The sequence below is a fragment of the Mytilus californianus genome, unplaced genomic scaffold (genome assembly GCF_021869535.1).
Source record: "Mytilus californianus isolate M0D057914Y unplaced genomic scaffold, xbMytCali1.0.p SCAF_11, whole genome shotgun sequence".
NCBI lineage: Eukaryota > Metazoa > Mollusca > Bivalvia > Mytilida > Mytilidae > Mytilus > Mytilus californianus.
Window position 1 is genome coordinate 1694998 of NW_026262593.1, and position 60948 is coordinate 1755945.

The 60948-nt window shown below is 32.7% G+C and overlaps 2 protein-coding genes and 1 non-coding gene across 3 annotated transcripts; all 3 read left to right on the forward strand.

The window, feature by feature from the left end:
* Nucleotides 1-23724: 23724 nt before the first annotated feature.
* LOC127719351 (uncharacterized) lies at nt 23725-38390 on the forward strand. Its single transcript, XM_052225419.1, has 5 exons — nt 23725-24217; nt 24751-24886; nt 29729-29835; nt 31579-31713; nt 38287-38390. Exons 1-5 carry the CDS (start codon nt 23932-23934, stop codon nt 38388-38390), a joined length of 768 nt encoding a protein of 255 aa, XP_052081379.1. The 5' UTR covers nt 23725-23931.
* Nucleotides 31224-31416, forward strand: LOC127721025 (U2 spliceosomal RNA). The gene has a single exon (XR_007991041.1). It is a non-coding gene; the product is annotated as a U2 spliceosomal RNA (small nuclear RNA).
* An 11796-nt stretch (nt 38391-50186) lies between the features above and the next one.
* LOC127719352 (probable serine/threonine-protein kinase nek3) lies at nt 50187-60663 on the forward strand. The gene is made up of 3 exons (XM_052225420.1): nt 50187-50212; nt 51293-54277; nt 59379-60663. The coding sequence occupies exons 1-3, from the start codon at nt 50197-50199 to the stop codon at nt 59618-59620; spliced, it is 3243 nt and encodes a 1080-aa protein (XP_052081380.1). The 5' UTR covers nt 50187-50196; the 3' UTR covers nt 59621-60663.
* The last annotated feature ends 285 nt before the right edge of the window (nt 60664-60948 follow it).

A 60948-nucleotide genomic window follows, 5' to 3' on the forward strand; every position in this document is an offset into this window, starting at 1 on the left:
TGCAAATAAAGGGCCATAGCTCTGAAACGAATTTTCTGATCAACCTGAACCTAAATTTCGGCAGAGGCAGATCATAATGTACTGATCAATTTTACTCTCTGCTAGATTTTGATATCTGAGTTATTTGCAAAAAGGTGCCATAACCCCAACTTAACTATTTAATGATATCGAGATAACGACATAATTATATCGAGAAAACGATATAATTATATCGAGATAACGAAATAAATATATCGATATAACGATATAAATATTGAGATAACGATATAAATATATTGAGATAACGATATAATATTATTTTTTGTAGGTCCTCTATGGGCTTCCGGAGACAGGCACTGACATGGTTCAACGGAACTCTTCGAGTTTTCTAAACTGGAAAATGACCTACTGCAAAAGAGAAGCGAAAGATACCAAAGGGACATTCAAACTCATAAGTCGTAATCAAACTGACAACGCTACGACAAGAAACGAAAAAGGTCAAAAAGAAAAACAAGTGTAAAGACTGAGCAAAGCGGTCCTTCTAAAATAGGGAGTGATTTCTGGTGCTCCAGAAAAGTAAGCAGATCCTGCGCCACATGTGGCACCTATCGTAATGCTTATGCATGCAAGTATAAACCCGATGATAAGTCCAATCCGGCAGCTACCCAAACAGAAAAAAAAATGAACAAATTGCTTTCAAATCGTATCCAAATCTCTTTCAAATTGTGATTCTGCGATTTGTTAGTATCATTTGCTTGCGATTCATTAAACAAATCATAAACAAATCAGAATTTTCCAAATTCCCAAAAACTGATTTCTTTGTGATTTCTTTCTATTGTATGATTTGTAAGCAATTTGTTTCTGTTTTTGTGTGATTTCTTCATGATTTGTTTACTTAGAATATCGTATGAAATGATTTGAAAGAGATTTGTTAACTTTGTTAGCTAGAATGGTGTGATTTCGTTATGATTTGTTAACTTTGAATATCATAAGAAATGATTTGAAAATGATTTGTTAACTTTGTTAGCTATCTTGGTGTGATTCATTGATGATTTGCTACAATGAATAAAATGTTAATGCATTCAAATTTTCTCACTTTGTTTATCTATCTCTCTGACTTCCGGTTGAGGTCAAATTCAAATTTCAAGTCAAATGCTGTTCAATATTAACTGAACAAAGAAGGTTGCAAGATGAGGAGTTTTTATTCAGTCTATGAAAGATGACGGTGGTAAGGAATCTCAGTTATTTATTTATAATTTCACATATTCAACTAATACTATTCAAACGTTAACTTTTAAAATCAGAAACTGTGCATTTCAGTATCTCGTTATAATCATAATAATTTTGTGCTGTAAGGATTAATTTTCAAAATAAAAATGTGTAAAAGATGTGTAAACAGATCAAAACATTCATTTCAAGACTAGCTTCCCGAGCCAGCAGACAAAATTCACTGGCAAGTTTAATGTTTTAATTGTTGTTTACTAACCAGGTCCCGGGCAAAATGGACAAAGCTATATTACAATGTAGCAGATTTGGACCAAGACTAAGACTCATCACCTATTTGACATCAATTGCTAAGTACACGTGGTTGCCTATGTTTTTTTTTTGAAATTTCGTTATAGTCAAATTCGGAAGAAAAGTAAGTGAAACCTACACAGAGGGAACAATTCGTCCCTCATTGCAATCAAATATAGTATTCCTTTTTACAATTAGAGGAGTAGCTATTAAAGGTAAAATAAAGACAACTGCGCTTCAAAGTTTGGAGGTTTCAGGGCCAGAACACATTTTTGATTTGGATGTAAATGATTTAATCTGTGAATTGCATGATGAGTGATGCCAATTTATGTACGAACGATTTGCTTGTGATTTGCTTGGGGTAGGAATATATGATTTACTTCTCATTTGTTAAAGATTTAAAAACAATTTGTTTATAATTTCTTCATAATTTGAAAACAATTTGTTAATGATTTGCTTGAGGTAGAAATATGATTTACTTCTGATTTGTTTAAGATTTGATAACAATTTCTTTACAATTTCTTTACGATTTGAAAACAATTTGTTTGTGATTTGTTTGAAGTAGGAAATCAATTACTTCTGATTTGTTAATGATTTCAAAACAATTTCTTGACAATTTGTTTATGATTTGCTTATGAATTATAAGCAATTTGTTCGTGATTTGTTATTGTGATTTGTTAGCTCATTTGCATGTGAAATTTTATCACTTTCAAATCACAAAGAAATCATACGATTTGTTTATCATTTGTTACCATGATTTGTTCCTCAATTTTTTTTGTTTGGGTAGGTTAAATTCGAGGAAAAGAGGTCGGAATTGTGGTTACGACACTGGTACATATCCATCGTGATCTGTGAAACAGATATTCCCACTCGATATTCCAGATACCGACCCTAGATTTGTTTGTTCCAACGTCAACCAGGAAATGTTATTATCATGATTATGTGGAGTATCGTTTAGGTATCCTAAAAATTGCAAACCATTGGAACAGAAGATCGTCATTGCGTCAGTGACTGATGCAGTGATGGTGATAACATAGAAAAGGGGTATACACGATCATACACAGCATGACCGTGTTTCAATCCATATATTTTCTTCATTAATCCGCCACTTCATGTTGTTAATGTTGTGTTGACCCGTAATAGTTTTGAATTTTCCCTAGGAGTTCTGTATTTTTGACAATTTACTTTTTGTTTAAGGGAGATAACTAGAGATTACGTGCACCGGAAAACGTTTTTGACGTCATCACCTCTGAATTGCACTTCCGGTTTCCAGCGTAACGTCATTTTTTTGTCTTATAATGAAGCTTTGATGTTTATTAGAAAATAGAAAATGAAGCAATGCATTTCCTATATGTTGCTTCAAGATTATTTGTCCTGTTATTGCTAAGTCAAGAGGGAGCGTTGTTTTCTGATATAACGAAAAAGCAAAATACATTATGTAAGCTTTCTGCTGTGCAACTACGCATATTATTTGAATTTGAATGACAAAGCCATCATTACTGTCCCCATGATTACAGACCCCCTTTAACAGTTTAACAATTTTGTCAAAACCACCGCATGCAAACTGTGTTGCGTGTAGCTTGGCACATATGTACATGATGCAGTTAACTGTAGGTGTCGCTCTTGACATGGCCAGGGGCAGGGGATGAGTTGTCAAATCCCTCTTGTTATATATATATATATTTATTCAAGATAAAAGGCACGAATTTGACATACAATATATTACAGAGACACAGAAATAGCACTAGACATAGTTTATAGACACTAAAATGATTTACATGTTAGATGTTTACTAAAAATTTTAATTTAAAAAATAAAATTATGAAAATTGTCAGGATATTTTGATAATATGAATAGACAAGATTAATGTAAATAATGAGTGAAATTTGAATTGACTAGATTTTCAATGTAGCCTAATACCATAGGCCCACAAAAGTTATAAAACTTATTTTCAGTGGGGTCCTTTTATGACGAGACTTCCAGTTTACACCAAAGGTTGACACATTGGAAATACAAACACAAATCTTTTAGAATTTATCACAGATAATGGTCAAAGACCCAGTATAATTAATAAAAAACAAATTCACTATTAAAGATGGATTTAAATTTATCCATCAAAAATTTTTTCACTTGTACTATAAAGTTATATTTTTTATAGCAACTTTTAATTATGTCTGGTAACGAATTCCAGTCTTTTATTCCATGATAAAAGAAAGTGATGGATTCACACCCTTTAATTCCTGGTATATAAAAGTTTTTACTACTATAGATCTTGTATTGAAAGATGGTTCATTTCTAACAAAATTAGTATGTAAATAATTTGGGCATATATTGTTAAAAATATTGACAATAATCGTCTCGCCTGTAAAACAATATTCTTCTCATTCGACATTGGTACATTTTAGTAGTTTCCTAGTATACGATAATTTCCTTTCTGGTCTACACATAGTAAAATTTTTATTCTAAAAATGCATAATTAAAATTCATTTATCTTTTATTTGTTTTCTATAACTATTAGCATTTACTTTTCTTTAATGCTTATTCAGTTAATCCGCATGCACGATTAGAGGGATACATTTTTTCTCATTGGTTCAGTGAATTTTACATTTTACCTGGCTGGTCCATTTCAATTGGTCCTGCTTGTAATTTCTACTCAGTAAAGTTTTCCTTTCAAATCACTATATTTGTATGGTCATTCTTCTAATCAGTTTTCTCTGAACAGGTCATAATTTTTATTAAGTTGACGCATCGATCGACTTAAATTTATTTCTTTGATACTTATAACAAAATTAAATTAAAATTTATATATGTGCATTTATTTTCAAAAACAAATTGTCATGTTTATGATGTTAAAATTATTATGTTCCAATTATCATGATTATATAAAAATATACATAACTTGTATATATATATATACATGTACCCTGTACATATTGATCTCACAAGAAATTAAAACATATAATATATCATTTTAAAAATTGATAAAACTTATTCATGTTATGAAACTTATAGTTATACACAATTCCTATTACCATTAAACACAGATCAAGATTGAATTCAGGTGGCGTCACTTTCCCCGTTCTTGAATTATTTCCTTTTATAAATGGAAAAATGGATGAATTTGCTGTTTCTGCACTCTAGCATTACTTTGCCACAATCCAATTTTCTGATACTTATTCACAATACTTATTACCACCAAACACAGATCAATTTGGAATTTGGGAGGTGTCACTTTTACTGTTCTTAATTTATCATTTATGTCCCTTTATAAATGAAAAAAATGGTGAATTTTTTATTTACACACTCTCAATCTTTAATTGCCTCTACCAAATGTTATGAAACTTATAAACAATGCTTATTACCACCGAACACAGATCAAGTTTTAATTTGGGTAGCAGACCCATATCCAGGGGGATATGAACCCCCTTTGAAAACAATAAGTACTATTAAAGCCTACATTCTGTTTGAATTGTGACTTTAAAGTTGAGATTTAAAATTTGTTTGTCACGAGTCGATGTAACCCCCTTGAAAATTCCTGGCTACGGGCCTGGGTAACTTCACTTTCACCTTTCGTGTTATGCCCCTTTATAAATGGAAGATTGACAAATTTGCTGTTTTGTGCACTCTATCACTTTAACTGTTCTAATGAGTTATATTCATTGCCTGACTGTATAACTGTGATAATTTATTTTGTCCCAACTCTAACTGTTCTATGTACTGACCAAACGTTTCATTTCCACCCTCAAAACTTTGAATTAGTACATTGATTCTTGCATATTTCCAGATGGTGGCATGACACATTTTTCTTTAATCTTATACAGTTATTCAAAAAAAAATACAAAAAAGATTTTAAAAGATAAATCTTTTGTTTATCAAAGAATAATTACCTCAAACTATATTGTGACTTATGTTCTGTGACTTTCTGTCCTACATTCCCAATCATTCCCAAGGTTACTGGACATTAGGCAAAGGTTAGAAAAAATTGGTTTGGTCCAGTTCAGTGATATGCATTACTGGACCAAATGACCAGAAATCTTTTAATTTTGTCTAAATCATATGTGTAAATGTCCTGTAAAAAAGAGTCTGGTCAGGTTAAGAAGAATGATTGACTGGACCAAATGTCAAGTTGATTTCTCAAAGCCTTATGGGAACCACTACATTCCAAAAAGGGTATGTACAGGTAAAATAAAATTGTTTTTGAGAAATATTTTACCTACATTACCTATAGTATTTAGAGGATATAATCTGGACTTCAGAGCACTTAAAAAACATGATATTTGTTTGGTTAGGGATGAAAATTTAGGGTAGGCCACAAGGCATGAATCAGAAGTATATAAATATATATAAAGCCTTTTTAGAGTAGTTCTGGAAAGTTCAAAAAAGTTTGTCTTTTTGTTATCTCATTTTGAGAATTGTTTTTATTTTCAGGTAATCTACATGTAGGCTGTTTCACAGTAAAGGTACAAAGTCCGGAATGTTACTCTGGTAGACTTGCTGAGAGAGGGAACGATTATGTACTTGCCCTGTGGGTAACAGATTGTAGTGGACAAGAGTATAACCCGGGAAGCATTCACTGGCAGTTTGTTCAGCCACAGAATCGTCCACTTCCACACTGCAGGTAAACTTCTAGAACTAACATGAACTCATGTAAATAATCAGTTTTAATTTGGTGCTAAGGGGAATCTGACATATAATAGAAAAACAAAGGATATGGTGAATACATCCATTACACCAAATCAGTACATGCACAGCAAAAAAACACACAAAAAACAAAGGATATGGTGAATCCATCCATTACACCAAATCAGTATATGCACAGCAAAAAAAACACACAAAAAACAAAGGATATGGTGAATCCATCCATTACACCAAATCAATACATGCACAGCAAAAAAACACACAAAAAACAAAGGATATGGTGAATCCATCCATTACACCAAATCAGTACATGCACAGCAAAAAACACACAAAAAACAAAGGATATGGTGAGTCCAATCAGTACATGCACAGCAAAAAAACACACAAAAAACAAAGGATATGGTGAATCCATCCATTACACCAAATCAGTACATGCACAGCAAAAAAACACACAAAAAACAAAGGATATGGTGAATCCATCCATTACACCAAATCAATACATGCACAGCAAAAAAACACACAAAAAACAAAGGATATGGTGAATCCATCCATTACACCAAATCAGTACATGCACAGCAAAAAACACACAAAAAACAAAGGATATGGTGAATCCAATCAGTACATGCACAGCAAAAAAACACACAAAAAACAAAGGATATGGTGAATCCATCCATTACACCAAATCAGTACATGCACAGCAAAAAAACACACAAAAAACAAAGGATATGGTGAATACATCCATTACACCAAATCAGTACATGCACAGCAAAAAACACACAAAAAACAAAAGATATGGTGAATCCATCCATTACACCAAATCAGTACATGCACAGCAAAAAAAAAATTCAAAAAGCAATGGATATGGTGAATCCATCCATTACATCAAATCAGTACATGCATAGCAAAAAAAACACACAAAAAACAAAGGATATGGTGAATCCATCCATTACACCAAATCAGTACATGCACAGCAAAAAACACACAAAAAACAAAGGATATGGTGAATCCATCCATTACACCAAATCAGTACATGCACAGCCAAAAAAACATTCAAAAAGCAATGGATATGGTGAATCCATCCATTACATCAAATCAGTACATGCACAGCAAAAAAACACACAAAAAACAAAGGATATGGTGAATCAATCCATTACACCAAATCAGTACATGCACAGCAAAAAAAACATACAAAAAGCAATGGATATGGTGAATCCATCCATTACACCAAATCAGTACATGCACAGCAAAAAAACACACAAAAAACAAAGGATATGGTGAATCCATCCATTACACCAATTCAGTACATGCACAGCATAAACACATAAAAAACAAAGGATATGGTGAATCCATCCATTACACCAAATCAGTACATGCACAGCAAAAAACACATAAAAAATGAAGGATATGGTGAATCCATCCATTACACCAAATCAGTACATGCACAGCAAAAAAACATACAAAAAGCAAAGGAACAGTGCTTTTATTGCTGTTCTTCATCTCACAGTCACATTGAGGCATTCATTAATACAGAGAAAAATAAAACTCTCAACACACTGTTAGTTTAAGACAGCCCCTACCACCGGTTTAATTGGAATTCTTTGCAAAATGATTCAGATAGACTTTGTAAGATGTATCACCACCAAATCGGGCACGGTCAAAAAAGAACATACTGGAAAGTAGTATATATTTAAAACAAAATAGTTCCTGCACATAGGTGTAAATATCAAACCATGTAGAATATATTTTGTTTTTGTAAATAACTTCTGCACCAAGATGTTTAGAAAGATGCTTCAATATTTTCACGGAAATTTTATAACAGTATTAATTTGCATTCTATAATTCCAAGTTCTACTTTCTTTTCAATTTTTCTATACTTTCAGATTGTTCTAGAATAAGGACAAATAAATAGTCAAAATAAGGTTAACGTGGACATCATGCTCATGATGCTGAGTATATTCAATCTTTTCATGATTTACATACCTGGAACATCTTAACTATTTTAAGGTCCAATACTGATATACTGTACATGTTTGGGAAATATACAAGGTACATGTTTGGGAAATAAATTAACAATATACATGAATGGAAAGTATACAATAACATGTAAGGGAAGAATACAATGTACATGTATGGGAAGTATACAATGTACATGTATGGGAAGTATACAATATACCTGTATGAGAAGTATACAATGTACATGTATGGGAAGTATACAATGTAAATGTATGGGAAGTATACAATATACCTGTATGAGAAGTATACAATGTACATGTATGGGAAGTATACAGTGTAAATGTATGGGAAGTATACAATATACCTGTATGAGAAGTATACAATGTACATGTATGGGAAGTATACAATGTACATGTATGGGAAGTATACAATGTAAATGTATGGGAAGTATTACATGTACATGTATGTTTGATAATGAGATAAGACATGGCTGCAGGTTTCATTTAAAAATTTCATTAATGTAGTCTGTTTTTCTTTTCCAGTAATAAAATGAAATGTAAGGTGAACAGGGACAAGTTGGAATTAGGGAAGACCTACCATGTGCAGGTAGCAATATGGATTGGTAAACTTCAGGAAAAACTGAAACTGACCATTGTATTATCTTCAGGTAAAGCTGCAGTTTTGTTTAAAGTATATCTCTGCCAGCCGAGAGATGTGTATTATAAGTTTTGTTGGTCATTCATGGATCTGTTTTAACATGTTCTATACCAATTCATTTTTTACGCCTCTTGACATTAAGCTTTTCTATAAAGTTCCTTAACAAATTCAATACTTTAAATATATCTATAGTATGAAAATAGTGATGAAAAATAATTTAAAACAACATTAGCAAATCAAAATAAATATCTTGAAGTGTAAGTCGCCACACTGTAAACCAAATTGTTAGGACAAGCTATTACTTAACATGCCTTTAGCGGTTAGAAAATAATGTCAATAAAATTGTTGAAAAAAGGTCAAACTCAAATCTTCTCTTATATGAATGCAACACGAAAAAATGTAAGTTTACTACCTTATCTAACAACATCAAATGATCAATAACTATGAAGAAGATTCTTGAAGATTAAAACAGAAACATTTTGCATTCTTAAACTAGTTGTGTTAAAGTAATCAACCCTACCCTTTTATCTAAATTATTTTTAAAAAAACACAGTCACAGAACAAATTTTAAAATGCAAAATAATTGCCAAACCTGACCAGATAAAACAATCATGTAAAAAAGACTGTTAAAGTTTGACTGAAAATGTTTTGTCAAAAAAAAAGAATAGTTGTCATGAATGACACTTTCTAAAGGAGTTGAGCCAGTAACCCCAATAAATGGCCCTGTAAAGGTGAATGTTTTTGTCGAGCCTTCGACTTTAGTCGAAAAAGCGAGACATAGCGATCCTCCATTCCGTCGGCGTTGTCGTCGGCGGCGTCCACAAATATTCACTCTGTGGTTAAAGTTTTTGAAATTTTAATAACTTTCTTAAACTATCCTGGATTTCTACCAAACTTGGACAGAAGCTTGTTTGTGATCATAAGATAGTAACCAGAAGTAAATTTTGTAAAATTAAAATTCCATTTTTTCCGTATTTTACTTATAAATGGACTTAGTTTTTCTGCTGGGAAATATAACATTCACTCTGTGGTTAAAGTTTTTAAAATTTTAATAACTTTCTTAAACTATCCTGGATTTGTACCAAACTTGGACAGAAGCTTGTTTATGATCAAAAGGTAGTATCTAGAAGGAAATTTTGTAAAAAAATAAATCAATTTTTTCCGTATTTTACTTTTAAATGGACTTAGATTTTCTGCCAGGAAACAACACATTCACTCTGTGGTTAAAGTTTTTAAAATTTTAATAACTTTCTTATACTATTTTTGATTTGTACCAAACTTGGACAGAAGCTTGTTTATGATCAAATGCTAGTATCTAGAAGGAAATTTTGTTTTCTTCCAGTTAACATTACATTCAGTCTGCAGTTAAAGTTTTTAAACATTTTATTAGATTCATAAACTATCCTGGATTTTTACCAAACTTGGACAGAAGCTTCTTACAATCAAAAGATAGTATCAAGAGGAATATTTTTATTGATTTACTTCCTCATTTTTGTTGAGCCTGTGATTGACAGAAAAAGTAGGCGAGACACTGGGTTCCGCGGAACCCTTACAAATTTTTAAGTTTAATTGCTTGAGTAAATCTTATGTGTATGTATTGATAAATGTATTATTTTTGAAAGGTTAGTTAGAATAATTGTATATCTGCATCATACTTAAAAACAAATTAGCCTGAAATAAATATAGATTCCATATTAGTCCATTTTTTTTTAAATGTGTCACCTTTTTAGACCTATTTTCATGAAATGTGGTCAACCCCTGGCACATTGCTCTTTTGGTAGAAAATAAAGAATATGGGATATATAAAGAATATTTCAACAAAAATATTTGTGGTCGAGGGCCGGCACCACTGTTAATTTTTCAGAAAACTGTCATAGATTTTGTCAATTTATGCAAAATGTCAGATTTTAACGAAATTCACCTACATTTATGACATCACAAATACATCCATGATGATGCAATTGGTCAGTCTTTTTTGACTAATAGAATTGAACATGACAATTTCCCAGTTCAAAATTTTCAGTTTTTAAGGACCAAAATTATGAGTTAGTGAATCAACTACTTCATGTTACATAAAGATTGCACTCTCTGTAATGCCTGTACCAAGTCAGGAATATGACAGTTGTTTTCCATTTGTTTGATGTGTTTGAATTACAAAATTGATTTTGCCATTTTATAAAGGACTTTCCGTTTTGAATTTCCTTTGGAGTTATTTGACTTTTTGCCATACTTTTCAGTTGTTTCAGACAGGATGACTTTTATTTTGATATACATAAACCTCTTTCTTTCTCAGACTGAACCATAATTTGTCAAAATGATTTCTTTGATAGGATTTTTTTTTCGTGATGCCATATATTTTATTTGGTATGTATCAATGAAGTGGGGTGTAACTAAATTCGTTCAAAAATAATAATGTGTATTATCGGCAATTATTTCCCTTTGATCTTACTGCCTGATATTTTTAAGATCATGGACAGGACTTAATACTCGAAAATATAAGGCAATGACGTGATGTATCAGTGCAGCAATGTCACATGCTCAAGTCCATCCACGCGACTTCATTCATACAACCAAACAACTATCCAAATGTTTTACTTGCTATTTCATTTTACTTCATATTCTTGACCAAAAAAAAAACATACAGGTAGGACAAATTGCCGATAAAAAGAATAGTGGCATTTTATTTTTTGATACTGATTCATCAGCTCGAATATCAGCTCGCCTTATTATATTCGTGCTGATAAAGTCAGTATCAAAAATAAAAATGCCATTATTCTATATATATATATATATATATATATATATATAAACTGTTATTAAAACTTGTTAAAAGCCAAGAAATTAATCTTTCAAAAATTAATTTCTAATAATATATGTTACAATGTATGTCAACAAAGGGGTCAATGAACCATGATTATTTTTATGGTCATATTCATCAGATTTATATGGCAAACAACATAGTACAAAATGAAAGAAATCGTTTCCATAATCAGAATAAATAATACTGAGAATATTCCTTATTTGGCATGGGAAAACTGATAAAGGTTTCTGTAAATCTGCGTTTTGAGCTAATTTAGCTTGATCTGGTTGTTAAATCTAAATTGAGCTGTAAAATATTTTTCTCCCTTTGCAGTTTTTTTAATGAAATTTCAGTTTCCCTCTTATCATTGGAAATGAAATACTAAATTTAAAACACGCATGATGAAGAAAAACTGATGAATATTGTATTATTTGTGATGACAAAAACATAGCTGTATGAGAAACAATTGTTAATGATACAATATCTAAGAATATAAGTAGGTAGTTAGTTGAACTCTTTTTAACAGGCTGTGTCATTTTCAAAAAATAATTGTTAAATAATTTTAGGGAGGAGAAGTCATACATATGGAAGCATTGTAGCTCGAAAAGGTGTGGAAGAAAGTTTTGTTGGATATGTCATGGAGGCAGAGAAAACTCTTGATTATCAAAAAAACATCAGAATAAAGAACAACCACACTGTTACGTCAGAAGTTCATCAACGTGAAGTTTTACAAACAAAGTCAGAAACAAGACATAGAAGATACCCTAGATATATAGATAGCACATCTCCAAATCATTATGGTTATGTAAAACGAGATTCTCAACACAACAGAAATACTCAAAACCCTTCTAAATCAATTAAACATAATATTGAATATCACCAACAACCAAAATTAAGACGTGATATATCTAGCACGAGGGATGAAGCTCACAAGGTTCCAATTAATCATAATTCTGAGTACCAACAAAGACCAAAATTAAGACAACATAAAAATAGCACACAGAATGAAGGTCATGGTCATCCAATTGAACATAATTCTGAGTACCAACAGAGGCCAAAATTAAGACAACATACAAGTAGCACACAGAATGAAGGTCATGGTCATCCAATTGAACATAATACTGAGTACCAACAGAGGCCAAAATTAAGGCAACATACAAGTAGCATGCAGAATGAAGGTCGCAGTGATCCAATTGAACATAATAATGAGTACCAACAAAGATCAAAATTAAGACAACATACAAGTAGCATGCACAATGAAGGTCGCAGTGATCCAATTGAACATAATAATGAGTACCAACAAAGATCAAAATTAAGACAACATACAAGTAGCATGCACAATGAAGGTCGCAGTGATCCAATTGAACATAAAAATGAGTATCAACAAAGACCAAAATTAAGACAAATATCTAATGATATGTATGAACATCTGTCTAATGGCACTAATGGCATGCCTGAACATATGTCTGATGGCCATGATGAACATATGTCTGATGGCCATGATGAACATATGTCTGATGGCAAGGATGAACATATGTTTGATGGCTCAGATGAACATATGTCTTATGGCACTGATAAACATATGTCTAATGAACATATGTCTGATGGCCATGATGAACATATGTCTGATGGCAAGGATGAACATATGTTTGATGGCTCAGATGAACATATGTCTTATGGCACTGATGAACATATGTCTAATGAACATATGTCTGATGGCACAGATGAACATATGTCTGATAACGAGAATGAACATATGTTTGATTATGAGAATCAACATATGTATGGTGGCACAGATGAACATATGTTTGATGGCACTGATGAACATATGCCTAATGACATGGGTGAACATATGTATGGTGGCACAGATGAACATATGTTTGATGGCACTGATGAACATATGCCTAATGACATAGATGAACATATGTATGGTGGCACAGATGAACATATGTTTGATGGCACAGATGAACATATGTCCAATAACAAATATAATAACAATTATCCTTTAATGAAGAAGAGTTACCAAGTGCCAAGGGTTAAGAGTCCTCTACATAAATTTATTGAAAACTTCCTGGCATCACCTTCAAACAAATCCAGTCAAGTTCTGCTTCAATTAGGAAATAAGATGGATAATTATACAAGGAATTTGACCAGCTCTAATGAATATATAATGGTTATGTTAAGAAAAGATGTAGTGAAGTTATTGAGTTTGTTTAATCTGTCCAAATCTGACATTCACAATTTAGAGAATATGGTTAAAGCAAAAGCTGAATTGATAAAAAGTAAAAATACCGGTTCAGAAAATGTAAATGTTGAATCTGGACATGCCATGGCTGAAGTCTTTCAGAAATTTTATAATCTGTCTTATAACGCTTCAAGAGCTGCTATACTCCAAGAATTAAGAGTCATCAAGCACCACTTTGATAAATTAGATGCATGGGGACCATGGTCAGAGTGGACAGCATGTCCTAAGTCTTGTAAAGGTCAGAGTTTTAGAATGAAGGAAAGGAAATGCCTGAGTGGAAAATCATGTATTGGTAAAAGTATGGAATTTGCTCCTTGTCCAATTGATTGCTCTGGTAAGTCATCTTTTATTTTTGTTCATATTTTTTTTCTTCAGATAATTAAATTATTGATACTTTAGGAAAAAAATAGAAAAAGGAAAACAGCTTAACCACTTAAAACATGAATTTAAATAAGATATAAATATTGATTGAACAAATTTAGTATGTAAACAATAAGTTGTGGGCACTGTGTCTAAAAAAGTTTGTACTAATTAGAAACCAGTTTTGTTAAATTTACATACCGAAAACAGCATGTCATATAAGTTGTCTACCTTTTCTTATATTTTGTATCACTGTCGACTCAAACCATTTTACATTGTTCTACATTTTCTCTTCTAACATATTTAGTGTTTTTATATGGGAAACAAATGATTTAATTATCCTTTTAGCCTTTATCAATCAATCACTCAGAGAAATGACAAGAATGGTCTGCCAGCACTATAAGTTACTAATGAAATGTAATTAAAACAGAATATATTTGGCAAATAATTAAAAAAAAAATCATAGGAAAAACAATAACAGGAGATAAAAGCCAATAATCAATCAATGTTTAGCACCACTTTCTCTGTCGTAAACAACTCATTCCCTTAGTTCAGAGAATCTGCATTAAATAACTTCTATTGATATTAAAACATCCACATTGAATAATTCATCAATATATTATAAATAGGATGATCATCACAGATCTGAAAAATAAAACTCAAACTGCAATTTATTTGAATAATTGAAAAAAACAAACCCAAAAATTCAACAGCAAGTTATCTAAACAATTCTTAGAAAAAATTTGATAGTAATAAGTGTGGGTAGTAACATCATTGGGTGGTTTCTTTCCCTTACAGACACCAGAATACTTATGTACCAAATATTTCACCTAGAATTAGCACAGAATCTAGTAGGAATTATGTTCAGAATTCATACTAGGAAAGTGTTTATATTCTTTAGCCAGAATGTAGAAGGAATCCACCCGGAAAATTGCTGAAAAATTTAAATTAGCAGGAATTTTTAGTACGAATATGAATGTGATATCTACCAGAAATATTCAAATTAGCGGAATAACTTGACAGGAAAATAAGATTCCTACCAGAAAACCTGGTAGGAATTTTTCATTATTCCTACTAGAAAAATTTATTTTCTAGTAGGAATCTAAAAATATACAGATATTAGTGTATACACAAATACACAACTGGGTCAATCATTTAGTTTGAATCACAACAGCAAAGAACAAAGGAAATACATGAAATAATTAATTTCTTGGTGCAACATTTGACTTGAATTTGATGAAGAAGCTGCAAACAAAATTACTTGTGTTATATATTAAAATGTAAATCTGCAAATATTTGGCATAGATCATATATGAACTTCTACAAACAAAACATGATTGAACTATTGAATTAATTAATTACTAAATACATGTATATCAGGCAAATTAGGAAAAAAGTAATCTTAAAATTTATACAAATTACATATACCTTCAGTCTACATGAGCTATTTCTGCTTACATTTCAATATTTCGATCCTGCTAATTATTTGAGCTATGCAGCATTGTGAACCCAACAATCTTTTGCCCTCCAAATTTTGAATTTGAGACCTGCATGATACTTGGTTGCTTATATTACAGCAAAATAAGTGTTACTAGCAAACTGGAATCCAGTTTAAGATAATTAAATGCAAATCAATACCAGTCCAGATAATAATCCTGGTACAATAAGAAAGATTCCTGGTAGAAAAATGTTCTGGTAGGAACAAAGTAATACAGTTAACCCTAATAGCAGGAATTTGTAGTAGGAAAATGAGAAATCCAACTGTAAAAACTTTAAATTTTCCTAGTACGCCTAAGAAGTAGCAGGAATCTTAGATTCCATGATCATTCTAGGAAGATTCCTACTAATTATAGTAGGAATACTAAGTCCATATTTCGTGCAGGGAATAGACCTCAACATTATCAAATACACATGTATAGAATATACAATAAAATTACAAGATTCATAATAAGTTATAACAAAGGATACTACACATGTAAAATTCTATAATAACATTTAACCTGAGTACTTTGTAAATTTCTGTTTCCCTAATTATTATATTTTTGATGCATAATTTAAATATAATCAACAAATAAACTATTTCTTTACAGAGACTGTGGTGATGTTCTCTTGGTCCTTCATTTGTTGATAAAATGTTATATTGCCTATTGGTCAATTTCTCATTTAACAAACTGTACTTTTTGTTCTGGGACCAATGAAATTTTACAAGTAAAGAACACTAAAACTACTTTGATCAGCAAATATAGTTTTTTATTGCATTTTCTGAACACTAATTACTATGATTTTTTTTATGAAAAAACATTATTGCTGCTTGGTTCGTACAACCCGAAAATTGGTTTCCGTTCTCTAACTTTAGTTTGCCTCACAATGCTTATTACCACAAATCACAGATCAAGTTCGAAATTGGGTGGCGTCACTTTTACCGTTCATGTGTTATGCCCCTTTATAAACATAAAAATTGCTGAATTTTTTGTTTCCGTTCTCTAACTTTAGTTTGCCTCAACCAAATGTTATAAAACTTATACACAATGCTTATTACCACAAAACACAGATCAAGATCGAAATTGGGTGGCATCACTTTTACCTTTCATGAGTTATGCCCCTTTATAAACATAAAAATTGCTGAATTTTTCGTTTCTGTTCTCTTACTTTAGTTTGCCTCGATCAGCCAAATGTTATAAACTTATACACAATGCTTATTACCACAAAACACAGATCAAGATCGAAATTGGGTGGCATCACTTTTACCTTTCATGAGTTATGCCCCTTTATAAACATAAAAATTGCTGAATTTTTCGTTTCTGTTCTCTTACTTTAGTTTGCCTCGATCAGCCAAATGTTATAAACTTATACACAATGCTTATTACCACAAAACACAGATCAAGATCGAAATTGGGTGGCGTCACTTTTACCGTTCTGGGACCAATGAAATTTTACAAGTAAAGAACACTAAAACTACTTTGATCAGCAAATATAGTTTTTTATTGCATTTTCTGAACACTAATTACTATGATTTTTTTTATGAAAAAACATTATTGCTGCTTGGTTCGTACAACCCCAAAATTGGTTTCCATTCTCTAACTTTAGTTTGCCTCACAATGCTTATTACCACAAATCACAGATCAAGTTCGAAATTGGGTGGCGTCACTTTTACTGTTCATGTGTTATGCCCCTTTATAAACATAAAAATTGTGAGTTTTTTGTTTCCGTTCTCTAACTTTAGTTTGCCTCAACCAAATGTTATAAAACTTATACACAATGCTTATTACCACAAATCACAGATCAAGTTCGAAATTGGGTGGCGTCACTTTTACTGTTCATGTGTTATGCCCCTTTATAAACATAAAAATTGCGAGTTTTTTGTTTCCGTTCTCTAACTTTAGTTTGCCTCGATCAGCCAAATGTTATAAAACTTATAGAAATACTTATTATCACAAAACGGTCTTAATTACATGAATCCGGCATCTGTATGTGGAAGTTGACTCATGCATATTTACAAATGAGGGCATCTGTGGCCCATATAGACACATTCTCCATTTATTTAATGATAATGCCATGGCGTTGTCAGTTTATTTTTGACTTACCCTTTGGTATCTTTCGTCTCTTTTGTACTATAAATTCAGTAATTTTTTGTGATGTTTTAATATCTTATTATTGCAAAAATTGTGACAAGTTTCACTAAAATAAAAATTCACATTTAAGATTTCATATATATATATATATATATATATAAGCATTATTTGTAAGCAGCATTTCATGAAATTGCAATAATTAATCTTGCACTAATGCCCAATCGTTCAATTTATATAGGTACACACAAAATTTGTGAATTTCTACTGACTGGCTGTGAACTGCTTTGTTACCAAAAGATCCCTCAGTAATTGTCCTCATCAAGCTTTACCATTTTGAAGAACATTCCTGCACTTATCTCCCAAAGAAAACAAACTTTTATAAGGGAAAAAATAAAGACAAAAAAAAGGATGACTGTTTAAGTAAACTGCTCTGTCACCTTTCCTGAAGAACATTTGTGTCTCAGTATGCAATGCTGAGTTAGGTATACAGTAAGATAGTACGCTATATATATATTATTTCTACAGCATATCAACGATGGACTGCCTGGTCTGGATGGGGTAAATGTAGTGTAACATAGGTATACAGTAAGATAGTACGCTATATATATATTATTTCTACAGCATATCAACGATGGACTGCCTGGTCAGGATGGGGTAAATGTAGTGTAACATAGGTATACAGTAAGATAGTACGCTATATATATATATATTATTTCTACAGCATATCAACGATGGACTGCCTGGTCAGGATAGGGTAAATGTAGTGTAACATAGGTATACAGTAAGATAGTACTCTATATATATATTATTTCTACAGCATATCAACGATGGACTGCCTGGTCTGGATGGGGTAAATGTAGTGTAACATAGGTATACAGTAAGATAGTACGCTATATATATATTATTTCTACAGCATATCAACGATGGACTGCCTGGTCAGGATGGGGTAAATGTAGTGTAACATAGGTATACAGTAAGATAGTACGCTATATATATATATATTATTTCTACAGAATATCAACGATGGACTGCCTGGTCAGGATAGGGTAAATGTAGTGTAACATAGGTATACAGTAAGATAGTACTCTATATATATATTATTTCTACAGCATATCAACGATGGACTGCCTGGTCTGGATGGGGTAAATGTAGTGTAACATAGGTATACAGTAAGATAGTACTCTATATATATATATATTATTTCTACAGCATATCAACGATGGACTGCCTGGTCAGGATGGGGTAAATGTAGTGTAACATAGGTATACAGTAAGATAGTACTCTATATATATATATATTATTTCTACAGCATATCAACGATGGACTGCCTGGTCTGGATGGGGTAAATGTAGTGTAACATAGGTTTACAGTAAGATAGTACTCTATATATATATATATTATTTCTACAGCATATCAACGATGGACTGCCTGGTCTGGATGGGGTAAATGTAGTGTAACATAGGTATACAGTAAGATAGTACTCTATATATATATATATTATTTCTACAGCATATCAACGATGGACTGCCTGGTCTGGATGGGGTAAATGTAGTGTAACATAGGTATACAGTAAGATAGTACTCTATATATATATATATTATTTCTACAGCATATCAACGATGGACTGCCTGGTCTGGATGGGGTAAATGTAGTGTAACATAGGTATACAGTAAGATAGTACTCTATATATATATATTATTTCTACAGCATATCAACGATGGACTGCCTGGTCTGGATGGGGTAAATGTAGTGTAACATAGGTATACAGTAAGATAGTACTCTTTATATATATATATTATTTCTACAGCATATCAACGATGGACTGCCTGGTCTGGATGGGGTAAATGTAGTGTAACATAGGTATACAGTAAGATAGTACTCTATATATATATATATTATATATTATATTGTTTTACTGTCTGAAAGCAAAGAGGGTCTACAAAAATCTCTTGATATTTTACATGAATATTGTTCATCATGGAAACTACAAGTTAATACTGATAAATCAAAAATTATGATATTTAATTCTAATGGCAAGACCTTTGTTAAACCATTTTACCTATGATAATGCATATCTTGAAACGGTTACAAATTATTGTTACTTGGGTATTGTTTTAAAGTATAATGGCAATTTTTGCCTTGCCATGAATACTCTAATGGAAAAAGCCAGGAAGGCATACTATAAGATAAAGAAAACTATAGGTATTAACAACCCATGTAGACTTCTTGAAAAATTGTTTGATTGTTTAGTTACTCCCATTCTTACATATTGTAGTGAAATTTGGGGGGTGGATTCACATTTTAAAGACTCTGATCCCTTTGAAAAACTTCATGTTAAATTTATCAAAGATATATTAGGGGTTCACTGTAAGGCATCTAATGATGGATGTCGAGCCGAACTTAATAGAATTCCCTTGAAAAATAAAATATTATATTCAACATTCAACTACCTGAACCATATAGTTTCTTCGGAAAATTCTTTGGCATATGATATATTCACTAAATCTGTAGATTCAAACCCTTGGGTCATAAAGGTCAAGAGTCTTTTGAATGGACTTGGAATGTCTTATATCATCAATAACTTTAATTATGTTAAAGGTAATTTAAATTCCATTAAACAAAGAATTAATGACCAATGTTTGCAAGTTCAAAATGCAAATATATTTGAATCAAAAAAGTTAGAGTTTTTCAAGAGTGTCTACATAATGGGCAGAAGACCACCCTATGTTGATATATTGAAAAACAGAAGTGACAGAGCTGCAATATGTAAGATCCGTATAAGCGCTCATATACTGATGATTGAAAGAGGGAGACATCTAAATATTCCCAGAAATGAAAGATACTGCTCTGTATGTAATTCTGGTCAAATTGAAAATGAAAAACATTTTCTTTTACATTGTGAAAAATACTCAACTAAAAGGGCCATATTTTACCAAAAAGTTTCAAATATAATCGTTGATCCTACAAAATTTCAAAAAAATGAAAATAATGTAATCTTTTTATTAAATAATAATTCATACACAATCCTAAAATTGACTTCCTCTTTCATTTCAGACAGTCTGAATCTGCGTAAAGCAGAACAAACTCTATAAAATTGTCAATATGTCTAATTCATAATCATTGTTTATAATATTACATATTAATATTATGTATGATCAACTATGTAATTAATATACCATGAGCCTTAACCATTTATTGTTGATGAGTTTGTGCTAATAAAAATTTGTATTTGTATTTAATTTGTATTATTTCTACAGCATATCAACGATGGACTGCCTGGTCTGGATGGGGTAAATGTAGTGTAACATAGGTATACAGTAAGATAGTACGCTATATATATATTATTTCTACAGCATATCAACGATGGACTGCCTGGTCAGGATGGGGTAAATGTAGTGTAACATAGGTATACAGTAAGATAGTACTCTATATACCGGTATATATTATTTCTACAGCATATCAACGATAGACTGCCTGGTCTGGATGGGGTAAATGTAGTGTAACATAGGTATACAGTAAGATAGTACGCTATATATATATTATTTCTACAGCATATCAACGATGGACTGCCTGGTCTGGATGGGGTAAATGTTGTGTAACATAGGTATACAGTAAGATAGTACGCTATATATATATTATTTCTACAGCATATCAACGATGGACTGCCTGGTCAGGATGGGGTAAATGTAGTGTAACATAGGTATACAGTAAGATAGTACTCTATATATATATTATTTCTACAGCATATCAATGATGGACTGCCTGGTCTGGATGGGGTAAATGTAGTGTAACATAGGTATACAGTAAGATAGTACGCTATATATATATTATTTCTACAGCATATCAACGATGGACTGCCTGGTCTGGATGGGGTAAATGTAGTGTAACATAGGTATACAGTAAGATAGTACTCTATATATATATATATATTATTTCTACAGCATATCAACGATGGACTGCCTGGTCAGGATGGGGTAAATGTAGTGTAACATAGGTATACAGTAAGATAGTACTCTATATATATATATATTATTTCTACAGCATATCAACGATGGACTGCCTGGTCTGGATGGGGTAAATGTAGTGTAACATAGGTATACAGTAAGATAGTACTCTATATATATATATATATATTATTTCTACAGCATATCAACAATGGACTGCCTGGTCTGGATGGGGTAAATGTAGTGTAACATAGGTATACAGTAAGATAGTACGCTATATATATATTATTTCTACAGCATATCAACGATGGACTGCCTGGTCTGGATGGGGTAAATGTAGTGTAACATAGGTATACAGTAAGATAGTACTCTATATATATATATATTATTTCTACAGCATATCAACGATGGACTGCCTGGTCAGGATGGGGTAAATGTAGTGTAACATAGGTATACAGTAAGATAGTACTCTATATATATATATATTATTTCTACAGCATATCAACGATGGACTGCCTGGTCTGGATGGGGTAAATGTAGTGTAACATAGGTATACAGTAAGATAGTACTCTATATATATATATATATATTATTTCTACAGCATATCAACGATGGACTGCCTGGTCTGGATGGGGTAAATGTAGTGTAACATAGGTATACAGTAAGATAGTACGCTATATATATGTATATTATTTCTACAGCATATCAACGATGGACTGCCTGGTCAGGATAGGGTAAATGTAGTGTAACATAGGTATACAGTAAGATAGTACTCTATATATATATTATTTCTACAGCATATCAACGATGGACTGCCTGGTCTGGATGGGGTAAATGTAGTGTAACATAGCTATACAGTAAGATAGTACTCTATATATATATTATTTCTACAGCATATCAACGATGGACTGCCTGGTCTGGATGGGGTAAATGTAGTGTAACATAGGTATACAGTAAGATAGTACTCTATATATATATTATTTCTACAGCATATCAACGATGGACTGCCTGGTCAGGATAGGGTAAATGTAATGTAACATAGGTATACAGTAAGATAGTACTCTATATATATATTATTTCTACAGCATATCAACGATGGACTGCCTGGTCTGGATGGGGTAAATGTAGTGTAACATAGGTATACAGTAAGATAGTACGCTATATATGTATATATTATTTCTACAGCATATCAACGATGGACTGCCTGGTCAGGATAGGGTAAATGTAGTGTAACATAGGCATACAGTAAGATAGTACGCTATATATATATATATTATTTCTACAGCATATCAACGATGGACTGCCTGGTCTGGATGGGGTAAATGTAGTGTAACATAGGTATACAGTAAGATAGTACGCTATATATATATATATATTATTTCTACAGCATATCAACGATGGACTGCCTGGTCAGGATAGGGTAAATGTAGTGTAACATAGGTATACAGTAAGATAGTACGCTATATATATATATATTATTTCTACAGCATATCAACGATGGACTGCCTGGTCTGGATGGGGTAAATGTAGTGTAACATAGGTATACAGTAAGATAGTACTCTATATATATATTATTTCTACAGCATATCAACGATGGACTGCCTGGTCTGGATGGGGTAAATGTAGTGTAACATAGGTATACAGTAAGATAGTACGCTATATATATATATATATTATTTCTACAGCATATCAACGATGGACTGCCTGGTCTGGATGGGGTAAATGTAGTGTAACATAGGTATACAGTAAGATAGTACGCTATATATATATATATTATTTCTACAGCATATCAACGATGGACTGCCTGGTCTGGATGGGGTAAATGTAGTGTAACATAGGTATACAGTAAGATAGTACTCTATATATATATTATTTCTACAGCATATCAACGATGGACTGCCTGGTCTGGATGGGGTAAATGTAGTGTAACATAGGTATACAGTAAGATAGTACTCTATATATATATTATTTCTACAGCATATCAACGATGGACTGCCTGGTCTGGATGGGGTAAATGTAGTGTAACATAGGTATACAGTAAGATAGTACGCTATATATATATATATATTATTTCTACAGCATATCAACGATGGACTGCCTGGTCTGGATGGGGTAAATGTAGTGTAACATAGGTATACAGTAAGATAGTACGCTATATATATATATATTATTTCTACAGCATATCAACGATGGACTGCCTGGTCTGGATGGGGTAAATGTAGTGTAACATGTGCAACAGGTATATCTATAAGGAAAAGAGAATGTAAAATGGCTGAAGGAGGCTGTCAAGGTCAGGATTCACAAATGAAATCTTGTACAATGTCATCTTGTCCGATCACCATCATCCCCTCGACCACGACCACTACCACTACCACTACCCATGCTCCAGTGAATGTTCCGTTAGAATGGGGTCAGTGGTCTGAATGCTCTGTAACCTGTGGTATGGGAGTGATATTTAGACAGAAATACTGTCATGATCAAAGTAGGCGGCATTGTAAAGGGCCAGTTCAACATGAGAATAAACGATGTATAACTGATTCTTGTAACCAGCAAGGTAATCACAACTTTATAACTTTCATTCATTTTCCCTTCAAGTTTGTCCCCGACGCTCTATTTTGAAACTAATACTGTATGATAAAACAAATTTTACAGAAAACTCAGCAATCATGGGCATACATTACACCTAGTAGCATGGGCAGATCATCCAAATTTAATGCTTTGTTTCGCATCTATAACTATAGTTTTAACATGAATTGAAAAGTAAACCAATTTATTTTATTATTTTAGTGACATATAGTAATTGTTACATTTCTCCTTCTGTTCAATGTTGGTCGGATAAACAATCTAGGCTTTAAAGAGGTGAATATCATGCTATATTCAGGCCATTGTGCTGGAATATGGCTCTCTTATTAACATTTTTGGAAATTAATTTAGTTTCTTTATTGACTTTAAAGGTTGTTGAAGATGAATTGATAGAATTAAGGACCTAGACTGTTTTAATCAGGTTGAGATTTGCAGTGTTCACATTACATTATTAATATCATTTGTTACTGAACTTCTAAAACACATATAACATAATTTTTTTAGAGGTACGACAACAAATGCAGATTTTAGAAGGTCATGATGCTGTTTTACCATGTGGAATAAAAAAGAAGCCACATAACAGCATATACTGGATAACACCTAAAGGAAAGAAAATAGACTCACATACTGTTATTAAAAGGTTGGAAGATTTTACTGTAAACTTATATGTTCATTATGTCGTTAAAAGGTTTGAGATTATACTAATATCTAAATGCACACATAGTACTGTACGTTACTTCAGAACTTATACGCATTTCAATCTATTTAGCTTGAACATTAGAAATATTTATAGTCTAGATTTTATATTTTCAATGAATTGTTTTAAAATTTGCTCAAATTGTAAAGATGTTGTGTTTGTGAATGATAACGTGATGACAATGAGTCGATGTATATATATTTCTTTAATTCTTAGCCAATTTATGCTTTTCCTGACCTGTTGATTATTTTTATTTAAAGACCAAACAGCCTATTCAGTTCTACCAGTGATTTTTCCTTAAAATTTTATGTGAAGGTATTTCATGATTTGAGGAACAAAATATGATAAAAAAAATTGGGGGTCACCGACTTAGTTTTGTCACTATCGCAACCTCAGTTTCGTGTTTTCCCGAATATTAACATGATATTTGCTTGTTATTTAAACTCTCAAAAAATCCCATTATATCAAACCTACAAGCATAATTCTTGTTTCATGCTAAACAGTAGATTTGTGTCTATCAAATACAGGTTCAAGAGTTTAAGACTCTTATTGTTTTGATCTTAAAAAATATGATTTATTTCATTCCCGCCAAAAATAAAACGCAAGAATGAAAAACGTTTCAAGTATTAAAAAATATCTACCAGTGATTTTTTCATAAAATTTCAAGAAAGAAATTGCCATGTGTACTCTTCAAAATACTGCAAAAAAATGTATATGTCACCGACCTTTCATAAAAGTTATGATTAATTTTCATGTTTTTTTCTCGTTCGTTTTGAAAAAAAAGAGTTGTCTTTCTTCAGAACATTGAATCTGACGTCATAGTACAAGTTTTCCTTGCTGGCGTACTATTTGAAAAAAATTGCAAATTGGACGTTTGAAACCCACATTTAAATTTTCAAGAATCAAAAATAACAACTATATTAACCTACTTTATTATCCGGTAATAAAAGAGATCACGTGCATGTATGTATCAGTATCAGATCTCATGATGTTGTTGCCGCACAAAATTAACCTTCAGAAACACCATCCGTCGGAATGAAAAATTGTTCGAAATAACCTTTTACGACGCTTTAGAAAGGAATGTCTATTTTTGTCCTCTCCCTCTCATTAGCAAAATCATTGAAAATAAAAAGAGAAATGAAAGTTGACACTGGTTAACTTACAGACTATTTGACTATATTAAACTAGATGTGTGGGGTTTTTTGTCATGTCAATTTCAGAATTTGCCCTAGCGCACTCTTTCGCTACTGTTGACAGACGGACACACATTAGCACGGGCGCATCCTTTATAAAACGTTTTACATCCATTTAACCTATCATAAAATACGATCCCCGTTATTACTACCTCACGTGTTTTGAATAAACGAGACAGTAAATACAAACTACAAATAAGTTTTTAATACAAAAATTGATTTAGAATATAAGAAATAATTTTCCGTTGAAAACTATAAAGTATTTCTCAAAACAGGATGAAATATTATGAATCTATAAATAGCTCATTTTGGGAATTAAAACAAAGACAAGGTATGTATAGATTGCCGACAATGAACTTTTATCATTTTTATTTTTACTAAAAGATTTTGTCATTAAGCAGTATAGATAAAATTTAACTTCATTGCAAGATCACCAATATTTTACGAGAATCTTAAAGAAATAAGTTAATCTCACCATGCATACTTTGCCAGTATATCGAAACTTCTAGAAAGTATTGATTATCAGCCTAACCTTCTGAAAACTCAATTTTGAAAATCACATATTAAGTTAGAATTCTAAGCGTTAGTCATATAAATTTACCAGTGTAAAGTTACACGGGCGTACGAGATTTGCGCCGATTTAAAAAAAAATTCGATCTTTAATTTAAGCCGATTTGATTCTTTCATTAGCGCCAATTTTATTTTTTTTATCACTAGCCCCGATACTATATTTGCTATACGAGTAAATACATGTACATGTAGTAAACCTAGAATGTATATTGCATGGCAATATATGGATATAAACAGTGTTCCCTTATGTTTAAGATAATTTTGGTTATATTGTTCGAGAACTTCGTTTTGACACGAGAAAGAAAAGATGGACTTCGTTGTTGGCAAGTACAACATGTATAGAAAAGATGAAATGACAAGAAAGGAATATATCAGATGTGTGGCATATAAATTCTCGACAAGATAATAATTCATTGTACTAGTATTACATTTTTATGGATTTTATTGTGGTGCTTTGAAATGCTGTGAATAGAATTTTACTCCGTGATTTTAGTGGATGTAAACAGAGTGCACAAATATCTTTTAAATTGACTTATCCTGCTCGAAATTCTAATCCCACCTCCTCTTTGTGAGCAGGGGACAACAGTTATATACATGTTGTAATTGACAATTCATAACATATGTACAACTGGCTAACAGAAGAGGTTTATATGATAAATAAAAAAATAACTCTCACCTATAATTTACCTGTACACAATGAATCAGCGCAAGTGAAAGAAAAAAAGTGAAATGCAGATCGGCGCAAATGCAAAAAGCCGAGTTCAACATTTATATTTTTATTATTGTTTTTATTAAAACGGAGGTTACAGATAATGTAGTATCTTTTGTGTCCATTTGTGTTTAATTTCCACTAGGTATTAGCGCGACGCTTAATTCCACTTTTCTTGGAAGACGTAGTTTTAAGCGTACATCATGTTGGAATCCGTGAAAAACACGAAATAGGACGTTATAATTTGACGTTTTTTTTCGTGGCTAGAAACAACGTCATAGAGCTTTTATGTCACTACCAAGTTGCGTTAGTTGATGCGCATCAACAATAGGCTGTTTGGTCTTTAATGAACATGTGGTTCGTTTGATCTCAGCTCTTCATTGGTCAAAATTCAATTATGATGTCTGACAGTCAAATTTTCTTGCTTTCCTCTAAATTTCCTGTTGTGCCGTCACATAAAAAGGCAACCATGCCTGATGACATTAAATAAAAAGAACACATCTTTTTGCAGATCATTGAAAAAGAAGGATTAAGTTTGTCTGCATATCGTCTAAAAATCATTAGAGTTCAAGCAGATTTTACGACCACCAAATTTCGTGCAATACGATGTTTCTTCACCCTTGATAGGTAAATTTTTAATATTCAATACACTCTGCAAGCTTCACGTTATAAATTTGAAAGTATTTTACTGTCCCTAGTGGAGAAATATCGTATCACAATGGTGCAGTGGTAGAATCTAAATATATACATACATCTTAGGAGTTCTTGTAAATAGACTTTCATGATTTCAGGTCTGAAGTTTCTGTAAACAGTCAGTCGATGTCACAGATTTTTATAAAAATTTGCCTTGAAACAATTTTGATTGTTCAAAAAAAAAAAAAAAAATTAAAATGCATTTATCACTTTATTGTTTAGATATGCTGTTGAATAAATCTTCTTAAAATTATGTACATGCATTTATGTGTTTAATTTGTAAAAACATTCCAAAAATGAATCTTAAAATCATCATTTCTCTGGAATTTACTTATTCCTAGATTTCTATGCCCCACTTAGGGGCATTATGTTTTTCGGTTTATGCGTCCATTGGTCCGTCTGTCCAGCTTCAGGTTAAAGTTTTTGGTTAAAGTTTTTGGTCAAGGTAGTTTTTGATGAAGTTGAAGTCTAATCAACTTGAAACTTAGTACACATGTTCCCTATGATATGATCTTTCTAATTTTAATGCCAAATTAGAGTTTTGACCCCAATTTCACGGTCCACTGAACATAGAAAATGATAGTGTGAGAGGGACACATTCTTGTTTTTAAAAGTTTAATAATTTGGTTAATAGATATAAATTATTGTTAAATTGATGTAAAATAGTCTTTATAGTGATACTTAAATTCATCATTGTGATCATACCTGCCAACTTTTCAAAATTGCCATTGGGGATTTTAAGAGCAAGAGGACCTAATACTCCTCTTATATTGTCACAAGTGTTCTTAATCTACTACTGTATGGTTTGAATTAGTATATATGTGCTTAAATATCCTTTTAACTCATTTGAATGCCTGCTTTTAGGTGTTCAGTTTATATAATAAAGCTTTCAAAATTCAGGTCAACACCTCTCATTGGGGATATCCCCCATAAATCAGGATAGTTGGCAGGTCTGATTCATAATAAACATTTTTGATGTATAAATCATTTTAAAATATAAAAATAAGTAGAAATGATATGATTGCTACTTAGACAAGTATCTCCACCAGAGACCAAATGACATAAAAGTTAACAACTATATATATAGGTCATAATATGGCCATCAACAATCAGCATATTTAACCCATACTGGAAAAGGTTCTAGTAGTTTACAATTTTACACTGATTTGAATGTTTTAAAGCATTTTTACACCCATGAATTATTTTAATGACAAAATACACCCAAAAATAAATATTTTGTCTGTTGCATAAGCCATTTACATTATTCTAGATTCTGTCGTCAACTTTTAGTTTCACTGTCTGCAGTTAAAGTTTTTTAAGACATCAATAACTTTGTAAAACCTTTAATTTTATGGAATTTTATGAAATTTGGACAAGCTTTTTTATGACCAAAAGACATAATCCAGAGCAAAATTTTGAAAATATTAATTTTTATTTTTCTGGAATTTACTGTTAAATGGAATTTTTTTGTTACACTGTTTACAAGTACATACAGTCTTGAGTTAAAGTTTCTTACTCATCAATTACTTTATCAAACCTTCATAGAATATTATGATCCATCACATCTGCTCTCTAACATAACCCTTTTCCATTTCACTTTTTATACCAATATTTTTTCAGAGTTTTGGTGGTTGATGATAAGTTACTACTTAGAGAAACACAAAGAAGAGAACATGGAGTATACCACTGTGTGTCATCAGATGGACAAACTTCTGATGTAGAAATAGGTATAAGTGATTACAGATAGTTGGACTTGTCAATCAAATTTAAGTTAGTTTCAATAAAAAAGCATCAGTTATTTCAAAATAAAAATAATTGTTTTTATAAAGCCCAGAGAGGAAATGATAATTTGTGTAGAATTAATTACAATTTTACTGTTATTAAACATAAATGTAATGCTTTTAAGAATTATGATCATTCCAAAAAACAAATTAAAAGCAAAATTCTTTTATCTCAACCTCGGGGTGCCACTTTAATCTTTCTTTGGTAGGGGTGAGCAGCTGAGACATCAAGTACCCCACCCTTTTCATATATTTTGTTCATCAAAAATATATACCCTATCATATATCAATTAACAAAAAACAGACCTATAGATATATTTGGATATTTTTCATCTTCTGGTATATTAGTATAGCAATTTTTTTTTTTGGTCCGGCTGATCATCACGTTCATGTTTAGTAGCAACACAGTCACAATAATCACAACTTGTTTTTCCAATAAACTCGTCACATCTTTTAAATACTTTCCTCTATTTACCCCTTTTATGTCTTTCATTAGGAAAAAAAATAAAATTGCAATAGATGCATTTACGACTGTGGTTTAACTGCATCAAAAAATAAATACTGACATCTGATTAGTTTCAGATACTTATGATATAATCAAGCAAATGATAATATCAACCTAATGATATAATTAATCTGAATTTCTCACCCTTTTCATATATTAATTATTATGGAGCATGAAATAGTGACTCATCCCTACCACTCATTACATAGTAAGTCCCCCCCCCCGAGATCTCAACATCAGAATTGGATATTATCCATTAAAACATGACTTTTGTAAAGTCATGATAAATATCATTACAATATATAATGATTAATAATATATGTTATGAAGAAATAATTATTGTAAAATATTAAACTCCCTATGTAAATATGCAGATAGCTAAATAAAAAAAATGTAATTGATGTGTTTTAAAAGTTAATTTGAGATTTAAAAGAATACTGGTATGTTAAAATTTGTTAGTTTACCTAATGAAGTTTCTCATTATAGATCTATATTACAGTAGTTTACCTGTAAACTATAAATAGAACAAACTAGTGATAGCGACCTACCTATGTTTATAAAAAGCTAAGAACGACAACCATTATCTATTTTTCACTAAAGTGGTTTCTTTTATTTGCAAAATTGATAGAACACTGCCAGTAAATAAAACTTTAGCAATACCAAAAAAAGAAAAAAAAGTAGTGTTATGAATTTAGAAATATAAAGATGACTATTCCTTCATACAACATACAAATTTTGCATGAAAACATGCAGATATATTTTACATTCAATACCTCTTCTTATGAAAAAAATTGTTTTATTGACCTCCCTGAGAATTTGTGAAACAGGTATCGCTTCTCGGCCTTTTGGCTAAGATCAAAGTGTAGTATCTGTTCTTATCAGCTTAATATCTGATACGTACCCCATGTGGGTACTTCGATATTAAACTGATTTTTGGTACTCGATGAGATGTCAGGGGCTTGCTCCGCTCTCGTCACGGGTTGGCCTGGTATTGCAGTACCTCCAGGATCGGCCCACTCCCCACAAGGGGAGAACATACACAAGAAAATATGTTTCCTTATAAAATATGTGGCCTAAATGTTTGCTTTTTGTGTACTCTTACAGCTTAAAATATCACAAAAAGATGTATGATATAGTACTTTTAACATATTAAAATAACCAAAGAAATGCAAATGTTGTTACAGATGTTCTGTGGTGTGGATTAGAATTGTGCCAGCATGGAGGCAATTGTGTCAGGACACTTGCAAGACTTGAACATGGTCACAGGAGATTTGAATGTGTGTGTACATCAGGGTATTCGGGCATGTTCTGTGAGGAAAGTAAGTTACCATTATAATTTTACAAAAGGCATCTTCTTTATATTAGTTCCACTATCCATGAAAACTACATTAAATTGATGTGACCAGAATCTTTATGAATAAGTAAAAGGATGTGTGATGTATATGTTACTCTGAGAGAGCATGTACATGCAAAATAAAATAATTATTAGATATAAAAGGGGAAATAAAACCTTAATTAAAATGATTTCCCTGAATCTGAAGAATATAAAGGCCTGTACGAAATGGGACGCCCGTAAATGACACGGAAACCAGGCGTAGAAATCATACTCTATCAGGGCGTCATTGTAGTGTTTACGGAATGCATGTCCAGGCGTCAACCAGGCGTAAACCAGGCGGAAACCAAGCGTAACTGAGGCGGAAACCAGGCGTAAAATTAGGCGTAATATTTAAATAAGTACGCCTGATCCACAGAAAACCAGGCTTTATATGCAAATGAGTCGCCTGGTCAATAAAAAAACCAGGCGTAATATCCTTACATAATACTACACTTATTTTAAATCAGTGTATTACCCTGGCTGTGTACTTTTGTGTATTTGATACAAACTTCTGTACTATTGCTTAAATTTCTCACTGTTTGACATGAAACTTGAAATATTAACCATCAATTGAAGAAGCTATATAAATAAATACATATTAGACAGACACTGGCTCAAATAAGTTTAAGTTTAAATTAGAATTATGACAATTAATTCTTCCTGAAATAAAACCAGCATTTTAACTACATGTAAGTTTTTTTGAAAATTAATGTCATTTGAACCAAAATATCAATGATAATACTGCAATTAAACTTAATGTGAAAGATTTTAATGTTATCATCCAAGGATGAAGGTTTTCAGAATTCAAAATTACTGTTAAAAAAAAAAAAAACTTAGTTACTCACATAATTATCTTTTACCATGTATATTACTTTCCCTTTATTTCACAATTTTCATTACATGCATTAATCAATTTGATTCCATAATTCCAATTCCAAATTCTTCCAAAAAGCACAAAACAAGCTTAATTATCCCTGAATATATAAAGCTGCCATAAGTCCAACTCTTGCAAAATAATACCAAAGAGCCAAATTTTGAACAAAATCCCATGATCCTTTATTAACAAAGCATTATGGGTATTATGATTTACGCCATACCAACAGTTTTACGCCCGTAGGAAAATTTACGTCTTACTTATTTCAATTTACGCCAGGTTTACCATATTTTCTACGCCCATAAGGACTACAACTTTACGTTTCCTGTTCCCTTATGCCTGGATCAGGACACGTAACTACCACTTACGCCTGGTTTACGCCAGATTTCCAGGCGTAATACGCCTTATAATTTCGTACGGGGGAATAACAATATGCAATGTTTAGATTATGTAAATATAAGCTAATACAGACAAATATAAACAAACATTTTGTTGATAACAAAAATTGACAAGCCAGGTTTGAAATTTTTTTGAAGAGGTATTAAAAAATGAGGGGCATATTGCAAATGTGCCAATTTGAAAGAAATCAAAATGTTTGCCAAAACAAATTACCAATCTAAAAAGAACAGGTAATTTCACATTCATTTTAGATAATTAACTGTTACATACTGTGGATTCAATAGTATTAGTGGAATACCAATTTTTCGTGGATTTCGTGGGTGCATATGAAAATCATATTTAAATGTGCAACGAAGTACAAATTTTCTATAGGCATGTAAACTTTTGTAAAACCAAGAAATCAAGTATCCAAGAAAATACAAGTTTTTCTTAATCCACGAAAATTTGGTACCAGTGAAAAAATAAATACATGTATATCCACAGTAAGTTAATCCAAAGACATTTTGTTTGTTATCTTTAATGTTGCTTTTAAGTTTATGTTAACGCTACATATAAAAGTATTGACATACAGAAAGAGTTCTTTGATTTTAACACTTTGAGGTAAAAGGATTGATCTTTTACACACTGAAACAAACTGAGGAAAGGTACATCTTATTGTCAATAAAAAAAACCATTTGCTGTTAAAAAGTACGAGATGCAAGTTTGAGGTGAAATAACACAGTACATAAGAAACTTGCTTACCATAAATGAGCGACAGCAGATTTGTAAATATATTAATGTACATATGATGTCAAGGTGTTTTCTTTTATATTGTACACAAAAAGTTCAAATTATTGTCACAAATACAAAATGCTTAAAAAGACAACAAAAAAGCTTAATCAGATTTAACTAAACTTTGGTGAAATAATGCATTATGTAAAAATTTAATATATCCAAAATGAAACCAGATATCTAAACACCAACACAATATTCCACACAGACAACCTGATATCTTGACAACACAGTATTCCCCATAGACAACCAGATATCTTGACAACACAATATTCCAATTATATACTATCAGATATCTTGACAACACAAAATTCCCTATAGACAACCAAATATCTTAACAACACCACACTATTCCCTATAGACCAGCTGATCTCTTAACAACACCACACTATTCCCTATAGACAACCAGATCTCTTAACAACACCACACTATTCCCTATAGATAACCTGATATCTTAACAAAACCACACTATTCCCTATAGACAACCAGATATCTTCAAAACACCACACTATTCCCTATAGACAAACAGGTATCTTAAAAACATCAAACTATTCCCTATAGACAACCAGATATCTTCAAAACACCACACTCTTCCCTATAGACAACCAGATCTCTTAACAACACCACACTATTCCCTATAGACAACCAGATCTCTTAACAACACCACACTATTCCCTATACATAACCTGATCTCTTAACAACACCACACTATTCCCTATAGACAACCAGATATCTTCAAAACACCACACTATTCCCTATAAACAATCAGATATCTTAACAACACCACAATATTCCCTATAGACAACATGATATCTTCAAAACACCACACTATTCCCTATAGACAACCAGATATCTTAACAACACCACACTATTCCCTATAGACAAGCTCATCTCTAAACAACACCACACAATTCCCTATAAACAACCAGAAATCTTTCAACACCACAATATTCCCTACAGACAAGCTGATTTCTTAACAACAACACAATATTCCATATAGACAACCCGATGTCTTAAAAACACCACAATATTCCATATAGACAACCAGATATCTTAACAACACCACACTATTCCCTATAGACAACCCAATATCTTAAAAACATCAACCTATTCCCTATAGACAACCAGATATCTTAACAACACCACACTATTCCCTATAGACCAGCTGATCTCTTAACAACACCACACTATTCCCTATAGACAACCAGATCTCTTAACAACACCACACTATTCCCTATAGATAACCTGATATCTTAACAAAAGCACGCTATTCCTTATAGACAACCAGAAATCTTCAAAACACTACACTATTCCCTATAGACAAACAGGTATCTTAAAAACATCAAACTATTCCCTATAGACAACCAGATATCTTATCAACACCACAATATTCCCTATAGACAACCTGATCTCTTAACAACACCACACTATTCCCTATAGACAACCAGATCTCTTAAAAACACCACACTATTCCCTATAGATAACCTGATCTCTTAACAACACCACACTATTCCCTATAGACAACCAGATATCATCAAAACACCACACTATTCCCTATAAACAACCAGATATCTTAACAACACCACAATATTCCCTATAGACAACATGATATCTTCAAAACACCACACTATTCCCTATAGACAACCAGATATCTTAACAACACCACAATATTCCCTATAGACAACCAGATCTCTTAACAACACCACACTATTCCCTATAGACAACCAGATCTATCAACAACACCACACTATTCCCTATAGACAAGCTCATCTCTAAACAACACCACTAGGTTCCCTATAAACAACCAGATATCTTAACAACACCACATTATTCCCTACAGACAAGCTGATTTCTTAACAACACCACAATATTCCCTATAGACAACCAGATATCTTAACAACATCACAATATTCCCTATAGATGACCAGATATCGTAACAACACCACAATATTCCCTATAGACAAGAGGATATCTTAACAACACCACAATATTCCCTATAGACAGCAGGATATCTTAACAACCTCCAATATTCCCTATAGACAAACGGATATCTTAACAACAGCACAATATTTCCTATAGACAACAGGATATCTTAATAACCTACAATATTCCCTATAGCTAACAGGATATCTTAACAACACCACAATATTTCCTATAGACAACAGGATATCTCAATAACCTATAGTATTCCCTATAGACAACCAGATATCTTAACAACAACACAATATTCCCTATAGACAACAGGATATCTTAATAACCTACAATATTCCCTATAGCTAACAGGATATCTTCAAAACACCACACTATTCCCTATAGACAACCAGATATCTTAACAACACCACAATATTCCCTATAGACAACCAGATCTCTTGACAACACCACAATATTCCCTACAGACAACGAGATCTCTTAACAACACCACACTATTCCCTATAGCCAAGCTCATCTCTAAACAACACCACACGATTCCCTATAAACAACCAGATATCTTAACAACACCACATTATTCCCTACAGACAAGCTGATTTCTTAACAACACCACAATATTCCCTATAGACAACCAGAAATCTTAACAACATCACAATATTCCCTATAGACGACCAGATATCTTGAGAACACCACAATATTCCCTTTAGACAAGAGGATATCTTAACAACACCACAATATTCCCTATAGACAGCAGGATATCTTAACAACCTCCAATATTCCCTATAGACAACCAGATATCTTAACAACAGCACAATATTTCCTATAGACAACAGGATATCTTAATAACCTACAATATTCCCTATAGCTAACAGGATATCTTAACAACACCACAATATTTCCTATAGACAACAGGATATCTTAATAACCTACAGTATTCCCTATAGACAACCAGATATCTTAACAACAACACACTATTCCCTATAGACAACAGGATATCTTAATAACCTACAATATTCCCTATAGCTAACAGGATATCTTAAAAACACCACAATATTCCCTATAGCCATCAGGATATCTTAATAACCTACAATATTCCCAATAGACAACCAGATATATCTTAACAACATCACAATATTCCCTATAGACAATCAGATATCTTAACAACACCACAATATTCCCTATATACAACAGGATATCTTAACAACACCACAATATTCCCTATAGACAACAGGATATCTTATCAACCTACAATATTCCCTATAGACAACAGGATATCTTAACAACACCACAATATTCCCTATAGACAACAGGATATCTTAACAACACCACAATATTCCCTATAGACAACAGGATATCTTATCAACCTACAATATTCCCTATAGACAACAGGATATCTTAACAACACCACAATATTCCCTATAGACAACAGGATATCTTAACAACACCACAATATTCCCTATAGACAACAGGATATCTTAACAACACAACAATATTCCTTATAGATAACAGGATATCTAAACAACACCACAATATTCCCTATGGAGAACAGGATATCTTAACAACCTACAATATTCCCTATAGACAACAGGATATCTTAACAACACCACAATATTCCCTATAGACAACAGGATATCTTAACAACACCACAATATTCCCTATAGACAATAGGATATCTTAACAACACCACAATATTCCCTATAGACAACAGGATATCTTAACAACACCACAATATTCCCTATAGACAACCAGATATCTTGACAACTTACAATATTCCCTATAGCTAACAGGATATCTTAACAACACCACAATATTCCCTATAGACAACCAGATCTCTTAACAACACCACAATATTCCCTATAGACAACAGGATATCTTAACAACTCCACAATATTCCCTATAGACAACCAGGTATCTTAACAACAACACAATATTCCCTTTAGACAACCAGATATCTTAGCAACACCACAATATTCCCTATAGATAACAGGATATCAAAACACAGATACAATATCCACAATAGACAAACAGTTTATTTTTTAAACAACAACACTTATCATTGGCAAGCCAGGTCTGCCAAAATGTCCATTTTTACAGATTTCTTACAAAACAGTGACCTTTAGTTTTTGCAGACCAGATCTTTTTTGGCCATATAATACTTCCTTGTGTTCCTAAACTACCTATGCATGCATTTAGAATAGAAGTTAATACCTACGGCCAATACCATTTCCATAGTGGCCATCACATGACTCCCACTCCACTTGATTTTGGCTACTTTTCACAATTGACAGTTTTATGATATTAACTCCAAGAAGGACATTAAGGGTGTCATATTTTCATAACAACACCTCTGGAAGGAGTTTATGGAAAATGCAAGATTGAACTCCCTGCTGGCAACACAATTCAGCTGGGGCAGTTCTAAAAAAGTCTGGAGGGTCATACAAAAGTATGGCTGTTGAAATCACAACTACAGGCATGACTGGGGACCATTGGATTAAGCCATCATTCTAGCCATGTAATCACTTGTGTTTTTATTTTATGTTACAGAGATGCCACTGCCATTTTATCTGATTCTACTGATTATCCTGATGTCTGTCCTGGTTTTAGTCATCATTCTGGCTATAGTTATCACCTACATCTGTCACAGGTAACAAGTCAACAAAACATCCTTCAGCTCAGCTCAGCCTTGGAAACATAAAGCATAGTGTTGAACAAACAAAATATTTAAGTCAAACATGCTATTTGTTATAACAAACATTATGTTACAAGATTTTTCTTGGATACCCATGTGCTATATGTCCTGATGTAAATTGGCCTGTTTCATTGAACTTAATGGCAATTGAAAGTGATGCTCATCATAAAAAGAAATCTGAGATGGAAATTTTCAAAAATGAAAAATATGATTCATTTGGATAATAGGCATTAAATACTCATTTGAAATTTTATGAAGAAAAAGGGTCATTTTTTGGCCTTATTGTACCTACTACCATTGTATAAAGTTATTCAATCGAAATTTGTCAGAGATATCTGACCCAAATAAGCAACTTAAAGGTTTCATAACATGTCAGAATTGGATCTCGCTAAATTTCAACTCCAGTTATTTAATTACAATATAACAATAAATGAGCAAATTTATTATTACTACTGTAAATTCTGAAATTATTGTGATGTTTTTATTGATGCAAATAATGTGAATGGAAATAGGAGTAATACCACCATTGTTTTCCCCTATTAGTCTTTGTTAAATTATCATTTTTCAAAAAATTGTGCAGAATTTATATTTGTTTCAAATAATAAAATACTTGGCATGAATAAAGTTTTATCCTGTCCAGTACTAAAGTGAAAATTTCACATAACATTTCATTGCATATAAGACAATAATCATTACCGGAAGTAAACCAACAAAATTTTCACCCTTTTTGTCTCGCCTGCGACGAAAGTTTCGTCACAGTATGCAAGACTTAATAGTCCAGGGAATCTGAAGTTTTACCTCAAACAAATTGCAACAGAAATCATTTTTCATGAAAAACTAAGGTTACAACTATAGAATTAACATATCAAAAATCGGCAAAAATCGGACCACGGCAAAGTTGCATAATTTTGCGAAATAAAAAGGTCAAATTCTACTGAATTTCATGCAACGTAATGCGCGCCATACGTCAAAAGGGAAATAACTTGTATAATGCAACTTCAATGTCAACAAGCGGCATTTGTTTTTGACTTGGATTTGACCCATTGGAACTGAAAATTGGTGAGTAAAGCTTGACTATTACAATAAATGTATAAATATAAATACATTTATCATGTTTTGAACCTTTAAAAGTATTGTTTTTCCCCGAGTAGCAATATTTTGCTGTATCCGCCCCCCTTGACTTGACATTTTCGATTCCAACACATTTTACATTGATTTATTCAAAGAAATCATGTTTCCTAGTCTTGTAAATGGTTTTATAAGTAATAATAACTGTTTAGCGACGTTTTCCACTTTTAAAAATGACATTTCATAGGGGGGTTACGTCAAAAATAAAAAAAAGTATGGAACGCCATTGGTGACAAAAGGAATGAACGAGTGAATACAAGTATTTGTATTTACATTCCTATAAATGCTTCTGTAGTAATTTTTTGGTTGTTTTTAAGTATCTTATAATGGCCAGCTGTAGAAATCGTGGTGTTAAGTGTTCTATTATCTTTGTTTGTCCGTCAGGATTACGGTTTCCGGATCATAACTTATGTTTGAATTTACCATTTTTTTTTAAATTTTAACACAGTGTGGATATCCATTAAATAAGGGTCAACTAGATTTTTAGCCAGATCTTATGTAGTACATCAGACTCATTAATTCATCAGTTAGTTGAAAATAAATATTGTGTTTTACTGTTTAATTAGCAAATAAAATATGAAATACAATTATTGTTTTCCTTCAACCTATCCATGGGCTAATTATGTAGTTTAACTTTTAATCGAATTAAATTTTTATTTTGTAATGATTGAAAAATCAAACTTTCCGTTTCAGGATAAAATGGTGACCAAAGAGAAGCCCGAAGAAAGAAAGCAATGGTTATTTATCCCAATATACCACTAGAACAACAAAATGAGTGATAGTAAGTTTCATGACAATATATTTTTCATTGAATGATGAAGCTTATTTTTTTTTTATATGACCATCCGTTCGTTTGTGCACACGTTCATGTGATGTGAGTTAATGTTTTCATGATTTCTTCAAATTGTACTTTTTAGTACAGTTAAAAATATCCATTTCGTTTTTGGTTATGTCACTTTAAATTGTCGTTTTATGTAATAAGTACTGTGAAGCAATTAGAACATAATCTTACCGTCAAACAAATTTTGAGTATTTACTAGCGAATTCGCTTTGCTTCCAGTGACGAGCTACAGTGAGTTAGCATGATATTTTATTTTAATGATATTGATTGTGGAGTTTTATTAACAATATAAAAATAAACATTTCAATTATTTTATTATTTGTAGAACGTTAACTAAAAAAATATTCTTTGCCAGACTGCATTGAAACTAAATTATATTCTTCATTCATTTCAGATGTCCGGAAGTAGCTGTGTGATATGCAACGAACCTTTGGAGAATGGACAAGTTCTGATAACGATAAGAGAAAAAGGTGCCAAAACAATCAATGAAGTAAGCAAACATAGACAGCAAAAAGTGTTGCAGCCGGCCAAATACTACACCAAGAATGTCGTAAAAAATATACAAATGTTAAAGAGATTCAGAAAATTGGTAAAGAGAATGCTGATAACGACAGATTTAATCGAGACACGCGATCATCACAGTATTTTAATTTTAGAGAGCATTGTTTATTTTGTGGACAGTCAGCTCAAATGTCAGATAGAAAATATGGAATAGAAGTATATCCAGTTAAAACTTTTGAATTCCAACAGAAAATTGAGGCAATATGCAAAGACCGGAAGGATTCATGGGCTGCTGAGGTTTTTGCAAATCTTGAATATGCACAAGACTTACCTGCAGCAGATGCTATTTACCATCAGAAATGTAGCGTTAACTTCAGGACAGGGAAAAATATACCTATTGGAACACCAGAGCAAAAACGAATAAAGCAAGGTAGACCAGATCACACTGAGGCAAATACAGCTTTTCTGAAGACCATGGATTATTTGCAAGAAAATGAAGAGGACCAATTGACAGTAAAAGATCTCGTTCATCAAATGACACAGTTTTGTGGAGATCTGGCATACACAACAGTACACATGAAATCAAAGATCAAAACACTTTGGTGATGAAGCTTTTATTAGCGACGTCTGTGGAAAACCAAATGTGGTCACTCTTCGTAAAACGGCATCTGCTCTTCTGCAAGAATTTCATCAGAGTAAAAAAAAATCAGATCCTGAAACAAAAAAAAGAGATATTATCAAAACAGCAGCTAAACTTATCAAATCTGATATCAAATCAATGGAATTTTCAAGGTTGGTGTATTCATCACCAGCTACAATAGCATCTTGTGAGGAAAACATTGCATACTTACCTGACAGTCTTAAACAGTTACTTAGTGGAATATTTTCTGAAAAAGATTGCGATCTTAAAGTGGCAGCCATTGGCCAGTCTATCATGCAAGCAACAAGACCAAGATCTCTGATTGCTCCTTTACAGCAAGGTCTAGGAGTTCAAATGCATCATCATTTTGGGTCATAATTCCTCCTCGATACCTTATACCAACTTGGCTTCTTGTCATCTTATAAGGAAGTTCAAAAACACGGCGTGAATTCTGCTCTCCAGGATAATGATTCTCCTCAAGAACTTGAAGGAGGATTTATTCAACACGTGGCAGATAATGTCGACCATAATATCAGAACACTTGACGGTCATGGGACATTCAATGGAATGGGGATAATAGCAGGCATCACACCTGGTTATAACCACAAAACTATTGTGCAGAGATTGAATGTTTCGCTTGACGATATTAAACAAATAGGGAAAATCGATCCCCATCAGTACAACTTTGACCGAACATCAAAACTTAGTTTAAAATTTGAATCACTTGCAGCACAACATTCGGATTCGTTTCACGATAACATTAGTCTTCTCTGTAGTACTCTTTGGCCAAAGAAAAAGATTGGGTGGTCGGCATTGTGTAATTTAGTGCAAGATGGAGCATACCCTGGTAAATCAACAATTGTATTTTTGCCTATGATAGACATTGAGCCAGGAAACCTTTCATGTATCTTTTCGACCATGAAGTTCGTATGTAATGAAGCGTTTAAGTACAGAGCTAATCCAATGCTTACATTTGATCAACCGCTTTATTGGAAAGCACTTACAATTATCGACAATGAACCAAAGGAAAGCGATTTGAAATGAATAGTTCTCAGATTAGGAGGTTTTCTCCTAGAAATGAGCTTCCTTGGATTGATTGGTAACATTATGAGGGGATCTGGACTAGCTGAGCTCATGGAAACTGTCTACGCACCTAACGCTGTTTCGCATATGTTAACCGGAAAGGCAGTTGCAAGAGCAGTACGCGGTCTTTTCCTAATTTATAATGCTTTAACCTCATTATTGATGTGCGAACAGTTTCAGGTATCTTCTGCTGTCTTGAAAGATAATGACATTGAAAATGGAGAACATGTTTCATTTCTTGAAGAAACTTCAGGTGACATGATAAGTGAAACTGATATTGAAGACTCTGAAAATCACGGTGAAAACACTTTTCCCCAGGATTTAAATGAACTGAGTTATGTTTTTGATGAAATCCTCGAACGACGTGTTCCAGTAGACACCCTTGATCAAAATGAGATATTGAGAAAAATACGCGACAGTATATCAACTTTTAGAAAATCACAGATCGAATACCGGACAGCTCGACTATGGTTTTTATATATGGATATGGTGGACTTGCTGCGGAAATTCATTAAAGCTGAAAGAACTGGAAACTGGACCCTTCATCTTCAAATCATTAAAGAGATGTTACCGTACTTTGCTGCTCCTGGACATAACCTATATCTCAAATCAGGGTATGTATACCTGCAGCAAATCCTGTCATTAATGAAGCTCTCATGTCAGGCTTTCATGTGATGAGAAGAAGTGATCGGTTCTGGTCAGGTTTATCATCGGATCTGGTCATCGAGCAGGTTCTGATGAGATGCATTAAAACCACTGGAGGTCTCACAAGAGGTCGAGGGATGACGGATGCTCAGAGAACATTATGGATTTTGTCTATGCCACAGTGTATCCAGATGAACGAGGCAATGCAACAAATAACTGGTGTTAATTTTGAAACTAGCGAACAGCACAAAGAAATGTGCATTCCAAGAAAAGAACGGGATAACAAAGATACAACAACATTTCTTGACTTTCTTGAGGAGAGAAATCCATTTTCAATAGATAAAGAACTCCGAAACATCGAAACAGGAGCAACTGGCGACAGCAATGTAAATTCGGACAACGCACTGGTCATAGGACACAATATTATATCGTCAATTGAAGGTAAATATATCGACGAGTTTGTATTCAAAAGGAAAAACCAAGTTACAACTCTATCTTCAAAATTTAATATCAAAGTAGATAATGAAGAAATATATGTCGATCCGCAATTGTTGTTTCAACGACTAGTTACTACTGCAAATACCGTGTTTCCAGATGTATCCGAAGTCTTTAAGTACGAGCTAAGTGCTGTACCAGCTGCTCTGTTTGCACCGTCTGGGTTGATGCGACAGGCACAGAAATCAACATTAGCAGATGAAATATGGAACACGGGAAGTTGTGTATTTTCAGAGGACCATGGTACCGATGTTCACCACGTAATCGACGGTGGTTCCCTGATACAGCGAATCCCATGGAAAAAAGGTGCGACATTTGCAGAAATATGTCAGTCATACATTGACCATTTTTATAACAGATATCCCATTCCAATAATCGTCTTTGATGGGTATGCGTCGGGACCAACGAAAAAAGATCATGTACATGAACGGAGATCGAAAGGGGTGACTGGTACACATATCTCATTTAAAGATAGCACACCGTTTAAATCAAAGAAGGAAATTTTCTTAGCTAATGGAGAAAACAAGCAAAACTTCATCAATATGCTTTGTAATAAAATGGATAATGAAGGATTTGTTTCTCTTCAAGCTGCTGCTGATGCCGATGTTCTTATTGCATCAACTGCTGTAAGATATACATCTTGTTACCCTACTGTTGTAGTTGGAGAAGACACTGATGTTCTCATACTACTGCTTTTCCATGCAGAGGAAAATTCTAAACCATTGGTTTTTCAATCCGATAAAATTCGAAAGTCCAAGGTATGGGATATCAAAAAGACCAAAGAGTTGCTTGGAAATGAAATAGTTTATTTGTTACCATTTATTCATGCTATCACAGGATGTGACACGACATCTAGGCTTTACGGCATAGGAAAGAAAGAAGGACTGAAGCGGTTGCGTGAGAATGCCATTTTCAGAGAGTTAGCTTCAGTATTTTTAAAACAAGATGCAACTTCAGATGATATAATACAATCAGGACAGTCAGCTCTCGTTTTATTATACGGAGGTGAGACCGGAGAAAGCTTAGACCAGTTACGCTACAGAAAATTTAATCATAAAGTTCTTACCAATTCTTTGTTTTGCGTACATGTCCAGTCCTTGCCACCTACTTCAGAAGCAGCGTCTCAACACTGTAAGCGTGCATATTATCGGATCCAAGAATGGACAAATGACTCAGTCGATATGTTTAGTCCATCAGACTGGGGATGGGTTCTACAAGGTACATCACTTTGTCCAATTAGAACGATTTTGCCTCCTGCTCCAGAGAAGTTATTGCATGTGATAATGTGTAAATGTAAATCCGGTTGCGATACACGCAGATGCACTTGTAGAAAAAACGGCCTTGAATGCAGCTCAGCATGTAGCGAATGTAAGGGATTGAACTGTTCAAACTGTAAAATACTTGAGATTCATGAGGATGAGGACGATAGTGACATTTAGTTCTAACATTTACATGTTTGGTTGGTGATGTGTCTCTAATATAACATTTTAAGCAAGAACTTTGAAACGACAGTTTGTTCTATAAGATTTACTTTTATGACAATGACAATTTAGAAATATTGTTTTGGTCTCCCTCTTCTATGACTGTGTTTTTGATTTAAACTACATTAATAAGTCAAAATAATGAGTACTATTTTTCTGTTGAAGCCAGCTCATTCTTTGAGGGATTAAAATTCTTAATGTTAATATAACACGAGAATGAAATTTTATAAGATTTTTTAGATTTATAAATTTTTCCCAGTTATCAGCGATTTTCTATTCAAAATCAGTGTTTTTTCCCAAAAAAACTTATGGTTATGCATTTTTAATATTTCATCACGATAATACATATGAATGAAACGTTTCCTGAAAAAAATGAGGACTTTGAGTAAAAAACTTTTCAAAAAATCAATTTTTCCAGTTTTTAGCGATTTTCACATAAAAATCCCCATTTTACCCCAAAAACACAAATTTCCCGTTGTCTATGAAACGCCGATTTTTAATATGTCACAACCAGGTATCCAATGAAGTGAAATTGATATAAATTGTTTCTGTTGCAATTAGTTTGAGGTTGAGCCACTTTTCACCTCAGATTCCCTGGACTATAAAGGTATTACTGCCGGTGGCGTAACTATTTGTATAAAGATTTATATTTCAGAAGGTAGAAGACCTGGATGCTTCATATCTTGTATGCAGATACCTTATGTTAAGAAGTTTCCTTCTGTCATATGTCCATTGTCCTTGACCTCATTTTCATGGTTCAGCGACTGCTTGTAAAAAAATTACAGTTTTTTGTCATGTAATTTTTTCACTTATTATGAGTTATAGGATAACTATATTTGGTATATGGCTTCCTTGTAACGTCTACATGTCCGCCAGACAGGGTTCACCTGACCTCGACCTCATTTCGTGGATCAGTGATCAAGTTTTAAAGTTAAGTGATTAGGTCCGTATCTCAAGTACTATAAGCAGTAGGTCAACTATATGTGGTGTATGGAATGATTGTAATGGTTACATGTCAGTCTGGCAGGTTTCATCTTACCTTGACCTAATTTTCATGGTTCATTGGTCAATGATAAGTTTTTGTGTTTTGGTCTGGTTTTCAAGTACTATAAGCTATAGGTCAACTATATTTGGTGTATGGAATGATTGTAAGGTGTACATGTCTGTCTGGCAGGTGTAATCTGATCTTGACCCCATTTCATGGTTCATTGGTCAATGTTAAGTTTGTGTGTTTTTGTCTGTTTTTCAATTACCATAAGCAATAGGTCAACTACATTTGGTGTTTAAAAAAATTGTAAGGTGTATATGTCTGTCTGACAGGATTTATCTGACCTTGACTTCATTCTCATATATGTTTAAAAATGTTAAGTTTATGTGATACTTTTAGTAAAGCCTTTATCTTTAAGACTTTCAACATAAAATCAATGGTCAGTAAAGCAGGCGAGACATTTCAACTTGTCCACTCGTTTTCCTTTTTACAAGCTTTCGTTTAGTAACCAAGTCACCTCAAGTTTCTGAAACATTTTATAGAAACACCAAATAAAAAAAGGACAGGTGCTTTGAAACACCCAAGATATGTGTTAATGACTCATTAATTTTTTTCTGCAATGAAATGCAGGGTTTATAAACTTCCTACAACTGTCAAATTCAAGGGAATATTTTTTTTCAACCCTTTTTCGTATGATACAGGATGTGACGTACTATGATTTGGTGGTATTACACCTGGATGAGTAGTGCAATAATAAGAACTGGCATTCTTAATTTGATGCATATATTTGTATTTCAGATTGTCCTAGAATCACAAAAATAAATTCCTGCAATAATTTCTGAATTTAACAGTATTTAAATTAGATGTAAAGAAAGTTGATATCAAGATATATCCAATTCTCATGAGCTGCTAAACCTATATATATTTCTCGCATGGTCAATATTCCCTTTTTCTTAAACAGAAAAGTCAGTGACTGGTTGATTTAGGCTTTTGCACATACCAGTATGACATCATATATGTCCTGTTCAGGAATTAAACTTTAACATAAGGCTTTTTAAAATTTTCTGTATGCTTCAGAATTGTAATATAAAAAGGAGTAGGGGCTAAAAATTTTTTGGTTAATAATGTGAGATCTGAAATAGTAACTTAAAGATGAGACTAAAACTCACAGTGGGAAATCTAGTGAACGAAAACAAAAGAAAATTCACTCTTCTTATGATAGAGCCAAGAAAGTCAAAAATAAAACAATGCCAGTGATGATACTGATCAAAAGTTATTTTTAAATAATAATTGTACTTTTTAAAGAAATTATTTGCTAAACTGTGTTATGAGAAATATATATGCAAATACACGATGTTTTATGTTCAAAATTTATCGAGATAATTCCATTAGAAGCTTGTGAAATTGAAATTTAAAAAATGCCAATCTTTGCTGCATATTGATAAAAAAAATTGGAAAAAATCATGTACATACAAAATCTAAAGATCTTTTGGGTCACCAATTTTCATAGTGTTCCACAAAGTCCTTAGCATGATACAATTTCCCAAAGTATACTTATTTTTTCACACCTCAGTTATTGAGCACACCGGTCTGCTCTTGTATGTACATTCAATAGAGAAATATTGTCTTTTCGTGAATATAAAAATTTAAAAGTCTGTCTGTGCAGGTTAAGAAATTAAAGATAACTATTCTTTATAAAGTAGGTATCTTTCTACTATTTTTTATACAATTTTTAAGAAAAGGTCGTCTCTATTTTCGTACATGTATTTGCCGTCTTCTCGATCTATTCACATTCAATGTTTACATCAAAATAAGGTCCGTTCGAATTTGCTTAGTAACTTAATTTCAAAATTGCCAATCTTTGCTGCATATCAATCGATTCCTTTGGAATTTTTACTCTGACTTTCTCTGATCTAGCTGTATATATATACGGATAATTAGCATGTTCCAGAGAGGTATACAGCCAGTACAAAAATAAATTGAAGTTGGTACTCCAGGAATTTATTCGTATAGCAACATTTTAAACCAATTTAATATCCAGCTTCTATAGCCTGCTGTGCTAGTTGTTTGCTACTTAAGGAGGGAAATGATAACATTAAATGGAAGTTTGTTTTTATTTCAACTTATTTCTATTTTTGCTATTTACCAGAACGTTTTCCCGTGAATCCATAATTAATAGCGTCCTTGCTAAAAATGGGACAAACATTGAGAAGACCTAGTTTTCAGTGTTTACAGGGGAGGGAATATTTTGTCACTAGATTTCCCACTGCTCAAAAACAGGTTTTATTGAGCTCAATGTGTAAAAGTTTGAAGATATACATATATATATGTTATTTAATGAGATATAGAGAATGGTGCAGTAATTGTTTTTTATGTCAATATAAATATGAAAATAAAGAGAAGTGTACTTAAATATTAGGCAAGTTGTAAGATAGTAGGTCAAACTTAGCTTTTAATATGATGAATGCTTTCATCATCCATTTTGTTTCTAATTAAACAGCTCTTTGAGCCTTAGGCAATATATGTATCATCATTTGACGTGTCAATGGGCAACAGATTCGACAGATATAAAAATTAGAGAGAAAAATTGTCCAACACAAAAAACTGTTTCTTCTACTTAATTTGCATAAAGATTCAGTAAAATAGTGGTTCCCATAAACATGTTGATAAGCAAATAGGTGGAAAGGGAGAAAGTTCTTATATGGCAGTTATTATGCTGTTATAAAATACAGGAGTTTACACCTCAAGTATGAACAAACTTTAAAGGACTCCACCCAGCACTTGAGACAAAATCTGTAAATTTCAGCAATACTGGGTATAATTAAAAGAATATATAAGGTGTACATGTATATATTCATAAAACAAATGTATTAAAGAGCAATTTCACCATATGAGCATTGGTACATTTTTTTTACTCCACAGAGAGACTCTACAAGTGAATTTTGTTACCACATGCAGTCTTTTTGTATGTCTGCAGTTTTGTTTGTTTATGATATTGAGCATTTTTTTTAATTTTTGACATTTTGGAGTTTGATACTTTTGACAATGTGCCTAAATTATCTTTTTGATGCAACACATTAAGTTGAATCTTGTAAAATAGAAAACAAATTACCGTAACCATTGCTATAGGCAAAGTTTTGTTGTTAGGGAGAAATTACAATGATTTTGCCAAAAAAATGTGCTTTACATTGTGTTACATTTTAAACAGTGTATATATACATGTATGATTATCTTCATGTTAACCAGGTTGGGTCCTAAATATAAATCAATTAAGGCATATTTATTGGGTTTATTGCCACCATTTAACTGGTTGCTAGGTAACAGAATATACGATATAAATGCTACCATTTTCAGAAGGTCTGTGGAAAAGAGTTACAACATGACAAATTATATGAGATTTTGGGGTGGGCCAAAAAAAGCCCTTATTACCCCTTGTTCATTGACAAAAAGAAGATTTTCAGGTGAACAGTGTTTTGTATATTTTTCAATTAATCACATATTTCTGTTGCCATGGAGGCAATGTACATTATTTTGACTTTTGAAAGTCATTAATGATTAAACAAATAGCCAATGAAAATGTTGCAGTATAGTTTGATGATGCTGGATAAGCCAATCAAGTAAACACATTTTTCATATCACTTATTCATATCATATTCTTCAAGCGAGAAATAAATAACAAAGCCAAACCATAAGAGAATTTCATTTCGATGGTTAATAAAGTTGTTGTCCTAGAGCTTATGGATTAGTAAATCTTCGTACACTTCATGAAAATAAATGGAAATGGTTTTATCGTACTCTTATTGCGCAGCTGTTTTATAGTTAAACTAAGATATATCATTCTATAGCTGCTTTTCTATTTTATTTAAATGTGTGGTATTATGCATAATAATGCACTTTATATGTGACATAGCATTTACTTAAATTTTCTATTCAATTGATTTAAGGAAGAAGAAAAAGCCGTTAATGACAGGTGAAAAAGGTATTTTTGTTGTCAGATATTATTTATAACTTGGCAAATCATGATGTAAGCTTGATCTGATAGTTTTAAAAATAATGATGGATTGATTGGTGTTTAACAACACTTTCATCACTGTTGTGCTATTTCGTGGCAGTCAGGTTTTTTTTTGGTGGAGTAAGCCGGAGATAACCACCGACCTACGGTAGGAAAATTAAAAATAATGGTTAAAGCTGTCACATTATACATTGAAAAAAAATAATATAGTTGGCCTGTCATGTCAACTCAATTGTTGCCTTAAATTTGCACACAAAAAAAACATTTTGCCCATCTCCTTAATAGATCAATTTGGGGGTTATATCTTTAATTTCTAACTTTATTGATGATTTACATTCTGAAATCATTATGTAGATTATTTAAAGAGGAGAACAAATTGTGTTCCCCTTGTATAAAACATGATTTTTTTGTAAGATGATAATTTGTACCACTATTTAGATGAAATTAAAGTGACTATATAAGTACCTCCCTTCCAGAAATTATTTGTATTTCATAGAATGTCTTATTTAAAGAGATTGTTTTTTGAGATTCTGCATCAATAAATATCGTCCTCCCTTTTAAGGAGAGACTTTTTATTCTGTCAATGTAGGAACATTTATTGACATTTTCACCAATTTTATGTAGATTCAATAATGTTTTTCTGGAAAGTTATTTAACATGAAAGGTTCTGTACACTTACCAACTAATGTAAGAAATACTGTAGCTATAATTTGCATCAAGTGGTAAATATGTATTGTCTTTGATAGCATAAAACCGACTGCAGTCATTTTTTCTAACAAAATTTCATTCTGAATGTCAGAAATATCTTTAGAAACAGAAATGAAGCTGACAAACACAGATGGAGCTTACCAAACAAGTGGAAACTGCTGTTTCAAAATTATGAATAGTTATGAATCTTTTGAATTATGTACACATTTTTAATTTATTTGTAGTTATACAATAAATGTTTGTGTTTCATAAAAAGTTCACTTTCTGTTGTTAGTAAAACATACACTAAGCATATTGTGTTAATTTGGTGCATAATTTATATTACATTTTCTATTTCAGGAGGTGGTGATGATAAAGATGGTTATGAAATGGTTGCCATTGCAGAGAATGATAACACATTAGAATCCTTTAAAGAAGAGACAGATACTCATAACCTTAGTGTGGTCAGTAATGATAACTCACTCATGGAAATTAGAGAGACTGATTTCAAAGATTTTAAAAAACAGAATTCATTCAACATGTTCAGGTCAGCCTCTGGTCAAGAATTGACAAAAAAGAACTTGGAAACTGGAAGAAGACAAGGATCCTGGACAAGTTTAGTTAGTCATGCTCGTAGAATGTCAGAACCCACAATGACAATAGAGCTTCAGGAAGAAAAAGTCCAACCTCCTTCGGCTAAATATGAAGAAAATTACCCTGATAATGATTGGTATTATGTCGAGGATCAATCAGATTTTACTTTCCCAAATCCTCCAGAAGAATCGCAACTTAATAAGATCTTCAATTCAGTTGAGAAGGAGGAACGATTTTATGAAAACTATATGAGAAATAATACAGGCAAAGCGGCCACAGTGGATGGTATGTGGCATGAGGATAGTCCAGCGCCGCGGTATGAAGACAAGGTGATAACTGAACGCAACAATAACAAGATTGACTTTAACATCAGTTTTGAAAATATTCAGCAACAGAGTAATCGTAGGTTACCATCAGTTGACGACTCATCCAAATATGCGGTGAAACTGTCAGAAAGTTATCACAAACCGGGACATGAAATGACAAAAACATATGAACTGAAGAACTTCCTTGACAAGTTTAGCACTCAACCCAGTACAGAGAATTTACAGGATCGTGGACAAAACAGACAACAATACCATTGGAGTAACTCACAGGAAGATCAGTCTAGAAGTAATGACAATGTTTTACAAAACGTTTCTAGAAGGTTATCATTTGAGGAAAATGTCAAGCAGAATGAAAGTGAGGCTAAGGAACAGAATACACCACAACCTCAATTCATTAAAGGCAGCAGAGAGAACAGATCCAGAGATGGTCAGACAGATGAAATAAAATCTCAGGATATAGAAGTATCACCACAGAGAATAGAGGAACAAAATCCACATTACGATGAAGACGATGATGGTCAAATACGTATGGTTCATCGTAAAACTTTTTTGTCCCCACAAAAAAGATTAGTACGTGGTTCACCGGGTGGTATATCTAACCAAAGCCGTGGTACAACAGGTCACATGTCCATCCAAAGTCCTCAGACACCAGGTAACATGTCCAGCCAAAGTCATGGTACACCAGGTCATATGTCTGGCCAAAGCCAAAGTACACCAGATCATATGTCCAGCCAAAGTCCAGTTACACCAGGTCACATGTCCAGCCAGAGTCCTCAGACATCAGGTCACATATACAGCCTAAGTCATGGTACACCAGATCACATGTCTAGTCAAAGTAGTGGGACTCCAGGTCACATGTCTGGCCAAAGTCCTCAGAAACCAGGTTACATATCTAGTCAAAACCCTAGTACACCATCCAACCTGTCTAGCCAAAGCCATGGGACACCAGGTTACATATCCAGCCAAAGTCCCCAGACACCATCTAACATATCTAGCCAAAGTCATGGGACACCAGGTTATATATCTAGCCGAAGACGTGTTACACCATCTAACGTGTCTAGCCAAAGCCATGGGACCCCAGATCCAATGTCCAGTCGAAGTCCTCAGACACCAGGTTATGTAACTAACCAAAGCCATGGTACAACAGATCAAATATCTAACCAAAGCCGTGGTACACCAGATCAAATATCTAACCAAATCCGTGGTACACCAGATCAAATATCTAACCAAATCCGTGGTACACCAGATCAAATATCTACACAAAGCCGTGGTACACCAGATCAAATATCTAACCAAAGCCGTGGTACACCAGATCAAATATCTACACAAAGCCGTGGAACCCCAGATCAAATATCTAACCAAAGTCCTCACACAACAAGTTTCATGAACAACCAAATTCGTAGAGTACCAATTAACATGACAAATCAAACTCCTGCAATACCAGGTCACATATCTAGCCAAAGTTATAGTTCACCAGGTCGCATGTCTAGCCAAACTCCTGCAACACCTGATAACATGTCTGGTCAAAGACCTATTACACTAGGTCAGATAATCAGCCAACGTTCTGCCACACCAGATTACATGTCTGGCCAAAGTCCTGTTACACCAGGGCAGATGTCAAGCCAAAGTCCTGTAAGTCTAAGTCACATGTCTGGCCAAAGTCCTGTTACACCAGGGCAGATGTCAAGCCAAAGTCCTGTAAGTCTAAGTCACATGTTTGGCCAAAGTCCTGTAACACTAGGTCCGATAACTAGATACAGTAATAGCACACTAGATGACATTAATAATCAAAGCCATGAAACACGTGGTTGGATGGCTGATAGTGCACCAATTCACTTGAATAATCAAAGCCAAAGTGAACCAAGTCAAATGACTGACCAAAGCCTTGGTTTAACAAGTATGAGAACAATCCAAAACCATGGTACACCAGGCAGCAGTAAAAACAAAGGGATGACAGATGCTTTTCAGTTTGGAGAATATTCTGATGACATGGTGTATAGGTCCCCAAACAAAAATAGAGCAAATCAGAGACAAGAGTTAGAACCTATAGAGATTGAAGTTGAGATGTCAAAGAAATATAGGAACAATGTTAAGGCTGGAGATACACCAGGATTACCGCCAATGTATTTAACATCAACACCAAACAAACAAACAACAGAGCATTATGAACATGTGTTGTCTGAGGAGGGAGATGTTCTTTTCCATCAAAGAGAGGCATATGATACAGCTAACAAGTCAAACAATGAAAGAAATGAGTTCTTGAAGGAGATTCATGATGATATATTTCAGTGTATCATTCAGACAAATGATTCTGGTAAAATGGACATCAATGCTGGGAGATTGGATGATGATGTCAGCAATTGTCAGACAGGGCACCAGTTGTCACCTATTAGTGAAGAGAGTACAGAACAAAGACATTCAGGAGGTTAGAAACAGTAATTAATAATAATAGTAACCAAATTAACACATACAATTCTTTCCAGAATTAATATGAAATCTATATCAGTAATGTCTCTGACAAGTTTGAAAATCATTGCCAATCAACTAATTTTAAAGTAGTTATGCCCCTTGGAAATATGAATTCTATGGAAATTGCATTGTTAGCAGTCTCAAGCTACTTATATATTAATATTATGTCAGATTTTGTATCTATTATTTTTTGGGGAAAAAATTGTGTGTTAGAAAGAAAACTAAACGATAGAATTTTAAGATGAATTATGAGAAGATAATTCTTATAATGTGCTTTCAGAATATGAAAAGAAAAACTTTTTTTTCTTGATACAAAACAAAAAAGCGTAAATTCCAAACACATTCCTCTATAAAAGAAGGTTATCTGAGTTATCTCCCCTTATAAGGCAAAGTTTTAAAAAAATTGAACTATATATATATATACAAAAAATGTTCTTTAGTTTTTAAAAGCAGTCTTAATTATTATAAGGATAAAACAAACACTTTTCTTTCTCTAGATGACAAATTAATTACAGTCCTTTCAAAATTTTGTATATTTTGTTAAAGATCTAGATCCATTATTTTCTGCTATTTTACAATCCAAGATGGTGAAAGACAGACGATCTACCTTAAGAGATTGAAGATTTTGATCTTCTTCAATAGATTTACACTCAGCCTTAAATTATTTGTCAAAACATTACAGATGTAAGGACTGAGATGATATTTTATTTCCTCTTTGCATCTGCTATAAAAGCAAGTAAATTTCTTTAGAATTAAAATTAAAGCAATTTGAAAATAAAAGAATTGAACATTTAAGTTTCAATGTTCAATTAAAAGAAAAAAGTAATACATTGAATTTAGAGCTAATGTACAAAAAAGTTTTATAATTTTGGACAATGTACATATATAAATAAAAAGTTTTTCTTCAGAAATGCACAGAATTATATTTTTGAAATAAAATCAACATCACAGGGACTAAACTTAACACTCGCCTAGTCACCCAAGGCGACCAGATTTTTGGCTGGGCGAATATATTTTATCATCCAGATCGCCCCCTCTCTAAACACGGTTTCTTATCTCTCTTTTAAAGCTACAATTATTTCATTAATTTTTAGTGTTTTTATGCCCCCACCACAGCGGAGGTTTTGTCCCTTTATAACGTTATGTGCAAGCGGGGGCATCATCTGTGTCCCATGGACACATTCTCCATTTATTGTCTAAACTGTTGGAGATGCATTCCAGTTGTCCAGGGAGTCATTACAATATAAATTTATATAAGAAAATGTTGTAAAAATGCCTATGAGACAACTCTCCACCAGAGACCAAATGACATAGACGTTAACAACTACGTATTTTGTCATGTATAATACACACTTTTTTAACCCCAAAAATGTTGTTGGTAGAGGGGATGCTTATTATACACAATTGTAGACGGTTTTGATTTTTAAAAATTTTTTTTTTCTTTTTTTTTATTAATATCCTTTTTTTCTTTATTGTATATATTCAAGACGTTTTTCATTTTATTTATTTATTTATTTGTACTTTTTTTTTTTATAACGTTTTTTTCCTTCATTATTGAATATTCAAAGTACAGGTGTGATATCCTGCATGAGTGAGCTTAAAGGGTAATTAAGGATTAAGTATGGGTGTGTAGCAATTGAATAATCATGTCAATGTCTCAATATAATAACCTCAGGCAGTGCTCTAAATCAGCCGATATCTATTTGAGCCACAACTCATTTGCGTCAATGCTACTTCTGCGCCACTTCATTTTGAAAACTAAGGTTTCATTTGCGCCAAAAAAACAATCATAAAATTGCGCCAATTTTATCAATTTTTTTTTTTTTACTTAATATGTATTATATCTACTAAATGATTGACTTTCCTCCTTCTTTATCCGGGCTTGCTGGGACCAGCAGTTTAATTTAAACGAATGGCGGAGTTACAGTCATTTATACAAAAATATGCTGAATTAAAACTTAAATCGGTAAATAGCACTTCACTGTACATCTCCATCTAATTCATCATTTATTTAATAAATGCCTGTCGGAATTTGTGATCTTCTACAATGAAGATAGGTTTCCCTCTATCAGACTCTATTTATTAACAATATATCAGACATCTTTAGATGGGAAAAACTATTCTATTACTGAACAATTTATGTATTGGTGAGTTTTCTTTATTTTGGTGAGTGTTCAGTTTAAGTGGAAAGGTTAGGTATAGTACATGTTACATATATAATATGGTAAAAAGATATACAGGTACATGTGGCGCAATTTGATTCCATTTTTTAGGGCCCCGCCGAATGGCAAACTCCCTATAGTGATCAGTCTGTCCGTCCATAACAAATTGTGTCCGCTCTATATCTAGAGAACCGTTATGATTTCAAAGTTTATACTTGACATGTATATTAACCAACACCAGAGTGTGTGTCATAATGTATGTACAACTTCCTAGGTCAAAGGTCATGGTCAATAACTTTGGTTTAAGTTGACAACCCCATGTCCTATGGTAAAGATCCGTGTCCTCTCTATATCTTGAGAACCGTTATGATTTCAAAGTTTATACTTGACATGTATATAAACCAACACCAGAGGGTGTGTCATAATTTATGTACAACTTCCTAGGTCAAAGGTCAAGGTCAAAAACTTGGGTTTTAGTTGACAACCCTATGTCCTATGGTAAAGATAGTGTCCGCTCTATATCTTGAGAACCATTATGATTTCAAAGTTTATACCTGACATGTATATAAACCAACACCAGAGGGTGTGTCATAATTTATGTACAACTTCCTAGATCAAAGGTCAAGGTCAAAAACTTTGGTTTCGGTTGACAAATTTTTTACCACACATTATTCACAGCGGGGCCCACAGAGATGGCTCCCATCTCAATGAAATCTAGTTGGCGCAATTTATACCATCAGAAAAATATAGAGTGGCGCAGTTGATACCTTTTCAAAACTTGGTTGGGCCCCTGAAATTTCAACTATTCCCCTGAAAAAAATATTATGGGGCCCAGCTTGCCCCTGGAGAGTTAGTTAAGTCCCTGCATCAAAATAAACACAAATGTTAAAAGTCTAGCGCGAAATTCATCCTTCACAGGATTTATCAAGGCGTTAAATGAATTCTATGACCTTATGTCATTGTATTGTTAAGTGTTTCTATGACTACATCATCGTATTGTTACACTGTTTTTATCCATCTTATTGTTCAGGTGATTCCTGTTTTGTGGAAAAGAAACAGCTCTTATCTGTTTAGTTGAGGTCTGAATATCTTTATAAAATAATTTTCCATTTGTTCTCAGTATATCTCAGTGTCTTTTTTTATGCCCCCGCCATAGGCAACGGGGGCATTTAAGTGTTATCCTTGACCCTCCGTCCGTCTGTCCGTCCGTCCAATCTACGTTTCAGCACTCTTAACTTAAGTTGGGGTCATGCAAATTTTATGAAACTCATACACAATGCTAAGTACCACAACATGCAAACAGAGTTCCAATTTGGGTTGTGAGTCGTTTACCATTCCAGAGTTATGCCTCTTTGAAAATTGCATAGCTTGAGCGGAGGCATTCATGTCATCAGACTCATTCTTCTTTTATTACATTTTTAGAACGGGAAAATTTTGAATATATTATTTCCACATCATAAAGTGTGTTTTCATAACAAAATTTTCCATGTGCTTGGGTCTTGTATTTGTTGTCTATGAACCCTGACCCTTTCACAAAGGCTATTTCCTGTAACGTCATAGAATCACTTAACAATACGATGATGTAACGTCAGAGAAACACCCAACAACGTCTTGATAAGTCTCGTAAAGGATAAAAGCGCTAGACTTTTAACATTTGTGTTTATTTTGATGTTAATTTCATTTCAAAAATATACATATATATATATATATATATATGTTAGACTCAGATCGACGTCGGGTCTCTCTAATCGACGTTAGTTCCTCCAATCAACATCCAATGTGACATCACACTCTCATATAAGTGTCCAATTATCCAATATATTTACCCTCTAATCAACGTCCAATGTTACATCACACTCTCATATAAGTATCCAATATATTTACCCTCTAATCGACATCCAATGTGACGGCATGTATTACTAAAACGACTTATGATCAATCTTCGCTCATCAATGTCTAATATCATTCAATCGTTTATTTTGAGTTTGAACTGTGTTTATATTATCTGTATTGTTTTGTCCATGTTTAAAGCTGCTATAAAAAAGTAATGGTTTTTATGCATCGTTCTCATGTTTATACTTTACAAATCATAATGACTTAGTTGATGTATACATGGTATATGGGATGGAACAACAAAGTAGGCAACATCCCGTCCCAACCATATCAAAAAAACATATTACATGTACATGCATGATAATATTTGGTGAAAGAAATTAATCCACTCGATCTATGTTGTCTATTCCTTTCCCATTTCATATAAATAAATGAAATGTGGATATACGACAATGAGACAACAACCCAACGACAAAAATAACCAAAAGACATCTAGAGGGCAATTATACAGTCTTAAACATAAGACAGAATAAAGAAGTACAGCCAATTGTTGAAAAGTTTTATTATTTGGACTCTGCAAGATTTAAAATCTTATATTTTTCAACAACTTTTTAAATTTTCGGTTCAACTAACTATTTGCATTCCCGAATGCCAATATCAAATCAGGAATATGACAGTTGTTTTCATTAAATAAAGTTGTGACGTCATTGCCGCAAGTCCGTAAAAAGGACGTCAATTAGAGAAGCCAAACATTGGACGTAAATAGAGGCTGGGGTATAGAATTTGCCGTCAATTTGGAATCTTATTTCATTATGATTTGGAAGTTTTTTTGGGAGAACGGACGTCGATTAGTGACCAGACGTCAATCTAAGTTTTATATATATATATTGGATAAATAATTATCAGTAATATTCTTTAATGTTAGATTTCAAATAAAAAATATATCCAGGTAAAAGTTGGAAAGAAATTATGTTACTGGCCTAAAACACTCAAAAGTAAGGATTTGAATACATTCTCCTCAGAAGATATTTTATTGAGAAAGTCTTTTGCTCTTTATTTCAGAGTTTGTGCAGACATTATCTGGGCAGCATTCAGAAGAGTTTATAGTCCCAAGAATTGTTATAGACGAAGAAGAGAATGAAATAAGACTAGACCAGTTGTCAAACCAAGGCAATGACATGGACTCAACACTTCAATACAATAGCAGTAGATCAAATCAAGCCTCTGCATCAGAAAGTGGAACATCTTCAGTGTCAGAAAATCTAGACTCTCTACACTCACATCTCCAAACTCCAGAACAATAACTGAATTTCTGTTACAAATAATGTCTGCCCTTGAAAGTAGAAAGTTAAGACACCATCAGCATCCAGGTCACAAAAGCTTATGTTTTCAAGTACAATATGAAAATATTCCCTCCTCTGAAGAAGAGAGCATTACATAAAAAATGAGTATATCATAGTATAAAACATTATCACTATTAGTGCTCTAGGGTTTACTTTAGTCCTCACTAGTCATTGAAGATTGAACAATCTGAATCTATAAGTTGAAAATTTAAATAATGAATCAACAAATTAAGAGTTCATTTTATATCTTTTTCTATCACTGGTATCACAATGGTATTTGTCCTTTAATTTTGTTATATTTGTGCTCCATACAATCCTACAGTGGTCCTGTCAGTGATTCTTACATTTCCATCCATATTGACAAGAAGTCCCAAGATAATTTTACACAAAGCAAAATGCAAATTCATCCACAAATGAATGGAACAAATTTTGAAATCTTTTTCTCTGAAATAAAATAAGAATTTGTTCAATGGTCCTTTGACTGTCTGATTTGTAATATGTTGGATTAACCTCCATCTGTACCTCCAAAAATTTAATTGTTTATTTGTAAAATGAAAAGTTTTGTTATTAATTTTGTGTTGTTATGCCATTGGTGTTTAATATACAGCTCCTTTAAGTTTATTAATGAAAAATATGTCTTATAAATTGCATAAATTGTGGAAGGAAACATTACAGACATGCACTCAATGATCTTTCCCCACATTCATGATGGCCTTAAAGAGGAAGGAATTTTCATGATGATAAAGATTTAGAGTTTAGTTTTTGAGATTCCCAATTTACATGTCAAAGTCACATATATCTTTTTAGGAAGAATTGAATGAAAATTTTAAATTCAATTGTAAAACAGCAAAACTGATAGTTCATACTTTAATGTATAAATGCAGTGTACTTTTAAATTTGATGTAGTTTTTTAAACATCTCATGTATATTTGTTGTAACTGTAAAATTTATTATGTTTGTTAGTTTTATCTATTAAATATGTTAATAAATTTTAATTGATCTTCTTTTTATTTTGCTTACTTTTTCTCTCAACAATGATTGCTTTGACTGTTTCATACATCTTTGTACAATAGAGTTTTAATCTATCTAATCAAATTTAACAAGAATAAAACAGCTAATTGATTGCCACATTGCTTTCTATGTAAAATTCTGCTATTTCAAGCATTCATAGCTATTTTGTCTTAATATAAAAAAAAGATGAGGTATGATTGCCAGTGAGACAACTCTACACCAGATACCAAATGATGTAGAAATTAGCAACAATAGGTCACCATATAGTCTTCAGCAAT

What these genes read in the sequence shown, in the direction of transcription:
- LOC127719351 (XM_052225419.1), top strand. Translation starts at nt 23,932, where the DNA reads ATGGCTGAAGGAGGCTGTCAAGGTCAGGATTCACAAATGAAATCTTGT. An exon ending in AACTTCTGATGTAGAAATAG is followed by an intron (nt 29,836 to 31,578) that starts GTATAAGTGATT and finishes ATGTTGTTACAG; the next exon opens with ATGTTCTGTGGTGTGGATTA. An exon ending in GGGCATGTTCTGTGAGGAAA is followed by an intron (nt 31,714 to 38,286) that starts GTAAGTTACCAT and finishes TTTATGTTACAG; the next exon opens with AGATGCCACTGCCATTTTAT.
- LOC127719352 (XM_052225420.1), top strand. An exon ending in AGAACAAAGACATTCAGGAG is followed by an intron (nt 54,278 to 59,378) that starts GTTAGAAACAGT and finishes TCTTTATTTCAG; the next exon opens with AGTTTGTGCAGACATTATCT.